We start from the raw sequence: 72089 nt of genomic DNA on the forward strand, positions 1-72089 counted from the left end.
ACCGTAGGAAAAACAAACGCGTTTTCAGATATAGTGGCTTTGAATGTTTTCAAAACATTTAACACGTTATTATGCATGCTTCTAAAAAGTTGATTAGACGTCAAATTACCACAAACAGATGATGGAACAGAGAGTTGCCGAGAACCATCGCAAGTTTTCTTTACCTCGTATCTATAAAACTAAGGAGTATGTAAACAAAATATATTTTCTTCTTGTGATTCAGTAACTACTTCTGAGAAAGATTTAAAGAATACTAGTGCAGAAGGAAAATGTGAATCTAATGCTATCAGGAATGGTTTTCCGGCAGATAATACGACATCCATAAAATATCCAGAAATGGGTGACACTGAAAAAAAAATTTAAATGCAAATCTATGTTGAATACTTCTTCTTCAGATAATGAGACTGTCAAGATAAATGTAGACACAGAGAATGCGGCAGAACCAATTAGCTGCAATGGCAGAGCAAATGCTTCTCTTACAGAAGGCAGTGATGCATTTATTAATTGCCTAACTTTCATCACAAGCTGCCTCATTAAACAGACCCAATTGCAATTGTTTGCGCACTGCGAGGATATGGTGACAAGGTAGAAACGTTGATGTTCTAAAGCCACAAAAATAAATATTTTCATTTGCTACAATTCCGGTCGTACAATCTAAAATAAATGTCCCGTTATATATCTGACAATCTAACTCGTATGTTGTACTTAAACTTACAGCAATTTGTTTTTTATAACAAACTTGGCGGAATACGGAGTTAAATAAAGATAGATCTCGAATCTACATTTTCTGAATCGTACTGCATAACCGGAGTTATGTTGATTCTTAAAAGTGTTTTGTGATCTGATGACGAAGCATTTTTAAAACTTTGCAGAATTCAAAAAATGTTTGTAAACTGCAATTTTTTTGAACAACAGACTTGAGTTTGGTATTAAGAGACTCGAGCCGGTTGATTGATGTGATTCCAAATGGAGGAAGATTCCTCCATTTGAAAACGCATCAAACAACCAACTCCATTCCTCGCGAATATCAAGCAAATTACGTTAAAAATAGCATAAAACAGACTGTCATTGATCTTTTAAAATTAGCGTACACGGTTTGAAAGCGGTGTTCATCTTTCGAATCACATTATATTTCATTTATCTTATCAACTTCATGATTGTGGATACTTTTTAACTCCTTTGCTTCAAAGAATTTTTGGCCCGACAGTGTGCCCTCACAGTACTTAAAGATAAATTAATTGAAAATAGTTTTCATATAAAGTTAAACATTTATACCCTTTATTGTTTATTAAAAGTAGATTTGATACGAATTAATTTGTATCTTTTGTCTTTCTGATGCAACTGAAGAAGCATGTGTAGTAAATTAAACAACAATTTAAATATTGTTTGGTACTTTTCTTTCTTGCAGATTATTTTCATATTTTACAACTGTTGACTGAGCTTGGTCAGAATAAAGTATCAATTAGAAACTATCAGACCGTTCGATATCAGTCCTTTTAGTCAACCTTTTAAAAGTCTGACTTAAGTGATTTCTCAAAGAAACATGTATCTACCCACAGATAACACGATATTTTGCTTAACTTATTTTTGTCTAAAAATTACTTGTGGTGTTTCTGAAATGACCCGTCTAATTAATTTAGCGGCAAGTCAAAATAGCGCTTTTGCGTTAAAAAAGAAAACTTCAAAGTGTAGTTTGTAATACTTGGAAGATATAATCGAAGTGGATTACTCACTTAACCATTTTGTAACGAGTGAACGGCGCTGAGGTTTATAAAATCTGTTTCTAAATGACGAGTAATTTGCATAGCGGTTCATAAACACATTTGAATATTTCAAAACACATGTAGCAATCGGGGCAAACTGAAAGTATATCTCTAAAATGGGAATAATTTTTTGAATTGATGCTCAAAATCATTTTCAATTGCATTTATAGATCCTCAAAAATCACTTTTTAAAGTTGGCCAAACAGTTTAATTTATACTGATACAAATGAAACTCTTGATGGTTTTCTTTTTTAATAATAGTGGAAGAGATTTTATTTAATCACCACTAAACATGTCTTTTTTATTTAATATCGTAAACGATGTTTATGTTTTTAAAACTATGCTAACTGCGCGGTATTTAATTAAAAATTGTGTAGCTACAAAGACTGTTCCTTTGAAAATGACGTAATTTTACTCCGTTCTCACTCCAGCAATATTATAACACTTTGAAGGCTTATAACCCAGAAGAAAATAAATAGCACGACACGACTTAATGAATAAATTGTTACATTTGGGCACATTATTTTAAATATTATTAAACTTTAATCGAAATAAACATTAATAAGTTAAAAAAAGTATATATAAATTTTTTTGTAAAACTTGCTTGACTTGTGAGGATTATTTTTCTTTGCAGTGATAGCATTCTTTGCTATCGCTTTTTGAATTTTATTCAAAATCAAATTTTTTTTCGTTTTCGCTTGTGTTTTTCTTAAAAAATTACCAAAGATTTGTTCTAACATTTGTTAGAATATAAAGCAATTTACTAATAAAGGCTGATATTATTAACGATTACTATTCCGAATGTCAGAGTTTTTTTGTCAGCCATATTGCACCGTGACAACCAAACTGTATGACAGACTTTAGGACTTGATAAAACGGAGCCTAAAAACAAACAAAAATAAAAAAAGTCCGTTACAAATCCGTAAATAAAAAAATTACTAATTACTTATTATTAGATAATTAAAAATTAAATTTTACAAAAACAGTTGTGAGAAGTAAAAATATTGAGAAATTAAAAAATGAAAATTTTAAAACTAAATTATTATAAAAATATAATTAAAAAATAAATTTGTTATCAAAAAAATATTATAAAAACTAATTTAATTATGTTTAATTATCGTTTTAGAGTTTTTATTTTAAATCTACGTTAAAACGTTTATCTATGTATGCATAGTAGGATTATGGCTTTTTAGTTTCCTTTATAAAAAGTTGGCAAACTTTAGTTTAAAAGTAAAAAAAGTTCATAGGGTTTATTCAATTTTTAGAAAAGGTTTCGCGCCATAAATCTTTATTACATGTAGAGGCAATTTTACAAATAAAATGAGGGTGGTGGTAATAGTGGTGAAACCTTAAAAAGTTGAAGAAGAAGTTGAAGAACCTTAAGTAACTACTGTTTAAATATAAAAAACAATTACTAAACTTTCAAGGGTCATAGTGCATGACCATTTTCAATAAGTAAATTAAACCAATGGTTTTTTAGACTTAAAAACATGACGGAGAGAGTAATAAGTTAATGAATCAGTTATGCACCAGTTTATTAAAGTTAGGTGTAAGGGTTTTTTTTTGTTCCATATCCACAATTGCAGTGATGTTTAACAGAAATCGTTATTCATCACTTCTATAAACATTAAAAAGTTTAATTGCAGCAACTTCTTTTTAAACCATCTGCTCTTATAAATATTTTAAACTCAACTGCAACTTTACAATTAAAGTGAAGTGAAAAAAGATAAAACTTATATAAGTGAAAAGATAAAACTTATATAAGTGAAAAGATAAAACTTACACACGTGAAAAACTTATATAAGTGATAAGATGAAACTTATATAAGTGAAAAGATAAAACTTATATAAGTGAAAAGATAAAACTTATATAAGTGAAAAGATAAAACTTACACACGTGAAAAACTTATATAAGTGATAAGATGAAACTTATACAAAACTATACAAACCTTTTCTCCATTATAATGGTAACCAGTTTCCATGTGTTCAAGTTCATCATCTCGAAACTTTTGCAGAACCTGACAAAAAAACACAATGTTACTTATGTTTTAAACTTTTTCTTTCCCTATTAAAATATATACAAAAGATAAAAATAAAACAGAAAAAAAGCAAATTATTTATTAAATAAAATACAGAAATAAACAATTAATAAGGAAACCAACAACAACCGATAATATAACAAGTCATATTTGACATACATAAACAAAATTCTATTCAATTTGAAGCATCAACATATCAAAACAACCTCAAGAAGTTCTTTATATCTTTCAGGATTTTCAGTGAGAAGTTCTCTTAATTGGCTAAAAAAAAAAAAAAGAAAAGAAAATAAAGTAACTACTTTTAATTGGCTGAAAAAAGGTTATAAATGAAATTTAAACTTTCAATTATTATTCATTTTGAATAAGAAAGCCAAGAATATTTAAATCTTTTCTTTAAACCTGTCATAATGTTGACCAATGACTTCTTCAACAGCTATTGTACAAGCCATTGCAGCTTCTTTTCCCATCATAGCAGTGCCAGCACCTGAAAGAACAAATTTCAGTTTTACATTTCTATGAAACTTCTAATAAGTATTTAAATTGTTGGTTTATATAAAAGAAAAATTTAAACAAAATATCAACAACTATAATAGATTAACACTATAAACTACTATACAAATATATATAACTAACTTAAGTAAAATGGAAAGATAATAATAACTAATAAGAATAATGATAATAATAACAAAAATAATAAAAAAATTAATAACTTCATTCACCTAAAACAAATCCAGCAACATTCCATAAAGGTAGTAATGCAGATGGTCGTATTTTATATTTTGGAAGTAACTCATTAAACTTTTTAAGGTGCTCTTTCTCTTGAACCCACATTTTCTAGGAAAAAAATTGCTGTAATATATTATTTATTTTTTCGATTGATTGTTTCAATTTAAATTATCTAATTTAAATGTGAATAACTATATGAATAAAATTTTTTGGATAATTAATTTGACAAGTAGATGGTTGATAAACTTATAGAGCAGCTCTTCACAATGTGGATAAATTTGTAAATAAATTTCTATTTTTAACTTTAAAAAACATACGTAAATCTCAAAAGACAGAGGTCTCATATTCCAGAGAGCTACTTGTTTTTTCTTAATTTTTGTTATTTCTCTCTCAACTCAATAAACTTTAAAAAACAAACCTTGAAAAGCAAGGTAACTGCGTTGAGAAAGAAAGTAACAATGAATTGGTAACAAAGAATTTCTAAAAAAGTACACAAAAAAATATTTTGCAATTATGAGCTAAATTTTTTAATTGCAAAATCTAAAAAAAACAACACAGAATCAAATTGTGGCTTCTATATACTGACATTGTCACTAAATTGTACCTTGTTTAAAATTCCAAAAGTTTGCTTATAAAGCTCCTATCAGTTCTATACACTTAGTTATGAGTCTTTTGAAAAAAGAAAACATTCCTTAAATTTTCATTAAGTTTCTTTTAAATCTAGTAAAAATATTTTTCTTATGAATCTTTTGAAGCACAAAATCAAAAGCTTGTTGTTTAGAAAAAAACAAATTAAAAAGCTTTTAATTTATGCATTTTTTCCATTTTATTTTGTTTGATTTTTTAAAACTTTTAGAAAGTAAAAAACACAGCCTTAATTATCCCCACCAGATTGGGGATCAGGTTAAAATTTACAGCTTTTAAAAAGTTAAAAATAGATAAATTAATGATCCAGTTCCCAAAGATAAGTCATAATCTTCTATACGTTAAAATATTAAAAAAATATTTGGTGCTCACATTGATAACCGATCCGTATTCTGAATCTTTTAGAACGGCCATCTGACCAGCATAAATCCTATCTGCACCCATTTCACCTGCATGATCGACTCTTAATATTTGTGAAAGAATATGTTGTTCATGTTTTTTCTGTTCCCGATTAGATTTGAACTGGTTGTTTGAAAAAGTCAAACTGAAATATCTTCCTTGAATATACAAGATCGGTTTACTCAATTCAAAGCGAGTTACTTTGAGGAGAAGAGCCAACATTTATATAATATAAAAAAGTTTGAGTTGTAACTCAGCAAAAAAACCTTTGAAAAAAAAAACATTCTTATGTAACACAAGCCTTACAAGGCGATCAACATATTAGCCTGTTCTTAGGTGCGCGTTACGATAATTACTGTGATTAGAAATAAGTAATCGATATAGAAATAGAAATTCAAGTTTATTTCTTATGAATCTGATTAAATAGACAAGCTAGAACATATCATTAAAAAGGGTTTGAATTTCAGGGTTTTTTTAATTCAGTGGATCCAGAGAGTTGAGTAGCAAAGAATTTTGCGCCCGGGCTAAAAATAAATATTGCACCTATTTATTCCCACTTCGAAGCTTTTTTTTTTTTGCTCTTCTTTAAAGAGTAACAAAGACAAAAAAAAAACAAAAAAAAATCTATGAAGTGGTAATAAATTTTAAATTGTTTGATAAATATCTCAATATCTGAAAGTACCTATAAATATAAGTAAATATAAATAGTTTTGAAACTGAAACCTTGAATTGCTTTACTTTTTGAAACTGAAAGAGTAAGAATTTATCAACTTATTACCTTATTATTACCAATTTTATCTAAATATCAGGCATGCTAAACTATTTTTTTTGACATTATCGATATATGGTGGAGTGATCGTTTAGCACATTGTGCAGTGTAAAAACATCGCTTAGATCAACAATGCCAAATGACCGTCTGTCTGGTTTGTGCATACTAAGCGTACACAGCGACAAAATAAACTGCAACAAAAAAGATTTGATGGATAAAATTGCAGATATGTTTGATATTGATAACAAAAGAGTCTAGTTCTTGTTTAGAGAATAAATTTGACTTTAAACGTTGTAAAATTTTTGTATGTACTACGTTTACTGCATACATAAATTGTGTCAATAAAAAAGTTCCTGCCGTTACTTATTAAAGTATCGTGGTTGTCTGTTTAATATAAAAATACGCTCAGTAAATTACTACTAAATTAGATGTAAATGTGCTAATTAAATTAGACTGTTTTTGTTATTATTTGATTTGTTTATCAGCGCAGTCCTTTTGTAATTATTAGTGTTTTTAATAATTACTATATTTTGTGTAAAAGATTACGATGACGTATAGTCATCATCATTTATTTTGAGCCACTGTCTGTTTCATTCTTTACATTTAATAAAGATCATTTAAAAAAAGATGTTTATATTTTAACCTTTTTAACCTAAGTAATATGAACTACCTTTACGTTACACTTAGCTAGCAAAAGCATAGTTTATAGAAAGTTGCTAGTATTTACTAAGCTACCAATTAGGGCTTCCGATTCGAACGTGTTCAGATTCGAACGTTTGAACTTTTGTTATTTTTTAAGAGGTTTAAGTTCGAACTTTTTTCTCTAAAAGTTCGAACACTTGTATTTATCAAAATTAGGTTCTTTATTATCATTTTTTAACAGTTAAACTACAATCTTTTTTAAACTGTGACTTTTTTAGACAGTTTTTCCATTTGTGACTTTAAAAGTGTTGCTTTTGAAAAAAAGGAATACTTTTTTTCAGAAGCAACACTTTTAAAGTCACAAATAGAATATATGTAAACAAATAATTTAAAACGTTACTTTTAACTTTTAAAATTAAAATGGTGGTTTACATATTTTTAATTGTTAAAGAAATTCCATGGTGATACCCATAAAAAAGATCGTTAAAACTTCGGAATTTAAATAAAAAGACGAGTTAATATAGGTTTGACGAGCTAATAAGAGTTTTAGTTGTACAAAAAAAAAAGTATAGATAAGTTTAACGATGTAAGCACAGCTAGAAGATCTGAGGCAAGGGGGTTATTTCAAATTTTCCGAAGAATTACAGAGTTCGAAGTTTAAACTTTGTAAAAGTATTCTCAAAACACTAAGCTCAACAACAACAGCTATTACAAGGCATTTTAAAAAAAGAAAAACACAAAATTTCTTAAATGCAATAACTCTGCGCCCGAGGATGCAGCAAACATTCCTGCAGCCAAAATACCGCAAATTAAAATTTTTTTCAAGGATGACCATAAAATTTTAACTAAAATTTTGAGTCGACTTTCAGCTATTGATAAATTTTTCACAAAATTGCTAAAAGTGAAACTGCGTTTCGTGTTAAATATGATTTCAAGATTAAAAATTTTATTTTAATTTTGAAGCAATATATGAAAATATCTTTGCAACTTTTTTACTTTTGAAACAATTTTTTTTTTGTATCTGCAAACTAATAATGAATTATATAAAACCGTTAAAGTTTCTTCGCCATTACAATTAAAATGTGGGAAAGCAACTTTAGTAAAAAATAGAAGATATATGAACTTAAATCTAGATCTCAATGAAGGATTTCAATTGCTTGGAATGTCAAGTATCAAAGGTACAACGCCAGAAACAAAATACTTTAAATTGATCAGTGATAAGCTTAACTCTTTTGGTTTAAATTTGAACAAAGACATTGTAGCTTCTGCTATTGATGGAGCGAGCTTAATGAAAAAAATTGATCATGACACTAAACCTGAACTTCAAATGTTTTACAACCACGCTATTAATCTATGTGTGATTGATGTGCTCTTTACAAAATACAAAGTTGATGCACAGGGTTCTGATAATAACCCTGTTGGTTGTGATATGGAAGCTCTAGATTATGATCAAGATTACAGTGATGATGAAGATGGAACTGAAGTTAGTGATGATATTCAAACTGCTCATGCAGTTAATGAAGATTCTATTCCATTATTGATACTTGAATATCAAGAAACTATGACAAAAATAAGAAAATTGGTTAAAAAATTTCGTAGATTACCAGTGAGTGATGATGATGAACACCAACTAAATATAATTGAAAAATTTGGATAAGAAAAAGCTTTGATTTATGACTCAAGGATAAGATGAACCAGTATTATTGAATGCTTGAACGTTTTTTGGAGTTGCAAACAGTAGTAAAAATAGCTCTGATTGGTACGAATATTGATTTTCCTCTAACTACAAATGAGCTTGATGTCATAAATAAACTTTGTGTTGCTTTAAAATTACTAGTATTGGCCATTGATACTCTTTCAAAAGGAGATGCTGATCTTTTGTACTCTGAAATTGTGATTGAATTTACAAGAAAAAAACTTCATGAAGCTAACACTTATACGTTAACTTGTTAAACAGATATTTTAATATAGAATAATTGAAAGAAGAAACATTCATTTAATTCATTTCATAAAATACTTGTCAAATCTGAATGTCTTAAATAAAGATGAGCAATTTGGCGACAAGATTAAAAAAAAAACAATTACTAATCTTGCAACTAATCTCATTCAGCAATTATTTCGGCCATCTGACAATAGCTTCGATGATGACAAAAAAATTAAATACTGATTGTATAACTGATAACGTTAAAAGTGTTAAAAATGAATTAAATTTAGCTCAACAACTCAAAATTTTTATTGAACAATCAGACACTGAAATAAAACTTGACCATCAGGAAATTGGAACAGACCTTGTTCAAATGAAAATAGCTGTTTTTGAACCTAGAAAATCTAGGCCCATGTATTTAGATTTACTTTTCAAAGCTTTTCAAACAGTTCCTTCTACGTCCGCAGAAGCTGAGAGAGCTTTTTCAAGTTTTGTACTTTTTGCTACTAAAATAAGAAGTTTCTTTAATGGCAAAAGTTTAGATTCACTAACTCTTCTAAAGCAAACTATGAAGAGTACTTATTAATATTATTTACTCTTGTCTTAATTAATGATGATAAATAAATAAATAATTTTATGCATACTTTTGTTACTTTCGTGTGTTTTAACATAACTAAAATAAAGTTAGAAATAGTTTGAACTTTTTTTCGTAATAGTTCAAACATGTTCAGGTTCGAACTTTAAAAAAAAAGTTCTAACTGGAAACCCTACTACCAAAAGGAATATCTTCTTATTGGCCTCTCAAAGGTAAACCTTGTTTTGTTAATAACAGTAAACAATCCAAAATTTGTTTTAGAATGACCTTAACTTTCAATGATTCCAAAAGCGCTAATATTATCCTTAAAAAGTTGTCAAAGAAAACACAATAGGTCGTTTTTTAAAGGTGAAAAAGTTAGCCATGATCAGTCTACCTTTTTATTGCTTGGTAAAGTTTGTAAAACCAGCCAAAACAAGATAAAAACGATTATTGCGTTTTTTTGCATATGTCCCTTCCTATTCCTTATTCATTCCTATTTCTGGATTTTGAAATAATTTTTTTTAAACAATTTTTTAAATATTCATCTAAAACTAAGGGTCAATACCTCACTTCATTAAATACATGTAGATTGATTACTTTGTCATCCATGTTTTTGCTAACATGTGCAGAACTTGACTCAGCCTCAAAACAGTTTCCGACTGGTTGTATTATATTTTCTATTACTTCAGAAAACAGTTCTTCACGCGCATCTCTTAACTAATGCCATCTAAGTGTGGGTATTCATCGACATGTAGTTTCCTATTTTAGTGTGATCAGGCTTTTATTTCTATGTAAATACTAATCTCTACAGACAAAGCAGTAAGTTTGCAGAAATTGTCAAAAGATTGTTGTTCAGTTTCTTTAGATTTTTCATACCTATATTAAGAATTTATCTTATCAATGAGTTTACAAGAAACATACAACTTGATTCATGTGTTATGTTACTGTGCATTTTGTGTAATTTTGATTAAATACATCAGAATAGGTTCAGATTTTATTAAGATTGGCACACTCACTGCTTGTATCATACACATAACGTCTTCAATGAGCCTTAACTTATTGATGATTAAACAAGTGCTAGTAGTGTGTTTAAGTAATTAGTATAAAACTAGCTTACCGGACCCATAAAAATACGAGACTCTACCGAACCGACCATTTCTATACTTACTATTATTTTTTTTTTTAGGTGCCCCAAGAAGTCCTTACGGTCTTATCACCGAGCACCGCGGAAGATCTCTCCTCCTATACATACATACATATGCATATGCATATATATATATATATATATATATATATATATATATATATATATATATATATATATATATATATATATATATATATATATATATATATATATATATTATATATATATGTATATATGTATATATATATATATATATATATATATATATATATATATATATATATATATATATATATATATATATATATATATATATATATATATATATATATATATATATATATAGTCAATTGTCCAAACAACTCATTTGAAACTTATCTAACTAGTGTCAACAACGAATTAATATTTAAAGAACTAAAAATTGATGAACTCGAAAATGCAATAAACTCTCTTAAAACAAACAAGTCTCCAGGTATAGATGACATTTGCAGTAATATCGTCGTCAATGTCTTTTCGGAGATACGCAAACGTATTTTCGAAATATTTAAATCATCAATTATAACAGGAACTGTACCAGATAAATTAAAAGTAGCTAAAATTGTACCTATTTTTAAAACCGGTGAAATATTTCAAATAAACAATTACATACCAATCTCAATACTTCCAACCTTTTCTAAAATACTTGAAAGAATAATCTACAATAGATTATATGAATACCTAATTCAAAACAAGTTCTTAAATAAAAAACAATTCGGCTTTCAAGTACAGCACTCAACAGAACATGCAATTTTAGATTTAGTTAATAGCATAAGTGATTCTTTTAATAAAAAGCAATTTGTATTAGGAACTTTTATAGACCTATTCAAAGCATTTGACACAATTAATCATGATATCTTACTAAAAAAAAAGGAAAATTACGGAATAAAAAATACTAGCCTAGATTGGTTTAAAAGTTATCTGTGCAACAGACAACAATGTCTTATTTCGAACGATAATAAATATTCTAATTTACTAAAAATAAAATGCGGAGTTCCCCAAGGTCCCATTCTTGGTCCTCTTTTATTTTTAATTTATATTAACGATCTTCCACAATCACTAAAAAAACTTGATGCAATAATGTTTGCTGATGACACAAATTTATTTTATTCATCAGCATCAATTGAAAATCTCTTTGAATCTGCAAATGATGACCTTGAGAGTCTAAACATTTGGTTTAAAGTAAATAAATTATCTTTAAATCAAGAAAAAACAAAATACATCTTGTTTCATTCCAACCAGCAAAAAAACAAAATCCCAAGCATGCTACCGTTACTAAAAATTGATAACATAAACATCGAAAGAACTGAAACTATTAAACTTCTTGGGATAATTATTGACGAAACGATTTCTTGGAAAGCCCATATAAAAACATTAAATACAAAAATATTAAAAAGTATCGGCATACTTTACAAAGTCAAAACTATACTTTCCCAGGAGAATCTGAAAGTTCTCTACTTTTCTTATATGCAAAGTTATCTAACATATGCTAATATTGCCTGGGGAAGAAAAATAAATCTAAATTAAGTTCTCTATATACACACCAAAAACACGCATCAAAATTGATTTATAATAAAAATAAATTCATTCATGCCGATCCTTTACTTAAAAACTTGAATGCTTTAAATATCTATCAAATTAACATCTACCAAAATGTTTTATTTATGCTCAAATATAAGCTCGGACTTGTCCCAACTCCTTTTACTAATAACTTTTTTCAAACCAACGCCAACAGATATGTTCCTCACACGAGGAACCGGAAACTTTACATTGCCCATAAAAAAATAAAATTTTCGAGATTTTTAATTGTATACCGTGGCCCCTATTTATACAACAAAACAATATCTCAAAATATAGAACTTACTAAATTGGATAATCTTATTGCCCTGACGAAAAAACTAAAAGATCTCATAATTAACAAAACCAATTTTATCGATAAGTATTAAATATAAAAGCACAATTAATATAATAAAATGTAAAAAGTACAATTTAAGCTATAAAAATAAATAAAGAAGAAATAAAACATAAAACATAAAAAAATAAATAAATAAAAGTTGTTAGCAACTATACATAGTAAAATATTACTGAACAGTAGACCTCAAAAAACTAATGTGTCTTTACTCTTTAAATTTTTAGTTTATTTTGTATTTTAAAGGTTCTCGATGAAAAGACTTTTCTTAGTCTTCTGCGAGTTTCCTTACAACAACATAGTACTACTAATATATGTTGATATATATTTTCAACAAATAACATATATTTTCAACGACAACGACAAGCAAGTCCCTAGTAGCCCTGTGGTGCGACGGACTTGCGTATATTTTTTAAATGCATGGGTTAATAGCCAGCACTTTATATTATAAACCACGAATTTATTATTTTAACTCGCATGAGTTAAAATGTCAAACGCGCATGCGTAAAACAGCATTGTTAACGCTCTTTAGATATTGTAAATATTTGTAGTGGACATTTATATAAACTGGAGACATGTAAATATTATTTGTTTTTGAAATATATAATAATGATTGTTGTAAAAAAAAAAAAAAAAAAAAAAAAGAAATTTTTTTAAATAACACATTTTACAGATGAACTTTGTTATTAAACAGTGCTTTTATAAAATTTTGTTCTTTGTTTATTTTTCGCTTTGTTTATTTTTTATTGCTCTTTTATTTTTGATGGTAAATAAAAAGAATGTCGTTAGGAACATAAGAAGAAGAAGAAGTTTAAAAAATCAACACACAGCTTTAAATAATAGTATTCCTCTAGCAGAATCTAACATAAATAATGAACCTTGTCAAGTTTTGTTTTTAGCCAACGGAGAAAAAGAAAATATGTCTAATCTATCAACTAGTTCTTCAAAATTAAATGGATCAATAAGCAAACTCTTGCATATTAAAACTGACCCTGATGGCTTTTTTTTTCTTTTTAACTTTAACAAATTCAAGGAGCTGCTAAGTAAAGTTTGTGCATGTCCCATATGCAGAGATGTAATTGTTTGTCATTAAGATTAAGAAAAAAGAGGGTTTAATATTAAGTTTCAATTTACATGTTTGAACTGTACCTGGATTCATAATTGTTTTTCTTCTCCTGATATTCAACTTCCAAGTAAAGATAATCGTGGTAAAAAATCGTCCGAAGTAAATGTAAGATCAGTTATTGCATTTCGTGAACTGGGTAAAGGACATGAAGCACTAAAAACTTTGGCGACTATTATGAATATGCCTGCACCACTAGTCCATTCAGCATATGATGACATTAATAAATTTCTTTTTACCTCTTTATATTGACAGTGCTATTGCTAGTATGGGTGATGCAGCCAAAGAGTTACCGTGTACATTAACACCTGGTAATATCGAAACCGACATTGTTGATTGTAGAATAAGGTTGGATGATTCATTGCAAAAGCGTGGCCATTGTTCGCTGAATGGCATTGTCACTGCTATTTCGACAGAAAACAAAAAGGTAATCGATTACAAGGTTTTTTCAAAGTCTTGTAAAGGATGTTTAAATTGGGAAAATCGAAAAGGAACTAATGAGCACAATAAATGGATCAAAACGCATGAGTGTAAATTGAACCAAGTCCAAAGTTCAGGAGCAATGGAATCTGCTGGTGCGGTTGAAATATTTTCTTCATCTATTGAAAAATATAATATTCGGTACTCCCATTACATTGGTGATGGCGATACTGAATCCTTTAAAAAAGTTACAGAATCAAAGCCATATGGTGAAGATTTGGAACCTATAAAATGTGAGTGTGTTGGCCATGTGCAAAAGAGACTTGGCACACGGCTCCGCAAACTTCGTGTTAGCATGAAAGGTAAAACCTTATCAGATGGCAAAGGACTTAGCGGGAAGGGAAGATTAACTGATAATATTGTTAACAAAATGCATTTTAACATTTTGGCATGGCTATTCGCCAAAACTCTCTTTCAAGTTGGAATGGTAACAAAAGTACTGCTATGTATATGATGAAAAAAGAGTACTGGCAGTATTGTGGCACTGTACCAGTATTAAAGATCCTGGAGTTTGTCACCAGTTTTGTCCCCGCTACTAATGATAGTTGGTGTAACCCGCACTAATGATAGTTGGTGTAATTACTGGAAAAATATCAAGCGGTACAAACCATCAGTTAATTTACCAATTGCAGTGAAAACTGCAACCTATCCAATTTTTAAGGATTTACGTAGTGATGATCTTTTGAGTCGCTGTTTAGATGGATCCACTCAAAACCAAAATGAATCAAATTGTGTGGCTCTGAATCAAATTGTGTGGAAAAGATGTCCGAAAGATACTTTTGTTTCAAAAACCACTTTAGAAATTGGAGTTGCATCTGCAATAATAAGTTTTAATGATGGTATATCTGGACTTGTTCGACTTTTTGATAAAATGAAATTGTCTTTTGGAACAAAAACAATTATAGTTTCAATCAAAAAAGACACACTTCGGATTCAAAATATAAATAAAAAATCAACCAAAAAGAGCATGGAAAGAAGAAAATTGATTAGAGCAAAGAGAAAAGGATATTTGGGCAAAGAAAAATAACTAGAAGGAGAGGAATCATTCCAACTTGGAAATTTTTGAGATTTTTTTTTTTCATGTATTGTTTTCTTGGTTTTTTAAAATCTTGTTGTAGGTTAACGAAAACATAGATTTTGGAAGATCTATTTGAGCTTTCATTTTTAAATTTTCAACACTTGTTTAAATTATAGAGCACTAGTGCCTAAAGCAGAATAAACTTATATACTCAAGTACTTAATGAGAAACCAGTCCCTGAGCATCGAACTATTTATCTAAAAAATTCAAAATTAAAAGAATCTTCGCCATTTTAAAACGGTTGATCAATTTTTAAAAATTTTGCTTTAGGCACTAGACAATTATATATTCTTTTACTGTAGCAAATTTCATACTGATACTAGTTATAGATCTCTTAATACCCATGTTTTGCTTTTTAGCTTATTTTTAAAATTTTTGCTGACTCATCAAAAAATAACTAATTTTTTGAAGATTTTTTTTTTTGTAATATTTATTTTTATGATGACTGTTGCGTGTGTTAATTTCAGTTTCAAACAATAAATATTAAACATTCTAGTTTTTTTACCAGCTAACCACCATTTCATTTAATGAAAATTTATAAAACTTCTAAAATGTTTTTTAGAATTAAAAAAAAAAGGATTTAAATCAGAAACTCTGCGAGCTATTTACTTCGGCCAAAAAGTCGTGTTTTGTGACGAAAATTTTAAAACTATTTAATAAACAAAGGGCTTAATAAAACGGCAATCAAGCTTTTTTAAAAATTCTTTCCCTTTCGTTTGTTGTTGTGTGAAATATCTTTATGTTATGTAATATCTTTATCTTTATGTTATGAATATGATATCTATAAAATTCAAGAGTGTTTTATTTTATATTTTTGAAAATCAGAAAAAAAAAGAAAGAAGGTGCCATTGGTAGGATTTGAACCACAACGCTTAGTTTCAGATACTCTGCGAGCTTACCACTAAGGTAAGCTCGGATGGTATGACTGGTAAGCTTGCCACTAAGGTAATGATTGTGAAAGGTTATAAGGTTATTTAATAAACAAAAACTTTATATAATGGTAAATAAATTCTATAAATAAAAATTAAAGAGATGTTGCCGCAATGCAATTTTAGTTAAAAGTTAAATTGTAAAACTTTACATATGTTTTAATATGTTTTAATAAAAAAAATTAAATTCAAAATCAATAGACAGAAAATAACTTAGTAGATAGGTATTTATACACACCTTTTTAATATTTTTTACACATTTTTAACAAATAGAAGTTAAACCATAAAAAGAAGTTTTTAAAAAAATTATTTATACAAATAAAATCTATTGAAGATGTCAACATTATATATATACAACATTATATTGAAGATGTCAACATATATATATATATATACATATATATATATATATATATATATATATATATATAAATATATATATATATATATATATATATATATATATATATATATATATATATATATATATATATATATATATATATGTTGACATCTTTAATAGATTTATTTGTATAAATAATTTTCAAAAAACTTCTTTTTATGGATGAACTTCTATTTGTTAAAAATGTATTTATTTTTACAATATTTCGAAGGAATATAGATACCCTCGTTATCAAGTATATTAAAAACCTTTATAAAAAATAATGTTATACAAAACCGTCTAAATTTACAAAACAATGTTCTTTGTAAGAGCCTTTTTTTGAGAGTTTTTTAAAAGAATTTTTTGTGACGTAAGAATATGAACATAGGTTTCCAAAATGACGTCGTCACATAATCGCCATCATCCCGGTTAAGACCATTGTCGCGAAAGGTACTTTCGTTGTGTTGTATTTCCAACGCTTCCCTAACTTTCCTATAAAAACTATTTATTTCTATTTTTAATGTATTGCGACCATTCCAGTGGAAATTTCCTTGGCAAATTTTGGATTGTTCAGCTACAGCTGAATTTTTCCCTTTACCTTGTTGTGCACTTGTTTGATGCTGGCATATCCGAGACGATATCTTCAGTCCAGTTTCACCAACATAAAGTAGGAAAGTTTAACCGGTAAAAGAAATTTCGGTGGTATTGGCAGACTTAGTATTGAAACAATGGTCTCAATCCAATGCTTTGTTCAAGACCCGTGTTGTCATATCTCAAAAAATGCTGTCTGATAAAATTTTAAATACTTGGCATAAGTTTAGAGATATTTCTAATCAAAAAGAAACAAAAGAAAATACTGTTAAATTGTGAGAAGGTCAGCTGGACAAATTGTTAGATATAACAAAATGTAGGTGTAACATATTACTTTGTACAGTTAAAAGTTCTCATTTCTTATTTTACGCATTTGTTCTAAAGCTATCAAGTTGCCACAACTTAATTTATTATGGCTCAGATTTCCAAGAGATAAGATGGGTGAAAAATCAGGCTACCAAATATATCAACTAGACAAGGAAGAAACAGAAAGACAGGTTAAAGCAGGAAAACTTAAAATAAAAGATATTGCATCTTTAGAAAAAAGAAAAAATTGACTAGAAAAACTAATATTTATACACAGGTATAATTATTAATTTCAAATTGAAAACATCGAAAACAAAATTTATGAATTAGTGGGGAATAACTTAGATCAAGAAACTTTAGCTGAAAAAATTAATGATGTAAATGAAGAACCCTCAGAAGACAGCTCCCAAAAAGATTTGGAGAGCCAGACAAGAGATTATGACTAAAACTAGAGTTGTAATGTGGTAATCTTTGCCATAGCAGGTGGCTCACAACCGGTCAAGCAATTCTTTGGCTTTACATTAGTGAACATGGCTTGGAAGGTGATATTTCAAAAGATCTAAAAGTTCTTTCTCAGTTTGTGGCTCAATTATACTTTCATATGTGGTTTAGAATCAAGGTAAAGCACTCTATTGTCAATGAACCCCATCATTTAATCAAGCTTCTTTATCTATTATGAGGTTAAACAGTCGAAGTTATAGATACCGTTAGTAAGTCTGTTCAAAATGGTGCATTTCATGCTCATTCTGAGTCTCTTCTTATTTCTCTCTTGCAAGCTCATCAAATGAAATAGAGCTTTTGCAGTCAAGATGATTATCAAAGTTAGGGGAGATTCAGAGCACGGTGATGTAAGTGTAAGAAACCGAAAAAAACCTACACTTTACTTTGATGCTATGACTCTTCTTAAACTCATTGACTGGAGTAACAAACAAATCTTGGAGCCAAATTTTACATGTAATATGACAAAAAAAGATTTACAAAAAGTAATAGATTCTCCTATGGAAGTACCTTACTACCCAACCAGTCTTGTGAAAGAGTTGTTAAACAAATGACTGAAACAGCAGCTGTTGTTTGTGGTTTTCAGAAACGTGATGGTTTTAGTAAAGCAAGAATAGAGCGCAGAGATGTTTTTCCAAATCTGAAATCCACGAAAGATTTAATCAAACTGTTCAGTTGATGTTCATGCCTGATTTTAGTGAAAAATTTTATTTTCCATAAAAACATGTTCTCTTTTAACGTTTTAAGGAAAATATAATATATTTAGACAAATCCGTGTGCGTCCTCATAATATTTTAATGCTTCACATATAACAATTTCAGGAAATTTATCTGCAGGTTTTAAATTTCAAGTAATACTTTTTCAAAGTTTAACATCCTCACTCATGAGGGCAAAAGAACTAAAAAGCATGAGTAAATTATTTCGGTGTTTTTATTTCCAGACTTTTTTGGTGCCTTTTTTTGCAAAACATTCTCTTTTAGTACGGTAAAAAGTACTTTTTCAAATCAATAATGCATCAATAATTTATATATACATATATATATATATATATATATATATATATATATATATATATATATATATATATATATATATATATATATATATCAATAATATATATATATATGTGTGTGTGTGTGTGTGGGTGTGTGTATATATATATATGTATATATATAATAAAAAAGTATATATGTATATATATATATATATATATATATATATATATACGTATGTATGTTTATATATAAAATAAAAAAGTGTATATATATATATATATATATATATATATATATATTTATATGTATATATATATATATATATATATATGTATATATATATTTATATATATATATATATATATAATAAAAAAGTATATATGTGTGTGTGTGTGTGTGTGTGTGTATATATATATATATATATATATATATATATATATATATATATATATATATATATATATATATATATATATATATATATATGTATATATGTATATATATATATATATATATATATATATATATATATATATATATATATATATATAATTATGTGTGTGTGCGTGTATGTGTTAACAACAAATTTCCGTGGTTAAATACAATTTCCGTGGACACAATCAGCGACTTTTGCCTCAACTAATTAAAGATTGTATTAAACAAGAAATTTTTTTACAAATAGATAACAATACACTTGAATACTCTTTCACAGGGTGCGGTTGTCTCACCTTCTGCACATTTCTTTAAAAATTTGCATCATAGCTTTCTTGACCAGCTGCTTTGTGCGGCATGCCTGTGTCAACATGATAGAGCCGGATGTAGGTCTTCTTCATTAGTTTAGATTACATTTACACTGCAATATGTACATAGAATTGTTTTTGTATTCTTCAATATAAACATTTTAGGACATGGGTTATTTAAAGTACACTTATATTTATATGGGGTCGAAAAAAAAAAAAAAAATGTATACTCTCGAGCCTTTATTAAAAAGAGGGGGGATGAGGGGGCCGAAGTTTATTAATTTTTACTTATTATCAACAAAAACTTTATATCTCTAAACTAAAAAAATTTAGTGAAAATTGGCCTTAAAAATTAGAAAATAATTATTTCAGTCACTGATAAAAACAAAAACTTTCAGGACAAAGAAGATTTAAAAGTTGCTGATCAAGTAAATCTTAATTTGCTTTTGGTTTACTTCACACAAAATTATAAAACTTAAACTAGCATATTAAATCTAATTAAAATTATGATAAAACAGCTGTTAGAAAATGCACATTTGACTGCAAGCCACACTAGAATTAAATAGTTTTATGCATGTTTTGTTAAAAAATGTTAATTAAGATTTATAAACTGAAATGTTTTATAAAAAGTACTTTTATTGTGACATGTAAAATTTCCCATAATAACCCCCCTCCCCCACCCTTCCGTTTAATTGATCTGAACTAAAATTAATACCACCCAACTCTTGAATTATGGACTCGGGAGTATATATATATATATATATATATATATATATATATATATATATATATATATATATATATATATATATATATATATATATATATATATATATATATATATATATATATATATATATATATATAGAGAGAGAGAGAGAGAGAGAGAGAGAGAGAGGAGAAAGGGGGGTAATTAGTACGCTGTGCAATTTGTACCAGCGTTATCGTTCTTTTTCTGATTCGTTGAAATTGGCGGAAACACGATAAAATCAAGCCAGCAGATGAAATATGTATACTGACCAAAAAATGGCGGAACCGAACGTTAAAGAAAGGAGGTAAGTCTGTTTCCCTTTTTTTACACTATTTGATGTAATAGTTGCACTGTCCTACTAGTCGTACCTTGCAGGCGCGGATATACGTAACTTATTTATATTTTTTTATGGTGTTAACCCATCCATTCTTCTTCATTAATAAATACGTTTTTTTCCGATTCACTTTGCCCATTAAAACACTGAAGTAGAAAACAATATTTAGTCATAGTCGGGTAAATCGGACCTGTGATGGTGGGGTAAATCGTACCTGTTGTACTAATTACCCAACCTGTGGTACTTTTTAGGCGCTGCAAACATACTTATACGTTGTCAATTTGTTAAAGACAACTTGTTATTATATTTTATTCTTATTTCTAAATTAAACATAGTACATAGACTTAAAATTGAAATCAATTAGATTATTAGATCTAGCTGCATTTTTTAGCCTAGATTTATCTAGATCTAGTAGGTAGGCCTATAAATTATAAAACTTATGATATAATCTATCACTATCATTAGTATCAGTATCATGCCTTTTTTTAAAAGAGTTTTTATACTTAGGTGTAGGTTATATTAATATTTTTAGCTTTCATATTAACTTATTTCTTTTCTTTTTTCTTTTCTTTACTGAGTCTTTCTCATCCTTCCCTCATTGTTTTTCTCTTAAATGGGAATTAGTAGGCCTATTTGATTATTAATTAGTATTATTGGCTTGTTTTTAAAAACTTCCCTACCCACATTTTTTGATCTAGATCTATCTAAGCCTATTTGCCTTTTCTAATTACTTTTTTTTCTTTTCACTATGTTACATTTTGCAGAACTTTTTTTTAGTTCTCCTATATTACCAGAAGGTTTTTGCATTTTTGTTTTTAGAAGACAGGCAAGACTGAAGAAGATTTAAAAAAAGAGCTGCTTGCTTACAAAGATGGGTTTTGTGGGCTTAATGAGCGTGCAAGATTGTATGGCACTTCTAAACTCACTTTAAGACGTCATTTGCTGAACAAAAACAAGTTTGCAAGAGACGGATTAAAAGTGAGGGGCAGCTCAACAAATTTTCCACCTGAAGTCGAAGAAGATCTGGTCAAGCACATTCTGCTGCTTGAAGGATTGATGTTTGGTATCACTAGAAAGGACCTAACGCAGTCAGCTTTTCAGTTAGCAGATGCTAACAACTTGCCACATAACTTTAATAAAGCTAAAAGAATTGCTGGCAAAGATTGGTACAACTCTTTTATGAAAAGGCACCCTACACTGAGTTTGCGGCAGCCAGAGCCTCAGGCTTCAACCGTGCAGCTCTTGGTGGCTTTTATGACAAGCTTCAATATATCCTGGATAAGCATTCACTTCAGGCTAAGGATATTTACAATATGGACAAAACTAATTTGTCAACAGTTTCTAAGTCCAGACACAAAATCACAGCAGCAAAAGGAAAACGTCAGGTCGGTTCTCTTTCCAGTGCTGAGAAGGGTGTTACAACCACTAGTGTTTTTAGTATGAATGCTGCTGGCAATTTTCTTCCACCGATGGTAATTTTTAAACGTAAAAGGATGAGAGATGAGCTAAAAGATGGTGCACCCTCTGGATCAGTTTTTGCATGTAATGATAGTGGATGGATGGACATAGAACTATTTGAAAAGTGGATTGACCACTTCATAACTTATGTGAAACCATCGAAGGACCACCCTATTCTATTAATATTAGATGGTCATGCCACCCACACAAAAAACTTAAATGCTATTTTGAAAGCATCAGAATCTGGCGTAATAATGCTGAGCCTTCCACCACATACCGCACATCGTATGCAGCCTCTTGACATCTCTGTTTTCAAGCCATTGCAGACATATTATGAGCAAGAGGTTAAATTTATTTAAAAAGTTGATTAAAAAAAGTCTTAAAGACCTCGAAATCTTTTTATCAAGAAATACGAACATTGCTTTCCGAAATTAAAATGGTGCTAAACAACCGACCATTAACGTATTTGTATAACAACCAAGGTGATGAGGCCCTCACACCCAATCACTTATTTTTTGGACATAAAGTAAGGTTTGAGACTAGTCTTAGTGCTTGTGATGAGATAGAACAAGATGTGCATATACGAAACAATACGTTAACTAATATGATAAATTATTTTAGAAGCAGATTCAAGAGTGATTACTTGACAGAGTTGCGTGAATACCATAAATCAAATCGAAGTAATGGTTGTAATGAGATTAGTGTTAATGGCATTGTATTAATTAATAACTGCAAAAGACAATTATGGAAGTTAGCACGTGTTGAAGAATTGATATATTCTAACGATGGAGTTGTTCGCATTGCTAAAGTTCATTACAAACAAGAAATTGGTAAATCGTGTTTAGTTACTCGACCTATTATTAAACTATATACTACTGAATATTCTGAAAAAGGAAAAATAGTAACTGCCATCTTCGTTAATGAGAAAAATATTCCCTTACTCGTCAATGGTGGCGGGAATGTTGAAGCCTATTTGGCTTCACGCGAATAAACTATTTGTTTAAACGATTTCCCGTGGTGCATTTTATATTTCGCCATGCTCTTATTTTTGTAAGTCGATGTTCGCTTTTTATATATTAATTAGACTTCCAGATCAGCTCTTCTCTTATTTATTATAATATATGTTTGTAACCAAACAAGTATTTCTTTATATAACCCAAACCGTTGAGTTGACAATAAAGTACTCAATAACAACGAATTCAAAATATAATAAGGAAATCCATGAATTCAAAATATAATAATCAACTCATGAAATTCTGCGTACCATTCTTGATTTGTAAGCTTAATGATAAGTATTTGACAGTTAATATGTTCCCATAAATAATTAAAGGATTTGAGTCTGTTAATTGGAGTAACCAAAACAAGAAATTTATTCTTCTAGAAAAATGCCTGAACCAATTTGAGTGTGTGTTTGGGATCGTAATCCTGATGATATATTCATCCAGTAAACGTTTCATTCTTATTATAAGGTGGGGCTGTGGCGCAGTGGTTAAAGCGCTTGCTATAGAAGAGGAGACCTCTGCTTCTATAGCAAGCGCTTTACATATTTTTGCCTCACAGTTAGGAAGGAGGCGTGAACTTCCTGGTTAAATGCACTTCCGCGGTCCTCTGTGACAAGTCCATTAGGTCTTCTTGGGGCACCTAAAAAGAAAAAAAAAATCAAAAAAAAAATGGTATTTTGAGGTGCTTAATACACGGGAAACGAAATTTTTCAATTTTCGGAAGATTTGCTACCCACCCCAAGCTGACTGAGACCATTCTCCCCACCCCCTTTCTCCCTCTTCTCATCCACTGTGTGTGTGTGTATATATATATATATATATATATATATATATATATATATATATATATATATATATATATATATATATACACACATATATATAGCAGTGAATACAAATTCTCTGAATACTGATTTTTTTATGAAATCTAAGAAATTCTTGCAAGATTTTTAATGCTAGCATCTTCAATTGACAACGTTGTAGACACCTGTATTTCATTGTTTGATATAATCCAAGGTTTAGCCGTGAATTTGAAAATACTTTTATTACATAGTTACGCAAATTATTAAAAAAACTCCAATTTTTTTCATTTATAAGAAACTTCACCCAATTTAATTAACAACAAGAGTATTATTTTAATAAATTATATGTAACGTTTGAGTTATAATACATCAAAGGTACAGGTCTACAGAGAGCAAAGCAAATTCAAAAGAAAATGTTCTAAATTTTGATGAGTTAATATCATAATTACATTGCATTATGCCTTTTAATGAGATCTACACCCATTTTTAGTAAATCAGCTAAGGCATCATATTGCTAAAAAAATCATGTAGTTATGTGACCATCGTTTGATGCACCTGCTTTACCTACTTTTGGTTGGTCAATGACAAGATCTTGCCTTTCTCGTAATTCAGCTCAGACTTCTCAGTTTAACAATACTTTTTTGTTTTCAGCCCTAGTCTGCCACTTCATAATTGATCTTTCATAAGATATATGAAGTATTCATTCTAAAAACAAGCATGCAAAGTTGAAACTCCATGCCTGATATGGCCTTTTAATACTGTTTTTTTTTTTCACTACTAAAGAAAGATTGTTTATTTACGTTGGAGTTGCACTACACACTAAACAACATTGGTAGCAGTGGAAATAATAATGAATTTTTCTATCTATTATTGATAAACTTACAATTATCTTTCAAATAACTTCAACTTTTTTTATTCTACCGTCCTCCAATTGAACAGATACAACAAATGTTAAATTTTCAATAGAAGCCATAATTGACTCTGCTAGATAGCCATAACTGAATATTCTGCTAGAACGACTTCTTTTAATTCTTTTCTACAAAGAAATTTGAAAGCCTGCGGTAACTATTTGATGATCGGGCTGGATTTCTCCGAACGACCTTTTTTTTTTTTTCATTTTTGAAACAATATAATTTTGGAGAGAATAAGCAAGTTATAAAAAAACGATTCGTCAGTATCAAGTTCACTCGTATCATCTGACTGTTGTTTATAAACAGATTGTCATGCTGATCCATCAACGCCAGCTTAGTACATTAGAATTAGTCTAGTACAATCTTTAAGCACAGGCGGAAAAAAACAACACTGTAAACTGAACATGTTCTTGTTGCAGTATAAACTAGTAAATCAAAAAAAAATTCTTTTTTCAAATCCATGCTTTATGCAAGCAGAATTCTATTGGGCCTAGAAATTCTTTTTTTGTTATCTTTTGTAGAAGGAAAAATTACTGCTTTTTTTTTTTTAAATTTAAAAATTACTGTTTTTACTAAATTTTTGTTTTTTAACTTAATAACTTAAGACTTAAAAAACAATAGGTTTTGAATCGCTGCGCTTTAATGTCTTCGAAACTGCAAATAATTTGCAAATCAATGATTTTTGTGATGTAATACGCAATTCATATCAAATAAATAAAATGTATGGGGAAATACAAATTAAATTTTTGTTAACTTAATTAACTTTTTTTGGTCAAACTTTTCCATTTCCTTGTATTGTCATCGAAAATGATTAAGTGTGCAAAATTTGAGCAAAATTGGTTGAGAAAAAAGCTTTCAAAAATTGATTTCAAATTTTGTGGCACACAAACATATATATATAGAAAGTAACCTTATATAAAGCATTGAAAAACAAGATCTTGTAATGATACCTCTGCAGAGTAGTCACTTAGCTGAATTACTTTAGGCCTCTTTTACCTTATGATAACTGGTTTTTTACGAGTCGGCAACTAAGAAATTTACTGCCTTTCCTTAATTTCTTATTCGTTGCTGTAATGTTTTTTTTCGATTACGTGTAATTTTATTGTTTTCGGAAATTATAAAACAAATAATATATAACTTTCTAAATGTCTCAAACTTGAACAAAATAAAGGTTACAGAAATTATGTTTTGTTGCAGCTTCTAATTTTTTATTACCTTAAAAAGGATAGTATAAAAAATGACGAAAAATATGATCTAAATGTTTATTGAATAAATACTATAAAGTAACTAGAAAGCAAAAAAAAATAAAAAATGTTTATTTTTAAACTTAAGTGTATGAAAATATTATTATAAAGTTAAAATGCATTTTTTTTATTTGAAATCCACCTAAATTTATTTAAAAAGTTGATTTAAAAATTTAACTAGAGTTTAAACGACTTTCTGAGCAGGTGGATAAGAATAAGATTTACCCTCTATACGTCGACAAGTTGTAAATATTCGTATCACGCTCTTTGCTAATAGCCTACAACATGGTATCCAATACTGGGATCTTAAAGCATTAAATGTTTCTTTCACACCATTGTACTTGACAAGCTTATGTAAATGTAAAATTAATAATTTAGCAAAATGACAATTATAAAAAATAAATATAGGAAATTTAGTGTCGTATTCTAAATCAGCATTTTCAATTCTGCCACGACATCGAAATATTCCGTTATCAACGAATAAACGTAGATCTTTACGTAATTGTTTGAAATTATTTTCATCGATTAGATTTATCTGTGAAAATTTAATCCACAATCGCTTTGAGTTATCCATTTCTTCGGCTGTTATTGGGCTGGTCTTAAAGGTGTTCTTATTTTTATCATTTGCATTATTGATAAATCGAAGAATACACGACATTACTCGAAGTAAGTACCCAAAATCTGATTTTGAAAAATTGAAAGAGCTCATCGTGGTTGAAAAATAAAAGATGATAAATTTCCAAGAACAATAATTGTTAAACTATTAGACTTTCAAAATAAAAAAAGAGTTTTAACACTAGCGAAAAAACTTATAGGTACAGGGATATTTATCAACGAAGAGTACGCGAATGAATCACTAGAAATAAGGAAAAAGCTATGGGAAGAAGTTAAAAGATTTCGCAAAGAAGGTAAATACGCTATTATTAAATATGACAAAATATTCGTTAAAGAATTTCGTAAATAAGAAAATCGACGAGGTGTAAAACCACAAATTTTTGTAATTAAAAAGTTATTAAACTGACGTAATGACTTTCGAATCAATTGACTTTGAAACCCATTACTCCGATAATTTTAAAACCACAAATAATCTATTACCTCATAACTTTCATCACGCGGATAAAAAAATAATAAAAGAAAAATGTTGTAATACTGAATATTCTGATATTGATACTTTTATAACCCAATTTAAATCATCTAATGATGAGTTTTCGGTCATATACATAAACATAAGAAGTATTAACACAAATATTGAAAAATTAAAAAGTTTCCTTTTAGAATGTAATTATTTATTCAGCATGATTTGTCTTACTGAAACATGGTGTACTGACGAATTTTCACAAAAAAATTCAAACTTTCATATTGCTAATTACAAAATAATTTCTTTTGAAAGGAAAATACTTAAGAGAGGAGGAGGAATTATAGTGTATATTCGGAATGATTTAGAAAAAACGATTAGAAATGATCTCTCATTTTTTGATGCAGACTGTGAGGCTATTACAATTGAAATAATTATTCATAAAAAGGAAAAGATTCTAGTAGCTAATTACTACAGACCACCTGACAGCAATTTTATTAAATTTTCTAACTATTTGAATCAAATTTTTATTAAAACCAACAGTGAAAAAAAAAATTATTTTGTTTAGCAGACTTGAACATGAGTGTTTAAAATACAAAGAACACGCCAATACTAAAACCTTCTTTGATAATTTATTTCAGCACGGTATACTCCCATTAATAAACAAACCCACACGAGTCACTTCAACTTCAATTACTGCCATAGGTAATACACTAACAAACTTATTTCTAAATGCATCTCATAAAACAGGAATTTTTTCAATTGACATATCAGATCACTTCCCGATATTTTTTTCACTTGCGCAATACTCAACCTGATTAAACAATGCAAAAATTAAAACATATAAAAGACAAATTAACGAGTTTTCTCTTTGCAAATTTAAAGAATCTCTATCAAAAACATATTGGTTTACTGTTTGTGTTCAATGCAAACAAGGGCTTACAAGTACTGCCTGTAACACATTTATAAACATTTTCTTGAATAATACAATAAGCACTTTCCACTTACAGAAAAAGAAATAAAAATTAAATATATGAAATGTCAATGGATTACAAAAGGAATAAAAAAATCCTCTAAGAAAAAACAAAAGTTATACAACAATTATTTAAAAAATAAGAAACAAAAAATCTCACGATCTATAAACAATACAAAAATCTTTTTGAAAAAATTTTAAAAAAATCAAAAAAGTTGTATTTCTCCAATCAATTACAAAAACATAGTGATAGTATTAAAAAAACATGGGATATTATGAACGAAATTATTGGTAAAACTAAATTAAAACCAGAAACTTCACCCTCCAGAATCGAAGTAAATGGATTTGAGTATACAGATAAAGAATCTCTGATGGTTCAGTGCTAATAAGTTATCAATAAACGTCCAAAAAACTAAATATATTTTGTTTCATTCAAAGCAACAAAAAAAAGGCACTTCCATCAATTCTTCCCTATCTAATTACCGCTTTCAAAAATATTGAAAGAACCCAAGCAGCTTATTTTCTTGGAGTGGTTATAGACAAAAATGTTACATGGACAGCCCAAATAAAGGCCATCAACACTCAAATATCTAAAATCATGGTTTACTTTTCAATGCTAGACCATTTTTATCACAAAAAAACTTAAAAATTCTCTACTTTTCATTTATACATAGTCATCTTACATACGCTAACATTGTTTGGGGAAGCACACACAAGACAAAATTAATGTCTCTTTATCGACGGCAGAAACATGCTTCTAGAATTATATATTATAAAAACAAACATACACATGCTAAACCTCTATTAAATGAAATGAAAGCGCTAAACATTTATCAAATCAATACCTATGCTAATATACTATTTATGCTAAAATATAAAATGGGATTAGTACCTTTACGTTTCACAAAAAACTTCTTTTATTCAATTACCAATAAGTTTAACACTAGAGCAACTGGTAACTTTATCGTACCCCCAAAAAACAAAAAACTCTCAATTCTCTATCTCTTATCGCGGCCCCTATTTATACTACAAATTAGTTCCGAAATACACCTTAATTACTCTTCCTAACAATATTTTTTTTTTAAAGTCAAAACTCAAAAATCTTGATTTTAATATAAATAATTACATAGAATTGTTTTAGTTTACATGATAAATAAAAAATTTGTTCAAAATTTGAACTAAAACAATCTACAATGTGAGGAAAGTCTGATTTATATATATTTATATCTAAAAAACATTAAAAAAACAAATAAAACAAAAAAAAAAATAAAATACACACACAAATCATAATTCAACTAGATAAAAAACAAAATTTTATCACAATATTTAAAATATTTGTGCATAAGAATCACAATGTTTATGTGTATCTAGCGTAATATCGATGATAAGACTGATTCAGTCTTCTACAAGTTCCCTATAACAATATAATTTTATCTTAACAAGTCCTTCATAATATTTTCAACTAATGCTTATTTAATTTATTTATTTTTTCAATTGTTTCCTCTTTTTTAACTGAGCATTATTTTTTCTGTTAAAGTATTTTATCAGTATTTGGTTAAATATAATCTTTTGTAACGGAAGTATATTTTGGTTATATTACGATGTGAAAGATTTGTAACTAATATGTCGTTGTGAAAATCTAAATTAAAAAAAAAATTAAAAAAAAAGAAAAAAAAAAAAAAAGCGCGTTAGAGAATCAGATTTTACCTAAAAAAAATACAACTTTGAGTATCTGAGGTCAAGAGACTCAGCAACATAGTCAGCTGTGATGGCATATAACTTGATTCCAAAAAAACTAAAACCATTTCTGCATACCTATTACCTACATATTAAGCAGATTTTCAACTATCTGCGACAATTCATCTTAAATATGTCAGAGATAACAGCTCCCCTCAGTCAGCTGCTAAAAAAAATAAACACTAGTCTTACAAAGATATGCCCAGATAAAAAAAGAATTTTTAGCAATAGTTTTTGCTTCTGAACGCGTGCGAAGATCACTGTTATTGCGCATCATTTTCATTATAAATCATTTGATTTAAGTGTAAACAACACTATTTTTAATTTAACTGATAATGTTGATTTTTGTTCCTGATAAAGTGTTTTTGCGGGGGATTCTTCTTCATTACTTTAACATGAAGAAAAGTGCTACCGAAAGTCATCGTATTTTAGTTGAAGTTTATGGTGACCATGCTCTAGTTGAGCGAACGTGTCAGAAGTGGTTTGCACGGATTAAAAGTGGTGATTTTTGTTTGGAAGACCAAGAGCGACCAGGACAGCCGAAAAAATTTGAAGATGCAGAATTGGCAGCATTGCTCGATCAGGATTCTTGTCAAACGCAAGAGGACCTTGCAAAATAGTTAGGAGTTGAACAATCAACAGTTTCCAGACGCCTCAAAGCCTCAAAACGTTATCGACTACAATTAATGCATTTAAAGCAAGCTCTGGTCATAAAACGACCAGATTGGGGTAACAGTCATGATAAACTCTTTTTTCAGCATGATAACGCTCGACCACATGTCGCAAAACCTGTCAAAAACTATTTGGAAAATGTCGGATGGGAAGTGTTACCCCACCCGCCGTATTCTTCGGACATTTCTCCTTCTGACTACTACTTGTTCAATTGCATGAATAACAATTTGATTAGACAGCGCTTCACTTCTTCAGAAAATATCGAAAAATGGGTCTCTGATTGGATCACTTCTAAGGATGAAGCATTTTTTCGACACGGAATTCGTAAATTGCCGAAAAGGTGGGCAAAAGTAGTGACTAGCGATGGACACTATTTTCATTAATGTATTCATTCATTTCGTTTTTGAAATAAACCTTCAATTTTCAATTAAAAAGCGCATGAATTAATTCCTAGACCTAATATGATAGCCTAAATGACAAATGCAACGTTATAAACCACATTTTAGTTCAAAATTTGCTAGTAAAACAGATAGACTAATGCAATTGCAGAATGTCACTAAACTTACAGGGTCAAGTTTAGTGTCGTTCTGCAATTGAAAATTTAGTGTCGTTTTGCTCTCTCAAATAACAAACTACATAACTCATGGTTGGCCTCAAACCGACAATTGATTTGCTGTGAAGAAAAGAATATTGGACCATCAGAAACAACTTACATCTTGCAGTAGGAATAATTCTAAAAGAAAATAGTCATACCAACTGCTTTGAGACCCCTTATATTAAGACAGCTTCACTTATCGCATCTTGGAACCGAAAAGACAAAAGCTTGAGCTAGAAATGCTTTTTATTGGCCAGGACATTAATTTGACATTAATAAATGACACTCAAATGCCAAAAATGCCTTAAATACCGTAATAACAATAAAAAGAAATAAATCATTGAACACTGCATTCCTGACATACCGTAAAGTAAAGTGGGATCAGACATATATGAGTTGCATGGAAAGATCTATGAAACTGTTATAGACAATTTTTCTAAATTTATAGAGAACAGCCTCATTCTTGACCAAAAGGTCTTCCCTGTAGTTAAGTTAATGAAAACCATTTTTACTCGTCACGGATAACTTTCAAATCTCATTGCTGACAACAAACCCTACAACAAAAATATGGGTTCAACTTCACTCCATCAAGCTCTAAGTACATTGAAAATCATGAAAAAAATACTAAAAAAAATGTCTATGGACTACTCTCCGTCTCAACTTCTTGTAAAAAGAAGAACGCGAATAACCCTACCTGTCCACCATGACTTACTTATATAATCAGTTCCTTTAAATGCTTATAGTCTGATCACCAAGTCCAAAAATCGTCTAAAACAATACTATGATCGTAACACATCTGAACTCCCAAATCTTGTAGCAAATAACACTGCCCAGATGAAAAAAGATGGAACATGGAAGAAAATAACAGTTAATTAGAAACTAACATTACCCAGATCACAAATGTGGTAGATAAGTACGTATGAATATATCGACGCAATCTTTAATATCTGATTAAAACCAATGAGCGATTTGTTGTATATGCGCATGAACAACTTGACTTACGATACAAATTTCTTTCAATTGACACACTTTCTACATCAAATAAGGAAACAGCAGGCAATGAAATAAAAGAAGCAACAAGTATTTCGGAAACTCTATCAACCGAACCGCAACCTGACGTGGGAAGATAGTCAGGGACTAAAAATAGACTTGCCTACTTGAAGGACTTCATTTAACTGTTTATATTATAAGGACCTTATTTAATTATTGATATATATATATATATATATATATATATATATATATATATATATATATATATATATATATATATATATATATATATATATATATATATATATATATATATATATATATATATATATATATATATATATATATATATATATATATATATACGTCCTCAAAAGAAAAAAAGAAAAAAATTAAATTAAATTTTTTTTTTGTTAATATTAAATTAGGCCACATCTTGAGGCCCCAAATCAAAATTACTTCTGCTCTTACTTTTTTGTAAACACTCAACTAAATATTTCCTTAAAAAGAATAATTTCCCCAAAAATTAAAATAAACGAACTTTCATTTTCGAAACGAGTCAGAAAATTATCAAATAAATTTCACTCAGTTTATTTAAAAAACTAACAACTTCCGGCAAACGGGGGAGAATTAAATTAAAAACAAAAAGCTACCCCCAAAACTGTTCTGTTTTAAATTCTGCTCCTATAATATAAAATAAAAATAATAGTCAAATCAAAAAAGTTATTTCTTTAATAGTTTAATATAACTTGTGATATTTCTATCAAATGCAAACGGTTTTTAAAACACTTTAAACTATCAATAGTTTTTGTTTTTAGTTGATGTTTTTTTACACCAATCAAATTATCAATCAATTCAAAAAATATAAATGTTTTTTCAAAAGAAAAATTTAGAATAAATAATAAAATTTAGCCCTGATTTACACTTTACAAAGTACACTATTGAGAAGGTAAGCTGTTAGACTTTGCACCCTATCTTTAAACTATCAATCATGCTTATAAAGTCAATATCAATAGGTCATTGATTTAAAAGTATTAACATCAATGGTCTGTTAAGTTAAATTAAATTTAAAGATATTAATAAAAGTTCTAATTTTGCAAAAAGTTTCTAATTAGAAGCAAATAAAATTTAAGATATAAAACTACTCATGTACATGGAAAGACAGGGTGTTGAAATCTAAATACAAAATGATTTGCAAAAATGTAGCAGACAAAATTAAAATAGTTCGTCAAAACTGTGGGTTTAATCTGGTAAGAAGAGCCACTAAAAATTCAAAGCTTCTCTACTGCTACATGAACAATCAACAAGTAGTCAAAGTTTCTATAAAAGCATTAAAGGGAGCAAACGGTGAAACCACTAAAAATTAAAAAGTTATTGCTGTTGTCTTAAAAAAATTTTTATACTACAACTTAAGTTCTTAAATCAAAAAAAGACCTTAAACGTTTATTATGACAAATGCAGATTTTGCTTATGAAAAAGAAATGTAACTAATTGATGAAAAAGTTAAAAAAGCAAATGTCTGCCGTAAAGAAGTCAATTTAAAAATTAAGTTAAACTATTTTAAAAATGGAGAAAAATTTCATAACTAAATTTTCGGATGAAAATGACATTATCGGTGTTAATGACATCGGCTCAAATTATATTAATAAAAAATCTTAGAAAGTAAATACTCTGTTTCTGAATTTTAGCGACATATTTGAAAAAATAAAAATACTTTTTCTATTTCAAATACCAATATTCGAAGTTTAAATAAAAACTTTAAATAAAAAGAAAATCCGAAATTATAAAAAATGAACTTAAATACAATTTAAAAAATATATGTCTGAAGGAAACTTGGTGTAAAAGTGGCGATTTTAAAATAGTTAATTACTACCTTGTTAATATTGGTCCAAAATTGCCTGCGAAAATTCCAACTCCACTCCTTTTGATTCATATTTAAAAACTGAAAACGGTATTTTGCTGTTTCAAAAGTAAAACAAGTAAAGTTTATCATGAAATTAGTGTTGATATTTACAATTCAGTATTTAATATTACTGAACCTTCTTTATTTCATACTTTTGATCTTTCATTTCAAGAAAAGTATTGATCATTTTATTTTAAGATAGTTATTGTTACTGACAAACTAAAAACTGCCAATAAAACACCAATTTTTAAATCTAGAGATAAATAGAGTGTTTTAAATTACAGGCCTATATCTATACTACCTTGTTTTTCAAAATTGGGAGAGAGAATGATGTATAATAGGCTATATAATCATCCAACTGAGAACGACATGTTGCATTGCAAGCAATTTGGTTTTAAACTTCCACTAAACACGCAGTAGTTAAACTTTCCAATCAAATATCTAACGCCTTTGATAATGAATGTTTTATATTAGGAGTTTTCACTGATCTGTCAAATGCATTTGATATGGTAAAAAACTTGAAAACTACGGAGTTAAAAATGCAAACTTACTTTGGTTTGAAGAGTAAATGACAAATCAAAAGCAAATTTTTATAAGTTAATCAAAATAACACAATTCCATATTACATAACATGCAGGATACTATTTTAGAACCACTCTTTTGTTTGCTGATGATTCCGATCTTTTTTGTTTTCACAGAGTTATTAAAACAGTTTTTAAAATAGTTAATGAATTGTTATGCAAAGTTAATGAATGGTTTGTCAGTAACAAACTTTCACTAAATATAAATCAAAATATAAACTTTTCCATAAAGTAAATAAATCAGAAAATATTCCTCATAAACTTCAAAATCTTATAATTAGTAATACTTATACTAAAAGGGAAATAATGGTAAACTTTTTTGGAGTAAAACTCGATAAAAATTTACTGCGGTATTCACATATAAATAGTATTGAAGCAACACTCCCAAAATATACCGCAATGATTATTAAGTCCAAACTTTTTTTAAATATAACATTCCTGAAAAAATTAAATTTTGCCTTTGTTCACAGTTATTTGTCTTACTGTAAAATTGTGTGGGCTAGTATTGGCTATACAAAACTTAAGTAAATCTACAACAAACAAAAAAATGCGTGCATAATAGTGTTTGGGGCCAATAGAAATGATACTTGCGAACCACTTTTTTGTGCGCTCGGTGCTTTAAATGTGTATAAAAACTCAATCTACACCAAGCTTTACCGTTTATGTTTAAACAAAATTCGGAATGTCCCCGAAAATCTTAGCAACTTATCTTAATAAAATTAATCATAAGTATTTAACAAAGTTTTCAGATAACAACTTTGTTCTTTTCAAATATAATTTAAAGTTAACCTCCCATTTAATTAAATACCGCGGACTTTATCTGTGGAAAAACTTGAGATTGTCAACAAAAACAAGACTACATTAAAGCAATTAAAAAAAAAAAACAGAACAATTATTATTGTTCAGGGATCTTAATTTATCCGACTTTAAATGTTTCTTTTAAAGTAAGCTTAATCAAAGAAAAACTAATTTATTAATATCAATGAAATTTAAGTGATGATGTTAAAAATTCATCGAATGATTATGTTAATCAGTGGCGGATCCAGCATTTTTTGATCTTTGAGATACCAAACTTCCAGATTTGGAGCTAACTCCAAACATTTATATGATTATACTTATGTCAAATAAAGAGGGTTTGCAAAAAATTGCGATGATTGGAGGCTGGGAACAAAAAAGCCCCAAAGTTTTTGCAACACCTACCCCAAACTTGAGAGCAACAAGTTTGAATACTTTTTATTGCTATTGTCAACTAGACTTATATTCATTGATAATTTTTAAGTTTCATTGTATAATCTTTAGGCGTTTAAAAATTATGACCATATAAAGTTCAAACCCCCCTCAATTTGAGGGGGTTGTAATTTTTATATGTTTATAATTTTTGAACGCTAAGAGTTAATACTATGAAACTTAAAAATTATCGATGAATATAAGTCTAGTTGAGAATAGCACAAAAAATATTTCATCAACTTGTTGCTCTCACGTTTGGGGTAGGTGTGGGGAATTTTTTGCAAACCCTCATTATTTGACATAAGTATAAACATATAAATGTTTGGAGTTGGCTCCATTTCTGGAAGTTTGCTATCTCAAAGATTGAAAAATGCTGGATCCGCCACTGCTAATTATGATATTTTTTTTTTTTTTTAAAAAGTTTTGTTTAAGTGTTTCTTTAATATATTAGCGGTTGTAAGCATTTCAACGCTTCTTAATTAATTGCTATTTTAAATTTCTTTATTTTCTTAGTTATTTTTTGTTTTAATTCTGATTTATACTTTTATATATAAATGTATGTTACGGATATGTAGACTTTTTTTATATATATATGCGGCTTGGCGATAAAGTAAAATGTGCCTTATTTTTGCTCAAGCCATTAATTTCGATAAATGTATATGCAATGTTGATAATTCACATTAGGCTATTTTAAAGAACTATGCATTAGCGTTTGATATTCTACTTACGTATATTTTTAGATTTGTTTGAAACCAGCAAACTGCAAGTGCAATTTAGATCAGCAGATATCACTCCTCAGTACAAAAAAAGTCCCTCACCTCAAGTGCATGTAAAATAATGGAAAGCAAAATCAGATGAAAACTTGAAATTTTTCTATAAAAGTTTAAATTAATAGTCAAGTAACAGCACGGTTTTGTTAAAAACTAATTATGCTCAACGAATCTACTTGAAACACTTGATTTTATTTCAACCGCCTTAGAGAATGGTAAACCTGTTGATGCTTTTTTTTTGGATTTCACCAGGGTATTTGACACAGTGCCACATAAAAGATTGCTGCTTAAACTAACAGCTTATGGAACATCTGGTCTGATAATACAATGGATTGAAGCATTTTTAAAAGCAAGAAAATAAAATATTGAGATAGACAAAAACGTATCCTCTTGGGCAAAAATTATCAGTGGTGTGTCACAGGGGCCAGTATTTGGAACACTCTTGCTTGTGCGATTTATAAACGATTTGCCTGAACTCTAAAAAACCTATCCAAGCTGTATGCAGATGACACCAAAATTTTGAATGAAATGCTTTCCTGTGCATCAACTCTTTCTTTGCCATCAGATCTCGATTTAGCTTTTGAGTGGACTTAAGACTGGCTTGTGAAATTTAATATTTCGAAATGGTCATGGATTTTGACCGGAATAACAGAAAATCACACTATTATACCAATGAACTAAAGTTAAACATGACAGAATCTGAAAGTGATCTTGGAGTAATCTTCTTAAGCATTCTGAAATGGAAAAATAATGTAAAAAAATGTGCAGGCGAAGCCAACCAAATGTTTGGTTGGATTAGAAAATGCTTTGTTTGTTTACATATTAGAATCCTGAGAATACTTCATGTTTCTTTTTTGCGACCACTTTTAGAGTTTGCAGTACCAGTTTGGTCACATATTTGAAAGGGTAAAATTGATTTATTAGAAAGAGTTCAACATTGTGCAACTCGATAAATACCATAGTTTAATAAAATCAACTATGAGAACCGTCTAAAAGCTCTTGACTTGACTAACTTGACAGATAGATTCAACTTTTTAAATTCTTCAACGGTTTTAACAATTTGGAAACAATTAAAAAAACATATTCAACAAACTCACACAACAGGTCGCCGCTTTAAATGTATCAAAGAAATCACTTAGCAAGCGTGTAGTAAAAACTTTTCTATTTAAAAGATCAGCCCATTTATAGAATAGCTTGCCAAGCAATTTGGTTAGCCCACACTCTTTTAACAGTTTTAAAACAGGTCTTGATTGGTTGATAAGCAGCAATCAAACAAATTGGCAGTCATAGTGTGTTACTACCACACTAACTACTGTTAATACCTGAAATAAGATTGGTACAATTAGGCTAATTAAAAAATATATATAAATTAAATAAATATATATAAAAAATCGCTACAACGACTAACTTGCAATATGTCTTTTTCATATAAAAGAACTTCCTCATCGATATTAGCTAAGTTATTTGTATTTTTCTTAACTTTGAGAAATTCCCTGCATTTGCATTTGAAAAAATTGATGCAATTCTTTTAAATTTTAAACTTAATGATCTAAACACAAATCAAAAATATCTGCGGAAAATGTGCAAAGCAATATCCAAAGGTAAGTGATCACTAGCTTTGTCAAAAAAACTGTCAATGAACCTCACACATTTAGTCACTTATTTAATGAAAGTTTATTTACTTATTTGGTTTATCATTAGGAGGCATTCTTTATACTAAGACGGTAAACGACATTTCTTTTAAATTTATTTAGAAGTCACATTACTTTTGCAGGAAATGCCAGATTTAGTAGAGCCTGTATCAGTACCTAGAAATCCTATTCATAAATTTGCCTATCCATTAAATCTATTAATAGCATTGATTAGTGACATACACCAATCCGTTTGTGAGTTAGAAATGAGGCACAATTTTAAAGTGCAACTGGAAAAAGGTCACACACTGCTTACTTTAAGTTTACCAAAGCTTTACTTAGAGGAAAAAAATTATTGAACTTATCTACTAAAACGACACTGATGTAACCTTGCTATCATTAACAGCTAATGTGTCGGAGTAAGATATTTTATTGTTTATGGAAAAACGTGGAAGAATAGCAATTGAGTTTTAAAAACTTCCATGCCATATTTATTCAGCGAAGCAGTGTGACAAGCTGAGACTTTGCTGGCTGTATTTTGAGAAAAATCACAACGAGGTTTTATTCAATTGCTTTAGAATGAATATGGAATTTGAGTTTAATGACCAGTTTTCAAAACCTGAATAAATATAGTAAAATTGCAAAAAAGTTTCACTGAGTCCTTTAAATTGATATGCACATTGCTATTTTCAATTTGACAATATTTAAATAGAATATTTGGCTAGTTACATATGCTGTTTTTATTTCATGGTTTTAAGTAATTGTTTACTAAAATCACAATTAAGAAAGTGAAAAAAACAATTAAATAAAATGAGTTAATCACCATTCAAATACCTGACAAAGTAAAAAAGTTTCACATTTTATTTTAGTAGCATATTGTTAAATACGGTAGTGGTTAAAACATTTTTACTTTCATCAAAATTGAACATATTTACCAACCAGTTTGTCAGTCTCTCCAGCTTTTGCAGTATTTTTAAACAATATTTAACAAAACATACAGTTTAAAATTTAAAAAATGTTATTACTAAAACTGGCAATTTTTATAAAAAATATCTATCGTATCTTTGTCTACTTGTAACTTTATATACATACATACATACATACATGCTTATATATATATATATATATATATATATATATATATATATATATATATATATATATATATATATATATATATATATATATATATATATATATATATATATATATATATATATATATATATATATATATGTATAATATATATATATTATATATATATACATATATATACATATATATGATCCAGCAATGGTGAAACTTAAAGTAGAAGATAACAGTTAGATAAGTGTTTTTTACTAATTTATTATTGCTCTGTTCTTTAAGAACATTGAGCACTCTATTTGTAAAATACACTAACATAATTTACATATATATATATATGTATATATATATATATATATATATATATATATATATATATAATATATATATATATATATATATATATATATATATATATAAATATATATATATATACATATAAAAATGTGCTAAAGCTGCAGATATTTTAACCTATTGTATATAAAAGATTATCACATATAAGAGTAGTGTTAAAATCTTAATCAAATCTTATTAAAAGTATTTTTTGTATTCCTTTTGTTAGGGATTGGTATAATAACACCAGGTAAAGAAAGAACATAAATAAACTGGTTTGCAGGCGTTAATATAAATCAAAGTAGGTTGATATTTTGCGTCATTATTAAATAAAATAAAGATGGTTTGTGCAATAGAACAGAACGAAAATATAAAACTTTAGCTAAAAAAAGCAAAAAAAATAGACTAGTAAATGTAGGCTTCGATATTATAGGAGCTAAAATATGCAATAAAGCTTATATATACAATTAGTTTATATTCTTGCAGTCAGAAATACATCATTACCTTTGCCGTGAACAGCTACCATTTTAGTTGGGGGAAAATAAACTTTCGTTATGAAACGCAGTTCTTGTGTCTTAAGTCTTAAGATAATTTTTGAAACACATATGCGTGTAAATATAATTAATATAATTTATTAGAAATAAATAAACTTATATATATATATATATATATATATATATATATATATATATATATATATATATATATATATATATATATATATATATATATATATATGTATATATATATATATATATATATATGTAAATATATATACATATATGTGTATATATATATATATATATATATATATGTATATATATATATATATATAAATATATATATATATATATATATAAATATATATATATATAAATATATATATATATATCTATATATATATATATATATATATAAATATATATATATACATTGTGGGAGCAGCACAAAGAAATATAGTATATATACCAATAAGACCTTAGATAAAGGTTGCATATTAAACCCGGCCAACAATTATATTGTTAAAGCTAAAAATGATCGCATTCCAGATTCTGGAATTGTTACCTTGAACTACAATGCGTTTTCAAGGAATAATGGATCACACCTCAAACAGGGTTTGAAAAATTATGGATAAATCTAACATAAATGTTGGATAAATTATGAATAAACCTAAAACCTATAATACTCTTATTCTTATAAGCAAAGTTGTATTCATACTTTGAACTTTATTTAAATAGGGTAAAGTAGTAGCTGAACCTTTTTCAGCTATTTTTTAGTTTGAGTTTAAAAAACAAAGGAAAGTATATACAACTTTAAACACTTCTAATCAGTTTTATAAAAAGAAACCTCTCCGCATTGGTCCCACCACCACCTCAATCCCAAGAATCAATTAAAATTAAATAGAGATGTCTTTGATAACATTTTTAGAGAATCAATCTAGTACAAGGCAATCATAAAAACAAAAAAAAGCTCGAACCTTTCAACGTCAAAATAATTTATACTATAACACCACCATCGCATTATCATTCTATTTAAATTAATTTTTTTGTCATGTTTAATTGTTGCCTTGACTGTTTGGGGGTTAAACTTTTCCCCAATTAGTTTCCAGAGTTTTAAACTTTTCCCCAAACAATCTCCTTTTGTTTTGATTTATAATGGTAAGATCGACCATTATAAAACAAAACAAAAGGAGACTCATCGCTCAAATAACTTTAGCCCAATACTCACATATCTAATCTTTGTGCTCAATACACTTTAATCTTTTTATTGCAATTGATTTCACTTAAAAGAGGTTTTTTTATTTGCATTCCAGCAAAAAACTCACCTAATGCTTTTATTCGACGAGATATTGACCATTTTGAGATATTATTTAGGCTCAGATTTAGTTTTATACAATTTATATAATTTAAATACAATTTTACAACATTTTTTGACGACATTAAGAATATAGTGATCTTCCTTTTTTGAAGTTCTAAACTTTCTCCCAGATCCAACAGATCTTTCAGCTGTACTTGTATGTTTATATTTTATCTACTAATAGTTGAGTTTTATTGTTTAAAACATTTTCCATTGCTTCTGTGAGACTCTCCTAGGTCAGCAGCTTCAGTAATTCGTCTAATTTCTATATCTGTTAGTTGTTTTCTAAAATATTAAATGTGTTTGTATTATCTATTTTTTAAAGATATTAATTAAATGAATATTAGGGTATATATAAACATACCTCTTCTGTCTAATACTTTTCACTACCATACCCAATTTTTTTGTTTTGCTTCATTATACATTATATACTTATAACCAAGAAAAAATGTTAGTGTGGCTTTTTTTTTGCGCCCCACTTCCGACATTTTAATGGTGCTTAATTATCGGCAAGCCACTTTTGGCGGCTACCACTAATGGTCCACTAAATAATCGACGAGCAAAACTACAGCGTTCCGCTCAAAATGTCTATATAGGTAAATTGAAATTCTGCTATAGCATGTTTCCTGGGAAAGCTTCTTCAAAAAACAATTGGCTGCAAACTTAAACATAACAGCAATGACCTATTTCGCTTATAGGTACCTTTAAGTTAAGAATGTTTATGTCTTGTTTCCAAGCTTCAAAATATTTGGAAAAAAGCAAGGTACTGTTCAAAATTTTTAGTGTCTGCATATTCAAACAACTTCTTCTTATCAAATTGATAGTGTCTGGACATAAAACATAAAATAAAACAAATAATGAACAAAAATTTAATAGCAAATGTAAACATCTGACAAAAATGCTTTCTCTGAACGAAAACAACTTTCCAAAATACCAAAAAAACTGGAAAAATAACTTTTTAATGAATCTTAAAAGCTCTTTCATATGTCAATCATTGGTTTCGAAAAGGACATTATAGCTGATAGAATTAGAAGCAGCATTTGTTGGCGTTAAAATAGCACGTTTTGCATAATCGGATTCTTCTGCGCTATTAAAAAACTTTTACACAATCAATCAATTATCACTGAGAAAGCATTGCTCAGCTAATTCAGTACACCCTCGCAAAGGATCTTTTGGCTTGATAGGTAATGCTCTACTTCCAAGCTTTAAAAGCCATTGAGAAAACTCCTCATCTACTATCTGAACCCTTATATTTACAGTTAATGAGAACCTTTGCATATATTGCCAATATTCAAAACAATTTATACATGATTCTATACCTTCTGCTGGTTGACCTCGCTTCACAACTGGAAGTATTGTTTAAAGTCTCCTCCCATAAAAATAACTTTACCATCAAAAGGAAACATATTATTACAAATATCTTGCAATAACTTATCAATCGCACTTAAAGCATATTTGGGTAGCCTAGACGCTTCATCAAGTAAATAAAAACTTACTTGTCTCAGGAATCTACCATGAATAGAATTTGGAGTTACATTATATGTGCTAGTTTCCAATATTGGAACAGGAAGTTTGAATGAGCCATGCAATGTGCACCCATTTTTAAAAAGAATTGCAGCTATTCCAGTCCATGCAACTGTTGCAGTTCTAATGTGTCTGCTCCATGTTTCAGCAATTAAATAATTGTAAGAAAACGTTTTACCACAAACGGCAGGCCCATCCATAAAGAACAATCTTGAATGCTTATTTTCATTAGTAGGTGCAGCAAGGATCACATCAGCTCCACTACACTGATTATCATTCAATAACGGTCTAACTCGGTTTGCTTCATCAATAAACACCTGAACATCTTCATTATCATTTTCTGGAACATTATCTAAAGTAGGCAAATTATAGTCAGCTAAAGTTTTGCGACTCTGATTAATTATAAATTCAATTTGACGAAGAGCTGCCTGTTCAGCATGTACGACTAGCATTGAATGGTGTATGAAATCCTTCATCGTATAATCTTTAAATGTATTCTAAAGGTGTATATGATCATCAGGTTCACATAAAGTTAATATAATGGAAAACAGCAGTCTAATTTGTTTAGACATCCGAGTTGCTACAGCTTCAGTTAAAGTATTTCTCAATGTCATCTTACAATAAACCTAAATGATAACATACTCCACAAAATATTTTAAAAACAGTCTCATAAACAGTACGCAAATCCTCAAAAGACATTGCACCTTTTACATAAAAAAGTAACAATTTAAGAAAAAATAATTCGTAAGTTGAACTGACTTTATGCAATCGACCAATCACCTTACCACTACCTCTTTATCTTCTTTTCCACTTGCAATTTTTACAAAAAACAAAGGGATATGGAATTTCAACATAAGAATACTAACGTGCTTCTTTATTTTTCAGTATTTAACTTAAACCAAGCGGTTAGACGAGTGTCACGCTGTGCTGCATGATCTATAGCTACTTATTCTTCTCCTTCATTTAAAAAATATACTTTCTGATTATTAGGAAAGTGTACTTAAAGGCGTTTAATAGTATCTGACTTATCAATTATGGAATACTCATATATTTACCAATAAGCCTCTGGTGCAGAAACAAAGCGACAGTCTAAATATGTATTATTTTCATCATGGTCAAGATTTTCATTAACTAACACTTGAGCACAATTATGCCCCTTATAGATATATATGTATAAATACTTTACTGACTTAATAGACATGCAAGCTTAAACATTAATGTGTGCTTAAAGTATTTTTGATAACCAGAGGTTATAGGGTACAACATATCAATTATCAACTTGGTTACCTTTTATAATGACTACTCTACCATTATCTAAACGCCTGCAGTGAGGATAACCATTGAATGTTGCAACAGTGCGAGGATTTTGGATGGAAAATCCTACATGGTCCATGAATAATACGTTTTTTTACAATTTCAAAAAGTTCAGGACCAACGGTTTGATCGGAAATTTCAGTTGATATTAAACTATCAAAATCCTCTGCTGTTTCTAGTTTATCATCATTTACAAAGTGCAATATAATATGTATTTTTTTTTTGTAAATTTATTTGCCTTCATTAAAAAAAATACGATTACAGATTAGCTTTTGTTACAAATTTAATCGGCAGGACTTCCAGAAGATCACATGATTTTATCATGAACCCTTTACAATATCAAATATAATAATAAAAACAATAAAATCAAACTAACCAATAAAAATAAATCAATATAAACTATATATAACTGTGCATTTAAAATATAAATATACTGGATAAATATATGAAATAAAAGAACTAAAACAAGAAAAAATATTTTCGGCTGAAAAGATAACTTCTTTAAATTTTTGTTTAAAAAATGTAAAGTCCATTTCAAAGATAAATTAAAATTTGGCAAAACTATTTTATTCCATAAATAAGGACCGCGATAAGAAATAATTAGTTGTTCAAATTTAGTTTGCCAGAAAGGTCCTTGTAGATTTTTTCCATTGCAAAGATTGTACTTGTTTATGGGTTTTACATTATAAAGCAATTGTTTAGATAGTTACCCAGCTAGCACACCTACATTGATGAAACGTTAGAATAATGTTGTGCGTTGCGTTGGCCCAACATCGACCGCCAACGTTGTTTTTATATCATTTTGGTTACAAATGCGACATCATCAACAACCAAAAAACAACGTTGACCCACGTTGTAATTTAATTCGGCATAGTGTGATATTTTATTTTGATTCAGCGGTGCATTTTACCTTAGCAAAACGTTATATTTTAACTTTATTCAACGTTATAATTAATGTTTTCTCAACGTTATATTTTACATTTATCGGAATTAAATTTTTTTTTTTTATATTTTAGTGTATATATATATATATGCACATTAAATATCATATATTTATACGCATATAAAACTGTATATATGTACTTATATATTATACTTTATTCGGCACTTTTTTGAAATTAACATGGTTTCGTGTCTCAGATAAGTTGCCTTGTAAACATTTATTTGGGTTTTCTTTATGCCAGTGTTCATTACCATAAATAACTAAACTATCTAAAAAAAAGTATGGAGATAAACTGTAACTATCTGGCAATGAATCCCAACTAACTCCTTTCATATTTTGAAAAATTGGTACCATATGCTTGCATGACATCAATGTTATTTTCCATTCCATACATTGACAGTCAGGAAACTTAACATCTTGACCTCAAATAGTGATAATAAAACTTTTATCACCTGTAAAGCTTTTTACCCTGAAATTAGTTGACTTTTGCAATTTTTGTCAATAGAAATTTTAAGGTTTTTACAGCTCTTTACAAGAACAATCTTTTCTATACAGCGTCTTGTTAATTTTTCAGGTTTATTTAAAAGCCAATTTTGAAGTTTGCAATTGAAGAGTCTGTACTCTGCACAGCGACAAATATTAGTTTCTACATACCTTGAATAATAAAACTATAGATGTTATTTGTTGGGATCCTACCTTTGTCTCACTTTATTTCAAATGATAGATAAAAAAAATTTCCCTATTAAATAAGAAAAGAAAAAAGGATTAAATATCTGTGTGTATACATATAAAAACATAAAAACCATGTTTTAATAAATCATAGATTTTTGTTAATCAATCAACATTTATAACTCATAACCTTTTAAATGTTTGTACTAAAATTTTACTATCATTGAGACATCTTTTTTTTGTTGCTAAAAGCTTACCTGTTGTGTATCTCAGGAATAAATTGCCAAAACTGCCACCATTCCACTTAACAAGTTATTCTTATACTGATTTAAAAATTCATATTTAAAATCTCTATTCTTGCACTCAACTTCATCGTTTGTATTTACAACGATCTCTAGTATTACACTTTTCAATGCTTTCACCCAGCGCTGTACAAAAGCGAATAGTGTGTCTTTGCTTAAACCATTGGATACCAATGTTAGATTCTGAGTGCAGAGTACACTATTGGAAAATGGTTATGTTGTACAATGGTTATTATTCATAAATAATAAGATCCTACCTTCTTCTCAGGCAACCATGTGTTTTGTATGTGTTTTTGTAATTTAAGGCCATTTTTAGAGTCTCTTATTGGATCCTTGTGTAGAGTTTGTTTCGCAATGTCAATGTCTTCCTGTGTTTCAGAAGCAGCAACTCGTCTAAGTAAGCAAAGAGCAGTATGCTTGACTGATCTTATCCCATTTGCATTAGAAGATAACCATTTTTACCCACGCTTGCTCACGGTAAAAATCACAGAAAGTCATAAAACAACCTTAAAAACCAACTGATTATTAAGCTCTCATATAAAATAATTAATTTATTACATACTTTTACTGAGAAATTGTGTTTTAAAAAAAATATATATATATTTTTTTAATTTGAGGTGCCCCAAGAAGTCCTAACGGTCTTGTCACAGAGCACCGCGGAAGTGCATTTAACCAGAAAGTTCACGCCTCCTTCCTTACCGTGACGCGAAAATATGCCCAAAGCTCGTTTCGAACCTGGATCTCCTGCATATAAAGCAAGTGTTCTAACCACAGCGCCACAGCCGCACACAAATAGAGAAGACTATGCACCCTTGATTGGGTAAAGGGATTAAATGTGCAAATTAAATAAGCATTATATTTTATTTGTAAAAAGATATTGAATAAGATTTAAAAAACATAAAAAGATAGGTTGCGATTTCATTAATTTAAAATATTTATTCACCACTAAATTACTTTGCGGTTGTTTTATTTTAAATATCATATTGTACTGCATGCATTTTTCTAGTTTTATCTAACAATTTATCAAATTAATTAAACAATTAAAGTTCTAATTATAAATTTTAATTATAGTAACAAATATAATAATTATATAATGGTTTTATAATGAGATTATATATCATAATTTCAAGATCAATATTTTTTTATTGAATAACAAATATTGCAATTCGTGATAAAAGCAGAGTTTACGGTTTTTTAAAAACTAAAATTTTCAAGGATCAGAAGCATTTCCAGATATCACCTAATTATAATGTTGAAGATGATAAGGGTGGATGTGATGATGATGACAATGATGATGATGATGATGATGATGATGATGATGATGATGATGATGATGATGATGATGATGATGATGATGATGATGATGGTGATGATGATGATGATTGAGTTAGAAGTATTCATAACTAACTAACCTTTAAAAGCGTTTTCTATTGATTATATTTCCGCCTCGCAGTTGTCAGTCATAAAACACTTACGGTTCCATTCTGGATTTCACTCGCTTATTTTTGTAACTGCTTCTGTTATTTTTTTTTTTTTTTTTTTTTTAGTATTGTATTTGCCGATTGAAAATAATTTACACTCGTAATTTATAAAAACAAATATTTACATGACTGGGGCTTGAAGAAGACAAAATTCATCTTATCATTAAGCCCCCCCCAAAAAAATGCATATTCATCAAATAAAATGTTTTAACAAAATGCTTTTAACAAAATGCAAAATTGCTTCTGTTGTTTCGTCTTGTACTGCAAAGGATACTATAACTTAATAGCCATTGTTAGTTTTTACAACAACAAAGAAAAGTGGAATTGATTATTGAGTTGAATCATAAGTGGCATCTAGAAGACATATATGATTACCATATTTATGAAAAAGTTCTTTTTGATTTTTTGTCAGGTGAATATAAAGAAGTTTTTGTTTTGTGGGAAGTGTGTTAACCTAAATATAAATGGAAGTTCAAAAAGAAATCAGATTAACTAAAAAAATGTGTATGAAAATATGAATCGTGTGGGTAATATTTTTCGATATTTTAAAAATATTTGTTAATTTCATAAGACAATTTTTTAAGCTCTTTTTTTACATAAATGAAAATTCTGTTTTTTACAGAGTTAAAATGCATTTAATTTTTTTTTATTTTTTATCTTTTAACTTTAATGTTTTCTCAAATGTTTCTTAAATGTTTATTAATGTTTTCTCAAATTTCAATGTTTTCTCAAATGAATTTTAACTTCAACACCATGCCAAATGATCAAATGGATATAAAAAATTCAATTGAAACCACAAAGCTACCATTTAGAAGAGGAAATTATAAAAAATTCACAAAGATTTTGAATAAACATAATTGGAGCAAGGAATTCAAAAATTTAGACGTCAATCAAAGTTATTTAAAGATCATTAATATTTACGAAAAGGGTTGCGATGAATGTTTACCTAAATTAAAATCGAACACAATAAATATCAGAAGCAATAAAAGATCTTAATGGATGAATGCACAACTTAAGCACGAAATAAAACTGAAGAGAAACCTTTGGTATTGTTACAAAATATCAGATTTTAAAAATAAAGAACTAAATCAAAAATATAAAGAAAAAAATGAAAGAGTTAAAAATCTAGTTAAAAGTAGCATAATAGCATACGAAAAGAAAATTGTAGTAGAATCAAAACAAAACCCAAAAAAAATTTATGCCTATATCAATAGTAAACTTACAGTTAAAGACCACATAAGGTCACTTATTACCGATAAAAACGAGTTATCTAATGATGTACAGTTTATAGCAAACTATTTGAACAGGTTCTTCTGTTCCGTATTTACAGATGAAAATCTTAAAATTATTTCATTATTTGAAAGTGTAACAAATTTAATTTGTCCAATTCCTTTGTTCAACAAAACTGATATAGCAAACAGATTATCTAAACTTAATGCAAACAAATCTCCTGGAAGTGGCAAAGTTCACCCATTAGTCCTAAATAGTTGCGCAGAAAGTCTTAGCAAACCGTTATGCATTATTTTCAATCGATCGCTAGAATTGGGAACACTACCAGAACTTTGGCTCGAAGCAAACATTACACCGTTGTTTAAAAAAGGAGAACGCCTAAAGACTAATAACTACAGACCCATCTCTTTAACCTCAATAGTATGCAAGCTAATGGAAAGTTTTGTCAGAGATACAATAATGAAACACTTTATTGATAACAATTTAATAACCAAAGATCAACATGGTTTTATAAAAACAAAAAGCTGCATTACAAACCTGCTAGAAACCTTAGATGTTTATCTAAAATTACTTATCTTAAAGAAATCTAAAAAAGCAATATCTGTGCTGATATTGTCTTTTTAGATTTCGCAAAAGCTTTTGACTCGGTTGCACATAGAAGATTAATTCTCAAATTGGAGTCAAGTGGTATAAAGGGGTTATTACTTAATTGGTGTATGTCGTTTTTGAATAACAGAAAACAAAGAGTAATTCTAGGGAAATATGTATCGGAATGGGAAAGTTGTAAAAAGTGGAGTACCGCAAGGATCAGTTCTTGGTCCTATACTTTTTGTAGTTTTCATCAATAACTTAACGCAGGGTTTAAATAACAAAGCTAAATTATATGCAGATGACACAAAAGTGATAGCAAAAATAGATAAAAATGATTAAAATTCCCATAATAATTCCCTTCAAGATGACTTGGATTATCTCTTTGAATGGTCGACTAAATGGCTATTAAGCTTTAATAGTGATAAATGCAAGATAATGCACATAGGTCATGATAACCAAAAAAATAAATACACACTAAAATGCAATATTGAAGAATTAGAAACCTCTAAAAAAAATCTTAAAGAGACATCGTTAGAACGAGACTTAGGTGTATATATTACAAATGATTTAAAATGGGAACATCATATTGAGTATATTGTTAACAAAGCTAATACTAAGTTGGGGTTAACGAAACACGCGTTCAACTATATCAACAAAAATACTATGAAACTATTATACATATCACTCGTGCGACCTCACTTAGAGTATGCATTTCAAATATGGAACCCATACTACGCTAAAGATATTATTCTTATAGAAAGAGTCCAAAAACGAGCAACTAAAATTTGTTTCCCAAAAGGTATTAATTATGAACAAAATATGAAACTTTTAAAATTGGTTGATGGAAGGTTGCGAGGTGATCTAATTCAGATGTTTAGATTTCAAAACAATATAGATAAAAAGAAACTGGTATAACGAACCTGAGAGAATAACTAATACTACGAGAGGGCATGATCAGAAATTAAGAAGACAATATGTAAGAAACTCACTTTCTAGGCATAAATTCTTCACTAACCGTGTTGTAGAAGCTTGGAATATCCTAGATCAAGATGTTATTAATGCAACTTCTGTAAATGATTTTAAAAACAAACTAAAACGTTTTAATGAAAAACGGCTGTTATAGTCTAACATCTACTGTCGTTAGACTCATTTTTCTTGGTAAAACAAGAAAACAGAATTTGATATATTATGTTATATTATATCTTGTATTTTTTTTTCTTAAAATAGTAATACTTCTTTTTATTACAAAAATATCGCCTTCATTGTCTCTGTTACCTTCACCTGTAACATCTAACTCTTTGCCATGATCTGTATTTTCTCCATATCCACGAAAGTAAAAGTAATTACTTGGATTATTCTTTTTCCACTCTTCAACCTTTTGCCATTTTTTTTATCTAGTTTAGAAAATTTTAACTTTGTAGTTGCTTAATACATATGGTTTCATATATCTTGAATTTGGGATAGTATCTTCTAGATAATGTTGGAGGTAATTTAAGACTTCTAAAATGCTCATCTTTTATGTAACTACGAATACATTTTTGCATTTCACGTGGATTTCGAACTCCTTCTCCTACTTGTGATGTAAAACAGCATCATTAAATAAAATTCCAATATATGGAAATATTATGAATAGGGAATTACTAATAATATTATAATAGTTAGTGAAAACAATAAACTTTTTTTGTTGCGAAGCAGCAACATCTCACATAGTGGAGAATGAAAAAAGCAACATCTCACATAGTGGAGAATGAAAAAAGCAACATCTCACATAGTGGAGAATGAAAAAAAGCAAGTAAAAATGTTTTGAAGTAGTTTGACAATTGAGTAAATCTGTTTTAGTCGTTTCAATCATTTACACTTTATTATTAGTTTTTTGATTTCGTGATTTTTTGCAAGAAAATAACTTTTTTCAGACATAATAGTTTAACAATATAAATAAGGTCTAATTTAAATAGATTTTTTTACGGGTCATTCCACATCAAAGCACCTAATGGTCCTCAGGGTACCATCTCAAATTTGCTTCAAATTTTGACCACCCATAGCTTTTATAAAAAAAAAACAATCCTAAAAATTTCAGCTTGATTGACCGAACCATTCAAAAGTTATAAGTGAATTAATGTTGACCAAAATCGGAAAAATTTGAGTATCTAAAGCTTACAGTAGATTTTTTCGATTTTTAACAGATCATAACTTTTTAAATAGAATAAATGATCACTTTAAATTTTAAAGGGTAGTAGTTTTTTATCCAAATTATCTATTTTGTAGGCCTTTTTAACTGATTTTAAGCAACTTTCGAGTTCTTGTATCTCAAGTTGCTAAATAACACAATATTAGAAGAAATCTTGGAAAATTTAATGTGCTACAGTTCAATACCTACAGACAAGGTGTGCCAATTTTTTGTTACTTTTGTGTACTTAGATTAACTATTTATGAAAAAAATTATAACTATTTGTTAAAGGTTATTTTAGTACTTGCAGCAGCCTGCTAAATTTTTTTTTTTTTTTTAAAATACGATAAATTGCGTTCAATTTGTAGGCACAGAAAGTATGTAGTCAGTTAAAATAAATTATGAAACTTTTTACTGGTGAGGTTCTATATATAGAAAATCACCAAAAAAAATTTTAAGACCTATACTCTATCTTCTGACATAATTTAAGCATTTTGAGTGCAATGCTTTTTTAGTTTAAAAGGATACCTAATAGCGCAAGTTATATTATATTTCAAAAAAATAAAAATGCTAAAAGAAGAAGTGTTTATACATATGAAACACAAGTACACTAATTTCTTTATCTTTGACTTGTATAACTCATAATACTGTCATAATCATCATTATCAAGTTTGTAGTTAAGAGCACTTCTACCCTTAATGGATGGAGCCTTAAGGGTAGAATTGCTCGTGATCATAGACAGTAACGCTAGAGATTCTGTAAAAATAATATCTCTCCACCTTTCATGAAACTGTGATAACTTCTTGTGCCTGGGGCTGTGCTCATCTCTTTATATTGTTTCTTTAGGTTAAAATAAGTTTCATGGTTATTGATATTATCACTTGAAATGCAAAATATGTTAGCATCTTTAATTTTTTTTTCAGCCCAGATAAACAGTTTGTTTAATTTGAGAAACTAGTTTGCATTTGCTGCTCGTTGACTGGTTTGAATTTGCTGCTTCTCTTTTTATAGTTCCTCATGTTCAATCACATGGAATTTTTCCATGGGATGTAGCAAAGAAGAGATGCTCAGTATTTATTATGTGACCTTTAAGATGGTATCAGTGGCGTAACTATAAATTATGGGCCCCCCCGCCAAAAAAGTATAGTGGCCCTCCCACTTTAAATTTTTTCAAAGTATATTTACAAATGAAATATCTAATATTTGATTATTATATTGAGTCAATATAACACGATTTAGTATATAAAAAATATTTATTTTATAAATTTGAAAAATAATCTAGAATCTTTTCTTAAATTATTATAAAAAAGAACGAACATTGAAATTATGTTTAAGAGATGCATACTTAATCGCAAAAACTATTTATTTCTATGACAGAATTTTTTTTTCATAATAGCTATACTATCTTAAGGCAGTATAATTTACATTCGTTAATATGTGATACATAATGACGCAAATAAAAACAAATTCAAAGTTTTTTATTTTGTCCCTTAATTTTATTTATTTTTAATTACTTTATTTTATTTTAATTATTTTATTTATAAAATGAAGCTTTATGACGAATTAATGTCTTTGTATCCTCATTAAGTGACCTGTTTTGTTTCCAATGATCGTATACTTGACAATATGCTGAGTCCAGAATGTTGGAATAATATCCAAAATTCCTGTGTTCGACCAAATTTATATGCACAATAATAATAATTTGTGGAAAAATGTTGAAGATTTTGTGATGGATCTTTTTTAAATGGTCCTTGTAGTTCATATTTTTCAGAGGAAATAATAAATCTTTTTGTGCTATCATCAAGAAATTTTCCTTTAAAATATCCCATATCTGTTGGTAATGTATTTAATTCCTAAAATATGTTCGGTTCTGAATCTGTTTCTTCATCTTGCATTGCAGTGGTTGTGATTGTTAGGATTTGCAAAAATATCTGCATTACTTTTATAACGAGATTCATTATGATCTTTTGAAATTTTATTGTGTTCTAAGTTAATTGAAACAGATAACATTTCTTCTTGTTGGGTTGCTTGAGAAGTACTAGTAACGACATTGATATTTTTTATCTACAACTAGGTTTCTGTTCTACCTATGTATTAACTCTATAGATATAAATATATATAGCTAAATATTTTTGAATAAATAATAGACTTAATTTGTATTTATTCTTTAGTTCTTATTTTGAGTCCGCCCTTTTAATTTTATATCAGATATGTACACATAATTTGTGTTTCTTTGGTAATTCGTACTATCCTCGTACTATAACAAAACCTAAAGCGTACTCAACACAAAAACATGATTCTATCTGTATCGCGTTTATATACATTTTTTAATATAAAAATTCAAGATCTCAGGAATTAATTTATATAGGATATTGTAAATCGCTAGAATAAAATTGCAAGATTTTTTTAACAAGCAGTTAAAAAATATTATCAATATTATAAATATAACTAGTTTATTACTTATTAGTTAAACGTTTTGATAACTCAATTTATTGTAATGAAAATTATAATTATATGATTTGACTGCTTTGCATGATTGCATATAAAAAGAAAAGCACTTACCTTCTAAATATAATAATATTTAATAATTTATACTTAATTTTCCACTTCAAAATCACCTAACTTTATTAACAAATACGAAAGTACTAAATTATATCAGCGGTATTTCTATGATAGACAACGTTAATATTCACTAATGTTCACTAATATTCAATAGAAATTCTATAATGGATTTGCTATTGAAATTAAATTCTGTAATCGAATCTCTATTGAAACTTAATTCTCCAATAGAACTTCTGTTGAAACTAAATCTATAATAGAATTTCTATTTAAATTTAATTCTGAAATAGAGTTCCTATTATAGAAAAATAATCTTTTTTCCTTTAAAAATACGTGAAAAATCTCCGCGGGGCCCTCTAAGCTTCGGGGCCCTCCCGCCTTGCGGGGTTGTGCTCCCCCTAGTTATGCCACTGAATGGTACATTAAGTTTAAAAGACATTTGTAACTTTTGTACTGTGACACAGCACCATTACTAAAGTATTTTACTTTATTGATTGTGGTTAGTTTGATTTTGATCATAGGGAGAAACTTTGTAGGAAAACAATGAACTGTTGTTTGTTCATGGCGAAGGTGGTCAGAAGTTGTACAATAGTATTCACGTTTGAGTTGTTTTTTTTATTTTAGCTTTTTGCTTTCTATATCCTAATTTGTCGTGTCTACTTACACTTTTGAGTGGAAATATTTCCAAAGAAGAACACATTCCTTATATACATTCAATTTCTTCCTAATATACTCCTTTTTCTCTCCAATTTCTCCTAATATACTCCAATTTCTCCTAATATACATCAATTTCTTATTAAGAACCTTTATCAAGGTCTGACCTACTAAAATCCTCTTCAGCAACTTCATCTTGACTAACTTCTGTAATTTTTTCAAGATTGAATTCATTCATACAGTTAGTACAAACTTTTTGACCAATCAAGTTGATTTGCTATTGATATGTTGACTTTACACAATCTCTTGATAATTTTTTTCTTGCGGACTTGAAAATGATCACAACAGTATTTTTGAAGTGCTTTATATCTAGAAATATACGCTTTTTCATGGTGAAATCATATCTCCTCATTTGGTTCGAAAGTGTATTCTATCCATCTACAATATGATTAATCTAACTAGTAAATCAAAAAAATTCTTTTTTCAAATCCATGCTTTATGCAAGCAGAATTCTATTGGGCCTAGAAATTCTTTTTTTGTTATCTTTTGTAGAAGGAAAAATTACTGTTTTTTTTTTTTTTAAAATTTAAAAATTACTGTTTTTACTAAATTTTTGTTTTTTAACTTAATAACTTAAGACTTAAAAAACAATAGGTTTTGAATCGCTGTATTTCCTTGTATTGTCATCGAAAATGATTAAGTGTGCAAAATTTGAGCAAAATTGGTTGAGAAAAAAGCTTTCAAAAATTGATTTCAAATTTTGTGGCACACAAACATATATATATATATATACATATATATATATATATATATATATATATATATATATATATATATATATATATATATATATATATATATATAAATATATATATATAAATATATATATATATATATATATATATATATATATATATATATATATATATATATATATATATATATATATATATATATATATATATATATATATATATATATATATATATATATATATATATATATATATATATATATATATATATATAGAAAGTAACCTTATATAAAGCATGGAAAAAGAATAAAATTGAGGGTTAAACATGTAACATTATAATCTAAAAAAAGTTTTTAAAATATTTTTCCACCAATAAAATCAGTAAAAATGAAATCTCAAGAACAAATGTGATTAAAACTGTATAAAATGCAACCAATAAACTATTTCTACATATAATTATTTCTGCACGCACAAAATATTTTAGCTTTTGGTTCTAGGAATATTAAAAACTAAAATAATAAAATCCAGAAAATACTGGGCAGATTTAGATTTTAATAAAAACTCTTGAAGCAATTGAAGTATTTTACTCTCATATTATAACCATGTGAAATTATATCATTATAATTGTATTATATGCATAAAATTTAACAAATACATAATATAAAATTATATCAAATAAATTAAGTTAAGGCACTGATAATGTTATTTTAGAAAAAACTGACTAAATTTAATCAGGGAAAAATTAAAAATATACACCTAAGTCATGGGGTTACAATCATGTCTTAAAATAAAGTAGAAGTTTTTAAATCGATTTTGGTGATTATCTATATATAAAACTTTTCCAGTAAAAAGTTTCCTATTTTGTTTAACTTTCTACGCTACTTTATATGCCTACAAAGTGAATGTTATTTATCGTATTTTTTTAAAAAATTGATATTTTAACAGGCTACTACAAGTGCTAAAATAAACTTTAACACATAATTTTAATTTTTTCCGCAAGTGGTTACTCATATTACTCAAAAGTAACAAAAAACTGGCACAGCTTCTCTGTTGGTATTGATTTGTAACAAATTAAAGTTTCCAAAATTTTTTCTAATATTGCGTTATTAAGCAACTTTGAGGTACAAGAACTCAAAAATTATTTAAATTAGTCAAAAAAAACTACAAAAATAGATAAAACTGTTACCCTTTTTTTTTTCAGGTGATCATCTATTTTATTTAAAATATTTTTTCGATTTTTTTCAGATAATCTGTTAAAAATCGAAAAAATCTACTGAAAGCTCCAGATCAAATTTTTCCGATTTTGTTCAATATTAATTCACTTATAATTTTTGTATATAAAATTTTTCGTCAATCAAGCTGAAATTTTTAGAACTGTATTTTTTTCCTAAAAGCTGTGGGTGGTCAAAATTCGAAGCAAATTTGAGATGGTACCCTGGGCCACTTTTTAAAAACTAGATGATTTTACATGGCATAACCCTTACTTATTTAAGTCAAAAGCAAAAGTGATACAAGAAAAAATTTAAAGTTCTTTCTTGGTTGATTTTATTTTTTTAAATTGCTTAACTTTAATTTGTTTTTTATTTCCAGGTCCAACCTCATAAAAAAAACCACAGTAAGAGCAAAGCAAAATATTATTTTAGAAGCTCTGCGAAAGAGTTGTAATACGTCTTGTTGTTCCAGCGAATATTTCTCTTTTATTCAATTTTATGTGAAAAACCTAATGGTTTTTCACTATATTTTTTTTATCTGTGCTTTATCTGAAAGTAAAAAAAGAAGAAAAGTAAATGTTATCAAAAGTTAACCATATTACGTTTATTTACGTGAATTTTTTATAGTTTACAATATAATGAAAACTGGCTAGAATAAGTAAGAACTCCGCTGAAAGCAAAATTTTTTGTAGAAAAGAGTGACAGGCAATTCAAAAAGTCATTCAAACATATAGTCATATAAACAATTTATTAATAAGATCTTTTTATCATAATATAAAAAATGGTATCCGGTATTCAGCCAAATAGTTTGCAATATTCGGCCGAATACCGAATAATAAAAAAAGGTGCCGAATAGGACAAATACTGAATAGTAACAGAATATTCGTGACATCTTTATAAATAACAATAATAATAATAATAATAACAATAAAAATAAAAAAATATTTAAACTAGTATATAGTAAAGCATCCAAAAAGAGAACAATATAAAGTATCTTAGCGTTATTTAGTTAATATATAAACATTTTTTACACAAAATTTAGTTACATCCTGTTAAAATTAAAAATTAAATGATCTTAATAACTTAAATTCTTTAGCCATTAGTTTTTCTTTTGATTCTCTTTTTTCGCGATATAGAATGGTTGACTCCCTAAGTGCAGCCAAGATGTTTAGAGCCAACAATGATAAATGGAACACCACTAAATATAATTTGCTGATGAGCTTTATTCTTTTTATCTTTGAAAAGTATTTTGTAGTTTTCAAGTCAAAATCTAAAAAAAATCACAGTGTCAATACACCTATTTCTACTATTCATTCGTATTTGTTCCTATTGTACCTAAAAAGAATCCAAGAGAAAAAAGGCTCTAAACGGAGAGTGCATATGGGGTTTGAATATCTTAGTTATATTATATTTGAATATTCTAGTTTCTATATTCTAGAGATTATTAGAATATTCTAATATGATAATAGTATAAAATAATGCTGAATTTAATAGTAGTTGTAGTGCCCTTTCGAGCATATTTTCATCCGGGTCTGGAAAACTAGGATATATTTATATATATAAGGAAAAAGTATAGAAAAGCTCATTTGGAATAGATTCCAAAGACCCTTTTTTTTGCGGGTCAGATCAGCTATTATTTTATATTAGAATATAGAATATTCTATATTCTAGTTGTTTACTTTTCAAATCAGACATAATAACTTGGAAACAATACTTTTTGTTATTGTACAATTTGAGTTGATGTGTTATATTGAAGTAAATCCACCTGCAAGTTATCTGGAATTATAAGTAATAAAATTAATGATAAAACAAAGACATAATAGCAAAAATATATGTAAAAAGGTAATCAATGAATTAATGAAAAATCTTCATACTTTGCGCCAAACATTTAATTTTTTTTAAATGTTGAAAACTTTGATGCAGTTTGTTCCTCATATTTAATCATACCATCTTGTGCATCTTGTAGAGTAACAAATGTAGAAAAATTGGTATTAACCTGAAAACAAGTATTTTAATAACTTTTCAGCTGGCTTTATATAATTTTATAGCAATTTCTTAAATATTTTGAAGCTTTTTAAAAAAATTTTAAAAAATCTTTTCATTTTATTTGGAAACATTGCATAAAAGAAAATAATTAAAAAATTAAAAAATATATATCATTTTGGTTCCAAAATTAACTAAATGTTAATAGCGTTTATACCTGGCTGTCGTGCTAGCAAGGGTATAAAAATATATTACCTTTGAAAGCACTCTTAAAACCAAACCAAGTTAGCAATGTGTTGTTGCACTATCCTGTTGAAAAGTCCAATTTTTATGCTTTCCAAAAAATGATGTCGCAGTAAATAAAAGTTTATTTTTAAATGTCTTTTTGTAGTTATAATGGTTAATTGTCGCTGTATAAATATTATGAAATCCTGTGGCCTTATCAGAAACGCATCCTCATATAATAATTGAGCCACCTCCACCTTGTATTCCCGACACACAAAGTCTTTCTTTCTAATTATCTAAACCGTTTTTGGTAGCTAATTTTAGGATCTACTCTTACTTTTTGATAAAAGAAGTTTTCCTCCCTGGAAATCTTTACTAAAGTTTAAAACACCATTTGAAAAAAAAAACAAACACAGAAACTTAAATTTTCTGAGGAAATTTAAGTTTCTGTGGTTTTTTTACTGTGGTTTTTTGTGGTTTTAATTATAATAATTCTTTAAAGAATAAAGTCAAATATTATGGCCTTTATAAAAAGGGATATTATGTACTACAATAAATATTATAATATAAATTTATATTTGGATAATCAATGTAAAGTGATTTTAAAGAGAATTTAATAGTAATTAAAAATATAAGGTTTTAATGAATAAGTGCAAATATTAATACAAATAGCCCGTCGCCTTGATCATAAAAGATAGAGTAAGTCGTAACATAGTGGGGGAAAGGGAACTTTTTCCTGTGATTTATAATCCAATCATGGATGAATTTTTCTTTTTTTTTTCTGTTTTAATAATTTTAGGGTGTTTAATGTGTATTAATTCTTTAAACCCTATTCATTCTGTTTTCTGATTAGTAGCTGTATTTTTTTTTTCTTTTGCTTTATTAATTAATTTAAATTTAGAATTTTTATCATTATTACTAATAATAATATATGTAGGAGCTATAGTAATTTTGTTTTTATTCGTAATAATGATGTTAGATATTATTCAAATAAGAAAAAATTCTAATATTAATAATATAATTCCTATAATTTTAATTGTTTTAGCTTCATTAATTATAAAAGTTATTAACAAAAATGTGTCTTTACCTTATTATTTAGATAATAATTTTTTAAATTTTAATTTAATAAATTATCATAACTTTCATAATCTAGTTTTATTTTTTTATTCTAAATATTATATAAATTTTATGTTGATAAGCATTATTTTGTCAATAGGGATGATAGGGGTAATTGTTTTAACTATTACTCATAATTTTAACTTAAAGAAGCAAAAAATATTTATACAACACTTAAGAAACAATTCATGAAATTAAATTTATTTATTTATTTATTTATTAGTTTTTTACTTAGTTCTGTTGTTTTGTTTTTTTCAATTTTTCTCTCTTTTAAATCACCAGATAAGGAAAAAGTTTCTATTTATGAATGTGGGTTTAATCCTTTTCATTCAACCGGTCAACCATTTTCTATAAGATTTTTTCTAATTGCTATTTTGTTTTTAGTATTTGACTTAGAAATAATTTATTTATTTCCATGATCTGTAAATTCAAATTTAATAGACTATTATTCACAATTTGTTATTTATGTATTTATAATTGTATTAGTTATAGGACTAATTTATGAATGATTAAGAGGGGGTTTAGAATGAGAATAATGCTATTTGATTTCAATTTATTAGTAATAATTATGTTTTGTATTAGTATTATAGGAATAATTATTAATAGAAGCAATATAATATTAATTCTAGTTAGTATAGAAATTTTATTATTATCTATCTCAATGAATTTTATATTAAGTTCATTAACTAATTTTTCTTTAGAAGGACAAATAATAGCAATATACATAATAACTATTGCTGCTATTGAATCAGCTATTGGATTATCGATAATAGTGGCTTTTTATAAAATAAAAGGATCTATTTCTTTAAAATTATTAAATTTATTAAAAGGATAATGAAAGATATATATTTAATTATACTAGAAATTATAAAGTTTTTGATAATTATTGTTCCAGTTTTAATTTCTGTAGCTTATTTGACTTTAGCAGAAAGAAAAATTTTAGGTTATAGTCAAAATAGAAAAGGTCCTAATGTGGTAGGAATATATGGATTATTACAACCTTTAGCTGATGGTGTAAAATTATTTTCAAAGGAGTTAATTATTCCTAATCATGTTAATATATTTCTTTATCTATTTTCTCCTATTTTAGCTTTAACTCTATCTTTACTTATTTGGATAATAATTCCATTAGGGACAAATAACTTAATCTTTGATTTTAATTTGGGGGTGATGTTTATTTTTGCCATTTCTTCAATAAACATATATTCTATACTTTTATCTGGGTGATCAAGTAACTCTAAATACGCCTTTTTGGGTTCATTGAGAGCTGCTGCTCAAATGATAAGTTATGAAGTATGTATTAGCTTAGTTGTTTTCTCTTGTATTCTATGTGCTGGAACTTTAAATATTTATTCTTTGATAAACTCACAAAGTCAAAGTATTTCTTATATTTTTCCTTTATGACCTATAGCTATAATGTTTTTTATATGTTCATTAGCAGAAACTAATAGAGCTCCTTTTGATTTAACTGAGGGTGAATCAGAACTAGTTTCTGGTTATAATGTAGAATATTCTTCGATGTCTTTTGCTTTGTTCTTTTTGGCAGAATATTCTCATATAATATTTACTAGTGCTTTTTTTGTAATTTTATTTTTAGGAAGTTGAAATAATTATTTCTTTATTAATAATTTTATTTTCTTTTTAAAAATGATTGTATTTGTTTTTTTGTTTATTTGAGTTAGAACTTCTTTTCCTAGATTAAGATATGATCAGTTAATGGGTTTATTATGAAAATCTTATCTACCTTTAAGTCTATCATTTATTATTATTACTAATTCTTTATTATGAGCTTTTTGAGGTTTACCTAATAAGTGATGTATTTAATCTTTCTTTTATTAATTCCGTTTTTAAGCATAATAAACATTTTATTAGTTCAAAGAAATAATAAAAATATTTTTAATATTTCTTTGTTTTGATCCTTAATGTTGTTATTTTATTTTATACTATTTTTTACTTTAAATCATAAAATTTTAAATTTTCAATTTAATTTAAACTTCAGTTGATTACTAATAAATTCAATATTTATTAATTGAAATGATTTTATCTTTTCTGTTGATGGTTTATCTACATTTTTTATAGGCTTAAGTATTTTATTAATTCCTATGTGTATACTAATAAGCTTAAAATCTATAAAATATTTTAAAAAAGAATTTAATATATTGCTATTTGTGTCAGTTATTCTATTAATTACAGTATTTTCTATTTTAGATATCTTATGGTTTTATATTTTGTTTGAAAGTATATTAATACCTGTATTTATTATGATTGGTATATGAGGTTATAGAGAAGAAAAAATTAAAGCTGCTTTTTATTTCTTTTTTTACACCTTAATAGGGTCTTTATTGATGTTAATAAGTATATTTAAAATATATTCATTAACTGGAACTACTAACTATGAAAATTTATTAATCATAAAAATTCCATATAATATTCAATTTTGATTATTTATAGGGTTTTTTATAGGCTTAGCTGTAAAAATACCAATGGTACCGTTCCATATTTGACTTCCTCAAGCTCATGTAGAAGCACCAATAGCAGGTTCAATTTTATTGGCAGGAATACTTTTAAAATTGGGGGGTTATGGTTTAATTAGATTTTGTTATCCAATTTTTCCATTGGCTTCTCAATTTTATTATCCATTGATTATTATAATGAGTATTATAGCCATAGTTTATGGTGCTTTAACTACATGTCGTCAAATAGATATAAAACGTTTAATTGCTTATTCTTCAGTTTCTCATATGGGTCTAGTGACTATAGGTATTTTTTCACATTCTATTGAAGGATTAGTCGGGTCAATGTTAATGATGATTGCTCATGGTTTATCTAGCTCAGGTTTGTTCATTATCACTTCAATTGTATATTTTAGATTTCATTCTAGAATTATAAAATATTTTAGAGGTTTAACTATCACTATGCCGATTTTAAGTATAATTACATTTACTTTAATTTTAGCTAATGTTTCATTTCCTTTAACATTAAATTTTATAGCTGAATTATTCTTAATAATTTCAGCTTTTAAGTTTTCTTTGTTTATAATTTTATTAATCTTATTAGGGGTTTTTATAAATTTAATTTATTCTTTATGGGTTTACAATAGAATGTTTTTTGGTTCTAGTTCGCCTTATCTAAAATTTTCAAGAGATATAATAAGTTTTGAATTTCAAAGTTTATTACCATTAATAGTGTTTATTATTGTATTAGGGGTTTATCCTAATATACTTATTGATTCCATAATATTTAGCTCTTATACTAACATTTCTATTTAATGAGGATTAGAAAAAACAATCATCTTATAAAACATATTAATTCTACTTTAATTGATCTTCCTTCTCCATCAAATATAAATTATTTATGAAATTTCGGATCTTTGTTAGGATTGTGTTTTGCAATTCAATTAATTACTGGAATTTTTTTAGCTATGCATTATTGTGGAGATATAGTTCTAGCTTTTAAATCAATAATTCATATATGCAGAGATGTAAATTATGGATTTTTATTAAAATCAATCCACGCTAATGGAGCTTCTTTGTTTTTTATTTGTGTTTATATTCATATAGGCAAAAGTTTATACTATGGAGGTTATCAAAAAAAACCTATTTGATTTTCAGGTATAACTATATTTATAGTAATGATGATTACTGCCTTTATAGGTTATGTATTACCTTGAGGACAAATGTCCTTTTGAGGGGCTACTGTAATTACAAATTTTTTATCTGCAATTCCTTATATAGGAGATGATATAGTTCAATGAATTTGAGGTGGATTTAGTGTAAACAATGCCACTTTAGGTAGATTTTTCAGTTTACATTATCTATTCCCATTTGTATTAGCATCTTTAATTTTAATTCACATAGTACTAATTCATAGCGTTGGGTCTAGTAACCCATTAGGAATTAATAGTAACTTTGATAAGGTTCCATTTCATTGATATTTTGCAATAAAAGATATTTATGGGTTTTTTATATTGATATTTATTCTATTATTTATAGTATTTTTTTATACTAATACTTTAGGTGATCCAGAAAATTTTATTAACGCTAATTCATTAGTAACCCCTGTTCATATAATGCCAGAATGGTATTTTTTATTTGCTTATGCTATATTAAGATCAATTCCTAATAAATTAGGAGGAGTTTTAGCTTTAATTTTAAGTATAATAATTTTATTTGCTATTCCATTTTTACATACTAATAAATTTTTTTCATTAACTTTTAGACCTATAGGAAAATTACTATATTGAGTGTTTATAGCAAATTTCATTTTATTAACTTGATTAGGTTCTAAACCTATAGAAAACCCTTATATAATAATCAGTATAATTTCTAGTTTATTTTTTTTTTTTTATTTTTTATTAATAATTCCAGTAGTAGGAAAATTAGAAAATCATTTGTTTTTTCAAAAGATAAGTGTATAATTGAATCACACGTTGAATGTTTTCAACTAATCATAAAGATATAGGAACTTTATATATAATTTTTGGGGCATTTTCTGGAATGATAGGAACTGCTTTAAGTATGTTAATTAGAATAGAACTTTCAGCACCAGGAAGAGTAATAGGAGATGATCATTTATATAATGTAATAGTAACAGCTCATGCTTTTGTAATGATATTCTTTTTAGTTATGCCAGTCTTAATAGGAGGTTATGGAAATTGATTTGTGCCTATATATATAGGAGCACCAGACATGGCTTTTCCTAGGCTAAATAATTTAAGTTTTTGATTACTCCCTCCTGCATTAATTCTACTTTTAACTTCATCTTTAGTAGAACAAGGAGCAGGAACAGGTTGAACAGTTTATCCCCCTTTATCTGGGCCTTTAGCTCATTCAGGAGGGTCTGTAGATCTAGCTATTTTTAGTTTACATTGTGCCGGATTCTCTTCAATTGCTGGAGCAATTAATTTTATTACAACCATCTTCAATATAAGAACACCAGGTTTAACATTTGATAAACTTCCTTTATTCGTATGATCTGTTTTAATAATAGCATATTTTATTTTAATATCAGCATTTATTTTGATTTTTTGGTCATCCAGAAGTATATATTTTAATAATTCCAGGATTTGGAATTATTTCACAAATTATTCCTATTTTCAGTTCAAAATACCAAGTTTTCGGGTATTTAGGTATGATATATGCTCAATTAGCTATAGCCTTTTTAGGTTTTATTGTTTGAGCTCATCATATGTTTACTGTAGGTATGGATGTTGATACTAGAGCTTATTTTACAGCAGCTACTATGATTATTGCTGTTCCTACAGGAATTAAAATTTTTAGTTGATTAGCAACAATGTATGGAGGAAAAATTAATTTATCTACACCTATGTTATGAGCTACCGGCTTTATATTTTTATTTACCTTAGGTGGTTTAACTGGTGTAATTTTAGCTAATGGATCACTAGATATCTTATTACATGACACATATTATGTAGTAGCTCATTTCCATTATGTTTTATCACTAGGTGCAGTATTTGCTATGTTTGGGGGATTTTACTTTTGATTTGGAAAAATTTCTGGATTTGCCATTAATGAAACTTTTGGTAAAATTCATTTTTGAATTACTTTTATAGGAGTAAATCTAACTTTCTTTCCACAACATTTCTTAGGACTAGCAGGAATGCCTAGAAGATACGCAGACTTTCCAGATAGCCTACTCACTTGAAACACCATTAGTTCTTTAGGCTCAATTATTTCTATTATAGGAGTGGTTTGATTTATTTATGTAATTTTTGATGCTCTTTATTCAGAAGAAAAATTATTTTAATTAAATTATTTGTGTTGTATTAAGTTTGTTCTGATATTTATTTTAATTCAGCCATTAATAATTGTTGTTTGCAGCAAGATCGAAAACTTTTAAAACTAATGTCATTGCTAAATTTAAACATGAAGAGAAAATTTGAAAGTGGTGCATCCAAAAGGCGAAAAAGACAAAAAATTGAAGAAGAAACAAAGAGCCTAAAGTCAATAACATCATTTCTAAGGTCACTGGAAAATCAAGCCAACCCAACACACGGTAAATCAGATATTGAAATATCCGGAACTACATCTTCTGAAAAATCAATGTTACAACAAAACAAAAATCCCCAGATAGATACAAATGTGCAAGACATCTCAAATACAACTTGTGTCTCTGAATCTGGAATTACAGATTTAGAAAGCTTGGAATCAAATTGGGAAAAATCATTGATTAACCAAAGCAACAGTCAGCAGAGGGAAACAAATTTGCAAGCCATCTCAAATGATAATTGCATCTCTGATTCTGAAATTTCATATTCAGAAAGTTTGGACCGAAAATGTGAATCAGATTGTTCTAATATATCAAAATTGATTGTGTCTGACATTGGCACCGTTGACAAACGAAAGATTACTCAAATGCAAGAAAGTTTCCAAACAAACTTTTTAATTCCAAACAATATTCCACGAGATTCTTATAATCACGCCTTTCCTACTCGTCTGAGATCAAAAATTCTTCCCAATGGTGAGATATGCACAAGAGATTGGCTTTGCTGGAGTGATGTGCAACAGTCATTCTATTGTGCACCCTGCTTTCTTTGAACAAAAGTGATTCCAAGGTATCCACCTTTTCAGAACAGTTAGGTTGGAATATCACCAGGGGTTGGAGAAAGTTGAAAGACCGAATACCAGCACATGAAATGTCTGTATTACACAAACAAAACTGGCTGATTTCCATGTCAAATGGAAATCAGCCAGTAGAGCAGCCATCAGAAAAAGTTCTATTGATAATATACTAATAACAGAATTGTAAACTGAAACCAGTAATTGGACATAACTTCTTGAGCGCCTTTTGAACGTCATTCTTTTTCTTTCTGAACGTGGGCTTGCTTTATTTGGTTCCAGTCAACACATTTATGACCCTGACAATGGAAACTTTCTCGGAATAATTGAGCTCCTCAGCAAATATGATCCAATTTTATCAGAGCATGTGAAAAAGGTTCATGAATCTCAACTGAACAAAAAGCGCTTACAAGTTTATTATCTGTCCACCCGGATTGAAAATGAATTTATTAAACTCTGTGGATCTTTTGTTCAAACCAAAATTATTGAAGAGATTCAAAACACCAAATATTTTTCAATTGTTGTTGATGCAACACCAGACTGCTCTCACAAGGATCAAACAACTTTCATTATCCGTTATATTAAAATTGATGAATCTAAATTTTCCATTGAAGAACGGTTTCTCTATTTTGACGATTACTCAAAAAAAACTGGAAAAGAAATTGCAGCAAGGATTCTTCACGTTCTAACTTTGTTTAACATAGATTTTAAACTGTGTACTGGTCAGGCATACGACAATGGTCTAAACATGGCTGGAAAATACAAAGGTGTGCAAGCAGTTTTGCTAGAAGAAAACCCAAACTGTATGTTTGCCAGCTGTGGAAATCACACTTTAAACCTTGTTGGTGTTGACTGTGCTGAATCATGCAAAGAAGCAATTCTTTACTTTGGAATTGTGCAGCAAATGTACAATTTCTTCAGTAGTAGTCCACAAAGGTGGGAAATTCTCAAGCAAGATGTACCTGCTTCACTACATGGTATTTCCAAGACCCGATGGTCAGCAAGGATTGAAGCAGTAAAACCAGTTGCCCGTCACTTGAATTCACTGAGAACAGCTTTAAAAGAGCTGCAATCTCTCAATCTCACAGTATCAGCTCAGTCAGAACTTCAGTCCATTCAAAAGTATTTGTCAAAATTTGAATGCATTGTAATGTCATCTTTATGGATGAAGCTCCTCACAATGATTCACCAAACCAATCTTATAATTGAGGCAAGAAATGAAACTCTAGATGTTGAAATGGAAAACATTAAAAATCTCATGGACAACATTCAACAGATTCATGAAAAATGGGATGCTGTTCTGAGTGAGTCAAAATTAAATGCAATGAATATTGACATTTCACCAGAATTTTCTACCACTCGAAAGTTGAAAACACAATTTGATTCAGAACAGCACTATAAAATCAATGTATTTTATGTAATAATCGGCTCTATTCTAGCAGGTCTTAAACGTCGATTTGAGTCACAACAACAAATTTGTAGTATTTTTGGATTTCTTTGGCACTTCAACAAGATGAGCAATGAAGAACTACTCAGTGCCACAACAAACTTTCAAAAAAAGTACCACAAGGAAATATTGCCTAATATTTCTTATGAGATAATCTTTCTGAAACAAATTTACTCCACAAACTTTACATTAGATTGCAAACCAAAAGAATTGTTTCAAGAAATATTAGAACTTGGACTGTCTGGTGTTTTTCCTAACATATCAATTGCTTTACGAATTTTTATCAGTTTGCCTGTCTCAGTGGCTTTAGGAGAAAGGTCTTTCAATGTGTTGAAACAAGTAAAGAACTATAACCGTTCAACCATGGACAAGAACGCTTGAATGGACTTGCAATGTTGAATATTAACTGTGATATTGCAAGAAAACTCGATTTTTCAACAGTTGTCAGTGCATTTGCAAAAGCAAAAGCAAGAAAAGCATTTTGAAATAAAAATTATTACTAATTTGCTGTTTTTTTATTTATTATGCAATGGCAGTTATTTTATGGTCAGGGCCTCAAAATTTGTAAATGGCCCGGGCCTCACTCAGTATATATATATATATATATATAAATATATATATATATAAATATATATATATATATAAATAAATGTATATATATATATATATATATATATTAATATATATATATATATATATATATATATATATATATATATATATATATATTTATATATATATATATATAAATATGATAAGTTTTGTATATATAGATGACAGGCTAATGCATATATATGACAGCTAATGGACTAACATAATAGTTTCTTTGATGAAACTATATAGTTATTAATTGTTATGTTTTTTTAAATGGTCATACTTTTTCAATACTTGTAAATTATATAAATACATGAACAAGAAAAGTTAATAACTTTTAACAGAAAGCATATAAATACAATTGCCTTGTTAAAAAATATAAAAGCCATACAAGTTATAAAATTGTTCATTATCATAATTAAAAAGCTTTTTTTTAAAATATGACATTTAATTTTAAAATTTAGTTTTATAGCTGTTACGTCAAATTTTATTATACTGAAGGTAAGGTAAGGAGGAATATTTATTCACACACTTCAAATTCATTAATTATTATAAGAGTTAAAAGTTTAAAAATAATTGAAAGTTGTTTCCAAAACTAATTTTGATTTTTTTCTATATCCTAAATCCTACATAATTATTTTTATAATGCTACATTGTTGTTTAGCTTATGCATTATTACTAATAATTATAATGAAAAAATGATAAGGTATATCACAGACTATACTTTAACATATAAATTATAACTTACTTTGTACCTTAACTACTCAACAAAGTAAAATGCAATTAATATTTGCTTGTCAATTTTTATTTTGCTTACAACAAATAAACAAACGGGCTACATATTAAAACAAAAGTAAACGATATCCAGTCTGCAACATATAAACTTGTTTATTTGCCTAATAATATTAGGAAATAAACAAGTAATATAATATTAATTTATAAATTAAATTATATTTTGCGATATACCTTGTTATTTTTTTTATATAATTCTTTGAATAGGCAATGAATAAAACATCTTCAAGTCGACCTGCAAAATCTAACTACATAAAAAGAGCTGTTACAAGACATTTAAATGATATTGCATTGACCTGTAATAATGAAAAAGACACTGAATGTAATAATAAAGTTAGCAGTTTCCAATATATTTATAATGAAGGTACACTGCTATCCGATTCCTTTACTTCAAATGACCAGCCCGTAATAAAGCAGACATTGGGGATAACATAAGTGTTAATGGCAATTACACCATACCATTACTTGATGATGTAAGCATTTATGACCATAACTGAGCTTAAATCAACTTTTATTGGGTTTATGTAATAATAATTTTTCAGGGATGGTGAAAACTTTTTTGACCTTACAAGTGATGGCAAGGGATACTATTCAACTTTTTCAAATAGTGATGATGACAGAGAAGAAGTAGTTTTGTTAAGGGAATTACTTGTAAAATGGTCAATAAGACATAACATAACACATAGTTCATTTTTAGACTTACTTAAAATACTATTGAAGTATCATGAAGATTTACCTAAAGATGCAAGAACATAACTCAAAAGTAAAAGTTCTAGTATCATAGTTGTAAGAGATATGTATGAACAAGAAACAGAGTTTGTTTGTCTTGGAATAAAAAGCAAATTAGTGAGTTTACTTGCAGTAACATGCAGTGATAACTGGATAAATAATTATGTTTATTTAGTATTTAGTATTGATAGCTTGCCTCAATTTAAGAGCTCTGCAAAACAGCTTTTGCCATTACTTTGTTTGGTTCAACTAGGAAAAAAATTATACAAGCCATTTATAATATTAATATTTTGTGAATTGAGTAAACCGAAAAGTGCAGAAATATTTTTAGCTGATTTTGTTACTGAATTTAGCTTTTTGAAAAAATATGGTTTATTTTTGAATGGTATTCACTTTAACATACATGCTAAAGTTTTTTTTTGTAATGCACCAGTACCTGAATTTATAAAAAGTATCAAAGGTCACAATGCTTATTACGGATGTGAAAGGCGCATTCAAAAGGGAGAATGTGTTGACATTAGTACTGCATTTCTTAAGGTAAATTCAATAAGAAGAACAGATGCTGCATTTGCATGTTATGAACAAGAAGGACACCATAAACCTGAGGTTGTTCCACTATTATTAAAACTAAATATTGGTCATGTTTCACAATTTCCCTTAGAGTACATGCATCTTGTCTGTCTTGGTGCAACACGCAGATTATTACTGCATTAACTACGAGGTAATTGACGTTAAAATAAGCTGCAAATTGCTGATTTAATATCAAATGAGATGAACACCCTTGCACCACATGTCACTGTCGAATTTTCCCGTAAACCGCGAACTTTGAAAGATATTGATCGATGGAAGACTAATGAGTTTAGGCTGTTTTGGTGCTATGTAGTGTTGTGAAGTTATCTTGAAGGTAAGTTATACAATCTTTTTATGCTTTTGGATGTGGCGATCACCATTTTAATTAATCCTGCTATTTATCTGACATATATTGACTATATAGAAAAACTCATTAATGAGTTTGTTAAACAAATGCCAATTTTATACGGTAAATATTCTTTAAATTATACAATGCACAGCATTACTCATATTTGCGTTGATGTACGAAAACTTGGTTCTTTAGATGAATATAGTGCCTTTCCATTTGAAAATACTTTAGGCACAATTAAAAGAATGTTAAGATCTGGTCGAATGTTACTCCAGCAGTTGTGTCGGCATTTATCGGAAAGAGATGAAATAGACAGCAATCCTATCACGCATTCTTTTGATTTTCAAACACTTCTTAAAAATTTGCACAATGAAGGTCCAACATTAGGACATTGTGGAGTTCTCTATGCTGGGTTTAATTGTTCCACATTAAATTGCAACAATTGTGCTTTACTTAAAAATGAAAATGTTGTTGCAATTATTAACAATATTGAAAGTGATGAAGTTATAATTGTTGCAAAAGTATTTGGCATTAAAAAAGGATTCTACAAATACCCTTGCAATTCTGCTCAGCTAAATGTGTTTAGAGTAACAAATTTGTCAGACCAATTGTTTGCATTTCCTTAAACAACAATTATAACAAAGTGTTTATTATTTCCAAAAGGAAAATATTTTG

The 72089-nt window shown here is 28.0% G+C and overlaps 7 protein-coding genes across 7 annotated transcripts; 4 read left to right on the top strand and 3 right to left on the bottom strand.

The window, feature by feature from the left end:
• Nucleotides 1-2490: 2490 nt before the first annotated feature.
• Nucleotides 2491-5861, bottom strand: LOC105845958 (5-demethoxyubiquinone hydroxylase, mitochondrial). Its single transcript, XM_065800954.1, has 6 exons — nucleotides 5545-5861; nucleotides 4521-4635; nucleotides 4201-4285; nucleotides 4008-4062; nucleotides 3712-3780; nucleotides 2491-2645 (listed from the first exon to the last, which is right to left on the bottom strand). Exons 1-6 carry the CDS (start codon nucleotides 5791-5793, stop codon nucleotides 2568-2570), a joined length of 651 nt encoding a protein of 216 aa, XP_065657026.1. The 5' UTR covers nucleotides 5794-5861; the 3' UTR covers nucleotides 2491-2567.
• Nucleotides 5862-18512: 12651 nt separating this feature from the next.
• Nucleotides 18513-22599, top strand: LOC136082546 (uncharacterized). Its single transcript, XM_065801956.1, has 3 exons — nucleotides 18513-18590; nucleotides 21602-22015; nucleotides 22078-22599. Exons 1-3 carry the CDS (start codon nucleotides 18513-18515, stop codon nucleotides 22597-22599), a joined length of 1014 nt encoding a protein of 337 aa, XP_065658028.1.
• Nucleotides 22600-26383: 3784 nt separating this feature from the next.
• Nucleotides 26384-26857, bottom strand: LOC136082547 (uncharacterized). Its single transcript, XM_065801958.1, has one exon. The coding sequence runs from the start codon at nucleotides 26855-26857 to the stop codon at nucleotides 26384-26386; it is 474 nt and encodes a 157-aa protein (XP_065658030.1).
• A 15888-nt stretch (nucleotides 26858-42745) lies between these two features.
• On the bottom strand, nucleotides 42746-43632 carry LOC136082548 (uncharacterized). The gene is made up of 2 exons (XM_065801959.1): nucleotides 43023-43632; nucleotides 42746-42978 (listed from the first exon to the last, which is right to left on the bottom strand). Exons 1-2 carry the CDS (start codon nucleotides 43630-43632, stop codon nucleotides 42746-42748), a joined length of 843 nt encoding a protein of 280 aa, XP_065658031.1.
• Nucleotides 43633-48864: 5232 nt separating this feature from the next.
• On the top strand, nucleotides 48865-49719 carry LOC136082549 (uncharacterized). Its single transcript, XM_065801960.1, has one exon. The coding sequence runs from the start codon at nucleotides 48865-48867 to the stop codon at nucleotides 49717-49719; it is 855 nt and encodes a 284-aa protein (XP_065658032.1).
• A 402-nt stretch (nucleotides 49720-50121) lies between these two features.
• On the top strand, nucleotides 50122-50601 carry LOC136082550 (uncharacterized). Its single transcript, XM_065801961.1, has one exon. The coding sequence runs from the start codon at nucleotides 50122-50124 to the stop codon at nucleotides 50599-50601; it is 480 nt and encodes a 159-aa protein (XP_065658033.1).
• Nucleotides 50602-70561: 19960 nt separating this feature from the next.
• On the top strand, nucleotides 70562-71209 carry LOC136082551 (uncharacterized). The gene has a single exon (XM_065801962.1). It carries the CDS (start codon nucleotides 70562-70564, stop codon nucleotides 71207-71209), a length of 648 nt encoding a protein of 215 aa, XP_065658034.1.
• Nucleotides 71210-72089: the final 880 nt, after the last annotated feature.

The sequence above is a fragment of the Hydra vulgaris genome, chromosome 07, assembly GCF_038396675.1.
Source record: "Hydra vulgaris chromosome 07, alternate assembly HydraT2T_AEP".
Lineage (NCBI taxonomy): Eukaryota > Metazoa > Cnidaria > Hydrozoa > Anthoathecata > Hydridae > Hydra > Hydra vulgaris.

Excerpts from the sequence above, each read along its gene's own strand:
- LOC105845958 (XM_065800954.1), bottom strand. The coding sequence starts at position 5,793 with ATGTTGGCTCTTCTCCTCAAAGTAACTCGCTTTGAATTGAGTAAACCG. Across the intron at positions 3,781-4,007 it reads GATATAAAGAACTTCTTGAG|GTTCTGCAAAAGTTTCGAGA; the intron begins GTTGTTTTGATA and ends TTTTTTTGTCAG. Across the intron at positions 2,646-3,711 it reads ACCATTATAATGGAGAAAAG|GCTCCGTTTTATCAAGTCCT; the intron begins GTTTGTATAGTT and ends GTTTGTTTTTAG.
- LOC136082546 (XM_065801956.1), top strand. The coding sequence starts at position 18,513 with ATGACTGAAACAGCAGCTGTTGTTTGTGGTTTTCAGAAACGTGATGGT. Across the intron at positions 18,591-21,601 it reads CAAGAATAGAGCGCAGAGAT|AAGACAGGCAAGACTGAAGA; the intron begins GTTTTTCCAAAT and ends TTTTGTTTTTAG. Across the intron at positions 22,016-22,077 it reads CAGAGCCTCAGGCTTCAACC|GCTAAGGATATTTACAATAT; the intron begins GTGCAGCTCTTG and ends CATTCACTTCAG.
- LOC136082547 (XM_065801958.1), bottom strand. The coding sequence starts at position 26,857 with ATGTCGTGTATTCTTCGATTTATCAATAATGCAAATGATAAAAATAAG.
- LOC136082548 (XM_065801959.1), bottom strand. The coding sequence starts at position 43,632 with ATGAAGGATTTCATACACCATTCAATGCTAGTCGTACATGCTGAACAG. Across the intron at positions 42,979-43,022 it reads TAATATGTTTCCTTTTGATG|TTGTGAAGCGAGGTCAACCA; the intron begins GTAAAGTTATTT and ends CAATACTTCCAG.
- LOC136082549 (XM_065801960.1), top strand. The coding sequence starts at position 48,865 with ATGAATGCACAACTTAAGCACGAAATAAAACTGAAGAGAAACCTTTGG.
- LOC136082550 (XM_065801961.1), top strand. The coding sequence starts at position 50,122 with ATGCACATAGGTCATGATAACCAAAAAAATAAATACACACTAAAATGC.
- LOC136082551 (XM_065801962.1), top strand. The coding sequence starts at position 70,562 with ATGTATGAACAAGAAACAGAGTTTGTTTGTCTTGGAATAAAAAGCAAA.